The sequence below is a fragment of the Hemiscyllium ocellatum genome, chromosome 8 (assembly GCF_020745735.1).
Source record: "Hemiscyllium ocellatum isolate sHemOce1 chromosome 8, sHemOce1.pat.X.cur, whole genome shotgun sequence".
NCBI lineage: Eukaryota > Metazoa > Chordata > Chondrichthyes > Orectolobiformes > Hemiscylliidae > Hemiscyllium > Hemiscyllium ocellatum.
This window is the reverse complement of record NC_083408.1, coordinates 104,123,236-104,184,188: the sequence shown is the minus strand read 5'-3', so window position 1 is coordinate 104,184,188 and position 60,953 is coordinate 104,123,236. Positions and strand designations below refer to the sequence as shown.

Sequence of the window (60,953 nt, the reverse complement as noted above, 5' to 3'; positions counted from 1 at the left end):
TGGAAGAACACAGCAGTTCAGGCAGCATCCAAAGTGCAGCGAAATCGACGTTTCGGGCAAAAGCCCTTCATCAGGCTTTTGCCTGAAACGTTGATTTCGCTGTACTTTGGATGCTGCTTGAACTGCTGTGCTCTTCCAGCACCACTAATCCAGAATCTGGTTCCCAGCATCTGCAGTCATTGTTTTTACCTCGAGGGAATTCCACAGATTCACAATCCTCTGGGTGAGGAAGTTCCTTCTCAATTCAGTCCTAACTGTGTTCCCCTTATTTTGAGGCAATGTTTTCTTTTCCAACTGCCAGTGGAAACATCCTCTCTATGTCTATCATCAATTTCCTTCATAGTTTTATGTAGAGCCATAGAGATGTACAACATGGAAACAGACTCTTTGGTCAAACCTGTTCATGCCTACCAGATATCCCAACCCAATCTAGTCCCACCTGACAGCACCCAGCCCATATACCTCCAAACGCTTCCTAGTAATATACCCACCCCAAGTGCCTTTTAAATGTTGCAAATGAAACGCCTCCACCACTTCCTCTCGCAGCTCATTCCATACAATTATCACCCTCAGTGTGAAAAGGTTGCCCCTTAGGTCTGTTTTATATCTTTCCCCTCTCACCCTAAACCTATGCTCTCTAGTTCTGGACACTCTGACCCCAGGGAAAAAACTTTGTCTATTTATCCTGTCCATGCCCCTCATAATTTTGTAAACCTCTATGAGGTCACCCCTCAGCCTCTGACACTCCGGGAAAACAGCCACAGATGTTCAGCCTCTCCCAAAAGCTCAAATCCTCCAATCCTGGCAACATCCTTGTCAATCTTTTCTGAACCCTTTCAAGTTTCACAACATCTTTCTGATAGGAAGGAGACTAGAATTGCACGCAATATTCCAATAGTGGCCTAACCAATGTCCTGTACAGTCACGTCATGACCTCCCAACTCCTGTACTGAATACTCTGACCAATAAAGGAAAGCATACCAAATGCCTTCTTCACTATCCTGCGACTCCACTTCTAAGGAGCTATGAACCTGCACTCCAAGGTCTCTGTTCAGCAAGACTCCCTAGGACCTTACCATTAGGTGTATAAGTCCTGCTAAGATTTGCTTTCCCAAAATGCAGCACCTTGCATTTATCTGAATTAAACTCCATCTGCCACTTCTCAGCCCATTGGCCCATCGAGTCAAGATCCTGTTGTAATCTGAGGTAACCCTCTTCGCATGTAAAATTTGCGCCCACACCTCCACACTCACTTCCCTCCAAGGCCCCAAGGGACCCTTCCATATCCGCCACAAGTTCACCTGTACCTCCACACACATCATCTATTGCATCCGCTGCACCCGATGTGGCCTCCTCTATATTGGTGAGACAGGCCGCTTACTTGCGGAACGCTTCAGAGAACACCTCCGGGCCGCCCGAACCAACCAACCCAATCACCCCGTGGCTCAACACTTTAACTCTCCCTCCCACTCCACCGAGGACATGCAGGTCCTTGGACTCCTCCACCGGCAGAACACAACTACACGACGGCTGGAGGAGGAGCGCCTCATCTTCCGCCTGGGAACCCTCCAACCACAAGGTATGAATTCAGATTTCTCCAGTTTCCTCATTTCCCCTCCCCCCACCTTGTCTCAGTCGGTTCCCTCAACTCAGCACCGCCCTCCTAACCTGCAATCCTCTTCCTGACCTCTCCGCCCCCACCCCACTCCGGCCTATCACCCTCACCTTGACCTCCTTCCACCTATCCCACCTCCATCGCCCCTCCCCCTAGTCCCTCCTCCCTACCTTTTATCTTAGCCTGCTTGGCTCTCTCTCTCTTGTTCCTGATGAAGGGCTTATGCTCGAAACGTCGAATTCTCTATTCCTGAGATGCTGCCTGGCCTGCTGTGCTTTGACCAGCAACACATTTGCAGCTAACCCTCTTCGCTGCCCACTACACCTCCAATTTTGGTGTCATCTGCAAACTTACTAACTGTACCTCTTACGCTCGCAACCGTATCATTTAGGTAAATGACAAAAAGTAGAGCACCCAGCACCAATCCTTGTGGCACTCCACTGGTCACAGGCCTCCAGTCTGAAAAACAACCCTCCACCACCATCCTCTGTCTTCTGTCTTTGAGCCAGTTCTGTATTCAAATGGCTAGTTCTCCCTGTATTCTGTGAGATCTAACCTTGCTAATCAGTCTCCCATGGGGAACCTTGTCGAACGCCTTACTGAAGTCCATATAGATCACATCTACCGATCTGCCCTCATCAATCCTCTTTGTTACATCCTCCAAAAACTCAACAAGTTTGTGAGACATGATTTCCTATGGTCAAAGCCATGTTGACTATCCCTAATCAGTCCTTACCTTTCTAAATATATGTACGTTCTGTCCCTCAGGATTGCCTCCAACAACTTGCCCACCACCGATGTCAGGCTCACTGGTCTATATTTCCCGACTTGTCCTTACCACCCTTCTTAAACAGTGACACCATGTTAGCAAACTTCCAGTCTTCTGGCACTTCACCTGTTACTATAGATGATACAAATATCTCAGCAAGAGGCCCAGCAATCACTTCTCTAGCTTCCCACAGAGTTCTAGGGTACACCTGTTCAGGTCCTGGGGATTTATCTACCTTTATGCTTTTCAAGACATCCGGTACTTCCTCCTCTGTAATATGAACATCTCTTTCCCTACAGTCTATATCTTCCATATCCTTTTCCGCAGTAAATACTGATACAAAACACTCACTTAGTATCTGCCCCATTTTCTGCAGCTCCACGCAAAAGATCTTTGTGGGGCCCTATTCTCTCCCTAGTTACCCTTTTGTCCTTAATGTATTTGTAAAACTCTTTGGATTCTCCTTAATGCTATTTGCCAAAGCTATCTCATGTTCCCTTTTTGCCCTCCTGATTTCCCTCTTAAGTATACTCCTACTTCCTTTATACTCTAATGATTCACTCAATCTATCCTGTCTATACCTTACATATGCTTCCTTCTTTTTCTTAACCAAACCCTCAATTTCTTTTGTCATCCAGCATTCCCTGTACTTATAGCCTTTCCTTTCACCCTGACAGGAATATACTTTCTCTGGATTCTTGTTATCTCATTTTTGAAGGCTTCCCATTTTTCAGCCGTCCCTTTACCTGTGAACATCTGCCCCCAAACAGCTTTCGAAAGTTCTTGCCTAATACCGTCAAAATTGGCCTTTCTCCAATTTAGAACTTCAACTTTTATATCTGGTCTATCCTTTTCCATTATTATTTTACAATTAATAGAATTATGGTCGCTGGCCCCAAAGTGCTCCCCCCACTGATGCCTCAGTCACTTGCCCTGCCTTATTTCCCAAGAGTAGATCACTTTTGCACCTTCTCTAGTAGGTACATTCTCATTCTGAATCAGAAAATTGTCTTGTACACACTTAAGAAATTCCTCTCCATCTAAACCTTTAACAATATGGCAGTCCCAGTCAATGTTTGGAAAGCGAAAATCCCCTACCATAACTTCCGTATTATTCTTACAGATAGCTGAGATCTCCTTACAAGTTTGTTTCTCAATTTCCCTCTGACTAATAGGGGTCTATAATATAATCCCGATAAGGTTATCATCCCTTTCTTATTTCTCTGTTCTACCTAAATAATTTCCCTGGATGTATTTCCATGAATATCCTCTCTCAGCACAGCTGTAATGCTATCCCTTATCAAAAAGGCCACACCCCCTCCTCTCTTGCCTCCCTTTCTATCCTTCTTGTAGCATTAGTGGCCTACCCAACGGCCTGTACAGCCGCAACATAACCTCCCAACTCCTGTACTCAATACTCTGACTGATAAAAGAAAGCAAACCAAATGCCTTCTTCACTATCCTGGATTAGTGGTGCTGGAAGATCACAGCAGAATCTGGTTTCCAGCATTTGCAGTCATTGTTTTTACCTTCCTCACTATCCTATCTACCTGTGACTCCACTTTCAAGGAACTATGAACCTGCACTCCAAGGTCTCTTTGTTCAGCAACACTCCCAAGGACCTTACCATTAAGTGTATAAGTCCTGCTAAGATTTGCTTTCCCAAAATGTTTGTATCAAAGTCTCCCCTATTCTATATTCCAATGAATCTAATCCCAGTCTACTGTCTCTCATTCGCCAAACCCATCAACACCAGAGTTAACTGAGTGAACCTCTTCTACACCGTCTAGTGCCAGTACATCCTTTCTCAAGCAGACCGAAACTGGATGCAGTCCTCCCAAAAAAAAGAAATAGGTGGTGCGCCCTGGCGACGTATTTTTTCCGCCAGGTGCGTAACCTCAACTACGACACGCAGCTCCTGTTCATCGACTGTGACAGTTTGGAGGTCTCCCTCAAGGTGCTGCCTGTCTTTTACCAGGACCTGATCACTGTCTGGAACATGGTTGAATCGCGCCGGGCCTACCCTCCGGTAGGAGTAGCGGCTGTCGTCAGGGAGCCGTTGCTCAGGAATCCGCACCTCCGTGCTCGCGGGTTCGAGTGGCTGTCGGAGGGGAGGGCCGTGGCGGTGAGGGTGACCAGGGTCGGGGACGTGCTGGGTGCTGGGGGCCTGGGCTGGACATTGCCGCAAGACATAGCGAGCAGAGCAGCGGTAGACGTCCGGTACGTGGCCACCACCATCCGACGCCTTAAAACGGCAGTGCTCGGACCCGACGTAGTGCACCAGTTGGAGGACGCTCAGGTGTGCGGTGGGATCCCATCCGCGCTCACTTCAGCCCGGACGGAATTTCACATTGGCCCCAAGGTCCCGTACTTCCTGCAGGAGCCTGTGCCCCACCACCTGAGCCGCCTCCGAAATTTTAGTTTTGTCCTCTTCAAGGACGTAAAAAGGCGTGCCCTGTATCGACTGCTGCTGCACACCGTTCACCTCTCCTCCCTCATCCACCGCCCGGACACACCCTGGCATGCCCATTTGCCACCGGGCAGTGGGGATCCCCAGTGGAGGGCCCTCTACGCAGGAGTCCTCCCCCTTTCTCTCGGTGATCTGTGGTGGAGGGTGCTGCATGCAGCAGTCTCCTGCAACCGCAGATTGCGGTGGTTCACAGACTCCCAGCCCAACTGTTTGTTCTGTGGTGCTGTGGCGTCCGTGGACCATGTGTATATTGGGTGTGGGCGTTTGCACTCCCTCTTTGATTTCCTCAAGAACCTCCTCCTCTGCTTTTGGTTGCACTTCAGTCCCACGCTCCTGATCTTTGGGCACCCGGTACGGAGGAGGGAGGGCAGGTCTGAAGACCTCCTCGTGGGTCTGCTCCTGGGCCTGGCCAAACTGGCCATGAACAGGTTCAGGCAGTGGGCCATGGAGGGGGTCGTGAGGGCCGACTGCCTGCCCCTCTTCCGCGGTTACGTTAGAGCCTGGGTGTCCTTGGAGAAGGAGCACGCAGTGTCCACCAACACCCTGGAGGAGTTCAGGGAGAGGTGGGCGTCGCAGGGAGTGGAGTGCATCAGTTCCCCCTCCAACTCTATTTTGATTTAATCCCTGCCCTCCCCTTAACTGTTTGATCACACAGCATTGCCCTTTTTGATGTGAAGGGCACTGCTTGTCACTGGCCACTCGGGTGTTTTCCTATTTTCCTGGTGGTGGAAATTGAATAAAGATTTATGCACTTTGTGTCTCTCACTGCGTCTCACACCTGCACACACACACACCATGGGTGCTGGGGAAAAGATAAGCACTACCACAGTTAGGCGGTAGTGTGGGGGTTAAAAAAAGAAAAAAATATATACCCAGGTCTCTCTAAACAGCGCCATTCAAGTAATAGTCCTTTTTAGTGTTATTCCTACCAAAATGGATGACTTTACATTTATTAACATTGTATTCTATCTGCCAAACCTTTGCTCTCTTTTCAGATAAGATATATTGCACAAAGTGTATTTGAAAAGAAAAGAGGAAATAAAAATTGAATTGTTAAATCTAGAGGATCCAATTTTAAAGGCGATGGAAAGGAATTAGGAGAACTAAGGATATTTATACTGTTAAAGGTGGAGTGGAAAATGTGATTACAAAAGCATACACAAACAGAGGAAGAGAACGCAAAAAAGTTATAATGAGGCATTATAAAACATGGCCGCAACTGTAGTATTGACCCCAATTATTTTGTATTAGGCAGCTGGGAACTGTTAATGAGATTAACTGACATCACAAATTCATTCTCACTTTGAAAAATTTATCCATCTTATGTTCTCTTTTTTTTGTGGCTATGTGTACCCATGTGACTCCAGCTGGAGATTTGAAGCGAACAAAAACAAATTTATGAGTGGACAGCATATGGCTCAGTGGTTAGCACTGTTTCCTCCTAGCACCAGGGAGCCAGGTTTGATTGCAGCCTTGGGTGACTGTATAGAGTTTGCATGGGTTTTGCCAGATGCTCTGGCTTCCTCCCACAGTTCAAAGATGTACAGGTTAGGAAGATTGGCCATGCTAACTTGCCCCATAGAGTCTAGGGATGTGCAGGCTAGGTGGATTAGACATGGTAAATGCAGAACTTATAGGGTGCTCTTTGGATGGCTGTTTGAGTTGAATGGCTTCTTTTAGCACTGTGGGAATTCTATGACTTGCCCAGTGGGTCTGCCAACATCTGTGAAAACAAAGCTAACAGTCCCAGTTATACTTGCCTCTTTGAGGGTATTTAGAAAATTCCTTGTTCCAGTCCTGCTTAGGACCCCTGACCACAATGCCTTCATCCAGTACATTGATGACTGCATTGGGGCTGCGAGTACTTCCATTACTTCTCTCACCTTCACCTGGTCCTGCTCTGATAATTCTGTCCCTTCCTTGATTTGTCTGTTTTCATATTGTGGGATAGGCTTTCCACTAATATGCACAACTATCTCACCAACTCAACAGCTACCTTGATCACGCTTCCTCACACTCGGCTTCCAATCCATTCCCCAAGTTTCTCTAACTCAGTCCAGTGATGTCACCTTCCACAGCCACTCAGGTTGACAGGACCCTTAACTGTTTCCAACCCATTTCCACATTTTCGTCCCTCCCAGAACAGCAAAAGAGCTCCCCTTGTCTTCATTTTCTACTCCACCAGCCTTTGCATAGAAAGTATCATCCTCCACCATTGCTGCCACCTCCATCTGTACAAGAAACTGTGGGCTATTCATACCTCACTCCCAATATCTCTTCACTGGTCCATGGCACCTACTCATGAAATGGCAGAATGTGAAGGCAATGGCAGAACCTAACTCTTTACTTCCACCCTTACATTGTCCAAAGCCGCCTTCCAACTGCAGCAACAATTTTCTTACACTTTATTCAATCTGGTCTATCGTAATTGTTGCTCACCATGCAGTCTCCTCTATTCTGGATTAGTGGTGCTGGAAAAGCACAGCAGATCAGGCAGCATCCGAGGAGCAGCAAAATCGACGAATACAGGCAGAGTGCCTGAAGAGTGGAGAGATAAATGAGAGGAGGGTGGGGGTGTAGAGAAAGTAGCATAGAGTACAATAGGTGAGTGGGGGAGGGGATGAAGGTGATAGGTCAGGGAGGATGGTGGAGTGGGTAGGTGGAAAAGAAGATAGGCAGGTAGGACAGGTCAAGGGGACAGTGCTGAGCTGGAAGTTTGGAACTGAGGTGAGGTGGGGGAAGGGAAAATGAGGAAACTGTTGAAGTCCACTTGATGCCCTGGGGTTGAAGTGTTCCGAGGCGGAAGATGAGGCGTTCTTCCTCCAGGCATCGGGTGGTGAGGGAGCGGCGGTGAAGGAGGCCCAGGACCTCCATGTCCTCGGCAGAGTGGGAGGGGGAGTTGAAATGTTGGGCCACAGGGTGGTGTGGTTGATTGGTGCAGGTGTCCCAGAGATGTTCCCTAAAGCGCTTTGCTAGGAGGTGCCCAGTCTCGCCAATGTAGAGGAGACCGCATCTGGAGCAATGGATACAATAAATGATATTGGTGGATGTGCAGGTAAAACGTTGATGGATGTGGAAGACTCCTTTAAGGCCTTGGATGGAGGTGTGGGAGGAGGTGTAGATGCAAGTTTTGCAATTCCTGCGGTGGCAGGGGAAGGTGCCAGGAAGGGAGGGTGGGTTGAAGGAGGGGCGTGGACCTGACCAGGTAGTCAAGGAGGGAATGGTCTTTGCGGAAGGCAGAAAGGGATGGGGAGGGAAATATATCCCTGGTGGTGGGGCCCGTTTGGAGGTGGCGGAAATGTCGGCGGATGATTTGGTTTATGCGAAGGTTGGTAGGGTGGAAGGTCAGCACCAGGGGCATTGTGTCCTTGTTACGGTTGGAGGCGTGGGGTCTGAGGGCAGAGGTGCAGGATGTGGACAAGATGTGTTGGAGGGCATCTTTAACCACGTAGGAAGGGAAATTGCCGTCTCTAAAGAAGGAGGCCATCTGGTGTGTTCTGTGGTGGAACTGGTCCTCCTGGGAGCAGATACGGCGGAGGCAGAGGAATTGTGAATACGGGATGGCATTTTTGCACGAGTAGGGTGGGAAGAGGTGGAATCCAAGTAGCTGTGGGACTTGGTGGGTTTGTAAAAAAATGGCCTCCTTATTGAGTTCTTGGAGAAGGTGACCAAACAGGTAGATGAGAGTAAACCGGTTGATGTGGCGTATATGGATTTCAGCAAGGCATTCGATAAGGTTCCCCACAGTAGGCTATTGGACAAAATGCGGAGGAATGGGATTGTCGGAGATATAGCAGTTTGGATCAGTAATTGGCTTGCTGAAAGAAGACAGAGGGTGTGGTTGATGGGAAATGTTCATCCTGGAGTCCAGTTACTACTGGTGTACCGCAAGGGTCAGTGTTGGGTCCACTGCTGTTCATTTTTATAAACGACCTGGATGAGGGCGTAGAAGGGTGGGTTCGTAAATTTGCAAATGACACTAGGTCGGTGGAGTTGTGGATAGTGACGAAGGATGTTGTAGGTCACAGAGAGACATAGACAAGCTGCAGAGCTGGGCTGAGAGGTGGCAAATGGAGTTTAATGCGGACAAGTGTGAGGTGATTCACTTTGGTCGGAGTAGCCAGAATGCAAAGTAGTGGGCTAATGGTAAGATTCTTGGTAGTGTAAATGAGCGGAGAGATCTCGGTGTCCAGGTACACAGATCCTTGAAAGTTGCCACCTAGGTTGACAGGGTTGTTAAGTGCACCCGATGTGGCCTCCTCTATATTGGTGAGACAGGCCGCTTACTTGCGGAACGCTTCAGAGAACACCTCTGGGCCGCCCAAACCAACCAACCCAATCACCCCGTGGCTCAACACTTTAACTCCCCCTCCCACTCCACCGAGGACATGCAGGTCCTCGGACTCCTCCACCGGCAGAACACAACTACACGACGGCTGGAGGAGGAGCGCCTCATCTTCCGCCTGGGAACCCTCCAACCACAAGGTATGAATTCAGATTTCTCCAGCTTCCTCATTTCCCCTCCCCCCACCTTGTCTCAGTCGGTTCCCTCAACTCAGCACCGCCCTCCTAACCTGCAATCCTCTTCCTGACCTCTCCGCCCCCACCCCACTCCGGCCTATCACCCTCACCTTGACCTCCTTCCACCTATCCCACCTCCATCGCCCCTCCCCCTAGTCCCTCCTCCCTACCTTTTATCTCAGCCTGCTTGGCTCTCTCTCTCTTATTCCTGATGAAGGGCTTATGCTCGAAACGTTGAATTCTCTATTCCTGAGATGCTGCCTAACCTGCTGTGCTTTGACCAGCAACACATTTGCAGCTGTGATCTCCAGCATCTGCAGACCTCATTTTTTACTCGAGGGTTGTTAAGAAGGCATATATGTTTTAACTTTTATTAATAAAGGGATCGAGTTCCAGAACCATGAGGTTATGGTACAGCTGTACAAAACTCTGGTGCGGCCGCACTTGGAGTATTGTGCACAGTTCTGGTCACCGCATTATAAGGAGGATGTGGAAGCTTTGGAAAGGGTGCAGAGGAGATTTACTAGGATGTTGCCTGGTATGGAGGGGAGGTCTTATGAGGAAAGGCTGAGGGACTTGAGGCTGTTTTCGTTAGAGAGAAGAATGTTGAGAGGTGACTTAATAGAGACATACAAGATAATTAGAGGGTTAGACAGGGTGGACAGGGAGAGCCTTTTTCCAAGTATAGTGACGGTAAGCATGAGGGGGCATAGCTTTAAATTGAGGGGTGATAGATATAGGACAGATGTCAGAGGTAGTTTCTTTACTCAGAGAGTAGTAAGGGTATGGAATGCTTTGCCTGCAACGGAAGTAAATTCACCAACTTTAAGTGCATTTAAGTCGTCATTGGACAAACATATGGATGTACATGGAATAGTGTAGGTTAGATGGGCTTCAGATTGGTATGACTTGTCGGTGCAACATCAAGGGCCGAAGGGCCTGAACTGCGCTGTAATGTTCTATGCTCTAACTATGTACAAGTCCTGCCTCTAACATGTCTTTTACTTTCCCTTCTATAATACGAGTCCGATCAAACTCCCAATTAAGATTTACAAAGCAACACTTCTTATCTCAAAACCAGGCAGCTTTCTTCTTCTTCTTAGAGATTCTGCTTCACAGGTTACTGATCAAAAAAGGTACTCTTAAGACAGCTATATTTTATGCAGTTTTTTTTTACCCGCCAGGGCTTAGCAGTTCTCCTGAATTAACAGACTGCTGATCTGCCGTGCAGTATTGGATGGACAGAAATTTGAAGCAATTGTTTTCACACCCTTGTCCAATCATTGCTCCCTCCTTGCCAGCTCTGTTCCTTTTCCTAGAGACTGAGATTAAGCCAGTCTGTTCACAACCTTTTTGTTACATTTGATTGTTATATGAACCTCCAAATTTTTGTCCATGCTGTTGCTAAAATACTTATTTCCTACTCAGTAGCATCATCTGACTTTGCCATTCTTGTCCAAAAATACATAATACTTAGGAGCAATATTTGCTTTATCTTTTATTCTTTCATGACTTCCCTAGCATTGCCAGCATGTGTTATCTCTCCCTAACTGCCCTTGAACTAAATGACTCTGAAATGGCATAGCAAGCCAGTCACATTGTTGTGGGTCTGATGTAACATATAGGCCAGAACAGGTAAGGATGACTGACTTCCATCCCGAAAAGACGTCAGTGATTCAGATTTTGTTTTACAATTATCACCATTGTTTCATGTCATCATGATGCTAACATTTTAGTAGCCACACACTCAGACAACAAGCAACATGAATTCGACTCGGAAAACACGACTATCATAGGGCAAGCCAGACAGAGAACAGCCAGGGAATTCCTAGAGGCATGGCACTCATCCACAAACTCCATCAACAAACACATCGACCTGGACCCAATATACCAACCACTACAGCGGACAGCTGAAACCGACACCCGGAAGCGGCAAGGACAGACCACTATAAATACCGGAAGAAACATCAAAGAAGCGCTTCGCAGGAGGCTCCAGAGCACTGATGATGTCTCCTAGCCAGGGGACGAAACGTTTGCAACAAAAACTTCCAGCTCGGCGAACAGAACCACAACAACATTTTATAGTTCAGATTTTTTGACTGAACTGAAGTTTTGCCAGGTGCTGTAGTGGGATTTGTACTTATGGCCCCAGAGCATTAGCCTCGTCATCTAGGTTTATAATCTAGTGATATTATCAGATGCCACCTGTTAGGCCATTCAGCCAACTCTGGCATTCAGCTGATTTGCTATGCTTTCAATTCAACATTACCACCTAACTCAATAAAATAATGACTCATCTGTCAGTCAAGAATCTATCTACTTCTGCCTTAAAATTATTCAATGATCAGGGCAAGAGAGGTTCAAAGATTCGCAGCCCTCTAAGTGAAAAATATCCTCCCCAAATCAATTTTAAATTGGAGACCATTGATTTCTAAACTGTGCCCCCCTAGTTCTGGTCTCTGTCACAAGGCAAAACATCATTTCATCATCCATCCCATCAAGGCTCCTTATGGCTCACATCAACTCTAGCCCTCCAGCCTGCCTTGATCCCTTCCAATTTGCCTACCGTTACAACAGGTCATACAGTCATAGAGATGTACAGCACAGAAACAGTCCCGTTGCTCTAACTCGTCCATGCTAATCAGATATCCTAATTTAATCTAGTGTCATTTGCCAGCACTGGGCCCATATCCCTCCAAACCCTTTCTATTCATATACTCATCCAGATGCCTTTTAAATGTTGTAATTGTAATAGCCTCCACTCCTCCCTCTATCACATGCACCATCCTCTGTGAAAAAGTCCCTTTTAAATCTTTTCCCTCTCACCTTAAACCTATGCCCTCTTGTTCTGGACTCTGCCACACCAGGGAAAAGGCCTTGTCTATTTACCCAATCCATGCCCCTCATGATTTTATAAATTTCTATAAGGTCACCCCTCAGCTTTCGATGCTTCAGGGAAAACAACCCCAGCCCATTCAGCCTCTCCCTAATAGCTCAAACCCTTCAACCCTGGTAACATCCTTGTAAATCTTCTGAATCCTTTCAAGTTTCACAACATCTTTCCTAAAGGAGACAGTATTCCAAAAGTGGACTAACCAATGTCCTGTACAGCTGCAACATGATGTCCAAAATCCTATACACAATGTACTGACCAATAAAGGAAACCATACCAAATGCCGCCTTCACTATCCTATTGACCTGCAACTCCACTTCCAAGGAACTTGCACTCCAAGGTATCTCTGTTCAGCAACATTCCCCAGGACCTTACCATTAAGTATATAAATCCTGTCCTGATTTGCCTTTCCAAAATGCACATTTACCTAAATTAAACTCCATCTGCCACTCCTCAGCCCTTTGGCCCATCTAATCAAAATTCCATTGTACTCTGAGGTAACCTTCTTTGCTGCCCATTCCACGTCCAATTTTGGTGTCATCTGCAAAGTTACTAACTGTACCTCCTCTGTTCACATCCAAAATCATTTATATAAATGATGAAAAGTACTGGACCCAGCACCGATCCTTGTGGCACACCACTGGTGACAGGCCTGCAGGCTGAATAGCAACCCTTCACCACCACCTTCTATCTTCTACCTTCAAGCTAGTTCTGTATCCAAATGGCTAGTTCTCCCTGTTTTCCATGTGATCTAACTTTGCTCACCAGTTTACCATGGAGAACCTTGTCAAACGCTTACTGAATTCCATGCAGATCACGTCCACTGCTCTGCTCTCATCAATCCTCTTCATTACTTCTTCAAAAAACTCAAATCAAGTTAGTGAGACATGATTTCCCATGTACAAAACCATGTTAACTATCCCTATTCAGTCCTTGCCTTTCTAAGTATATGTACATCCTGTCCCTCAGGATTCCCTCCAACAACTTGCCCACCACCTATGTCAGGTTCACTGGTCTGTGGGTCCCTGGCTTGTCATTACCTCCTTTTTTAAATAGTGGCACCATGTTCTATGGCAGACACCATCTCCCTGGCCCCACACTCATTCATGGAATGTCTGGGTAACAATGATGCCTTGGTCAGGATCCTATTAATTGACTAAAGCTCCACGTTCAACACTATAATTCCAACCAAACGAATCTCCAAACTCTGAGACCTAGGTCTCTGCTCCACCCTCTAACTGGATCCTCGATGTCCTGGCCCACAGACCGCAGTAAGTGAGCATAAGCAACAATATCTCTTCCATGATAATCCTCAACACTGATGCTTCAGAAGGCTGTGTACTCAGCCCTTTGCTATACTTTCTATATACTCATTGACAACAGCATCATTTTAGGCTTGATCTCAAACACTGACAAGATAGAATACAGGATACAAATAGAGTACTTAGTGGCATGGTGTAAAGATAACAATCTCTCCCTCAAACAAAAGAGCTGGTCATTGACTTCAGGAAGCGAGGTGGAGGGCACGTCCCTGTCCCTGAGATTGAGATGGTCGAGAGTGTCAGGTTCCTAGAAATAATGATAACCAACAATCTGTCCTGGTCCACCCACATTGCTGCTACGGTCAAGAAATCACAACAACACCTCTACTTCCTCAGATGGCTAAGGAAATACGTCATTTCCGCAAAGACTCTTACCAATTTTTATAGGTGAACCATAGAAAGCATTCTATTCAGATACATCATGGCTTGGTACAGCAACTGCTCTGTCCAGGACTGAAAGAAACTATAGAGAGTTCATCACAGTCTAGTTCAACACAAAAGCCAAACTTCCATTCATTGACTCCATCTATACTTCTTGATGTCTCAGGAAGGCATCCAACATAGTCAAAGAACCCTTACACCCAAGTTATTATCTCTTCCCACCTCTTCTTTCAGGCAGAATATACAAAAGCTTAAACACACATACCAACAAATTCAAGAACAGCTTCTTCCCCACAGTTATTAGACTTATGAAAGGATATCTCAAATTTTAAATTTAATGTTGATCTCGCTCTTAAGCATCTTTTCTGTATCATAGAATCCCTACAGTGTGGAAAGTCCACACCAACCCTCTAATAGTAACCCACCCAGACCCCATTCTCTTATCCTTATCACTTTACATTTACCCTGACTAATGCACTGAACCTACACATTTCTGAACACAATGGGCAACTTAGCTTGGCCAGTTTGCCTAACCTGCACATCTTTGGACTGTGGTAGGAAACTGGAGCACCTGGAGGAAACCCACGCAAACGTGGCAAGAATGTGCAAACTCCACACAGACAGTTGCCCAAGGCTAGAATCAAACCTAGGTCCCTGCCGTGTGAAGCAGCAGTGCTAACCACTGGGCCACCATGCCTCTGTAGCAATAATATTATACTCTTCGTTCTATCACCTTAATGCACTTTGTGAGGTATGATCTGCCGGGACTGCAGGCAAAGCAAAACTTTTCACTGTAACCAAGTACATGTGACAATAAATGATCAAATCAAATCCTCAGGATCATATGTTTCAAAAAGATCGCCTGTCACTCTTCTAAACTCCAAAGAAAAGATGCCCAGCTTATATCAACTGATCAGATGCTGAAACCTCAAATCACGCCTCTGTTATCTCTAAACATGACAATTCCAATCCTCTCCTGGCTGGTCTCCCACGTTTTAACTGCTAGAAACTTGAATTTGTCCAAAGCTCCACTGCCTGTGGCTTCACTCACACCATGTTGTATTCCCCATTACCTCTATGCTACGCTGACTCCAAATCAAGGAGCATCCTAATTTTGAAGTTCTCAATTTCATTTTCAAATCCCTTTATGGCTCACCCTTCTCTATCTCTGTAATCCCTACCAGCTACATCTAATGTCCTCCAATTCTGATCTCTTGAGCCTTCCTAATGTTAATTACAGTACTATTATCGATTGTGCCTGCAGTTGCCAAGGCCCTAAGCTTTGAAATTTCCTCCCTTTCCATCTTTCCACCTGACATTCTTCCTTTAACATGCTCCTTAACGCCTATCGCTTTGACCATGCTTTTGGTCATCTGACCTAATTATTCCTTAAGTGGCTCAGTGTCATATTTGATTTTATAATGCTACTGTGAATCTCCATATTTGGGACATTCCATTAAAGTTGTTATGTAAATATAAGCTCTTGTTGTTGACATAAGAAAAAACCTTTTGCATGGCAGACTGTTTGGCTCTGGAATGCTAGATAATGTGTTGAGGCAGATTTGTCTGTGACTTTCAAAAAACAATTGATAAGCATCTGAAGAGAAAGTACTTGATGGATATGGGGAAATGGTAATGGGACTTGCAGAGAGTTGGGTGAACTTGACCAAATAGTTGTCTTCCGTGCTGTAAACAATCTATAGCACAATTTTAAATGGGGTTTAGGAACAATGTGCACTATAGATGAAAAACCTTGAAGGAAGCAGGACAACTTTGCTAAAAATGAGTAGAAGTCCCTGCTTTTTGAAATCAAAGCACATAGTACAAAAATAAGAAAGTTATGCTAACACTTTACAATGTACAAATGCAAGAATAAGAATTCAAGAAATAGTTGTTGGTACTAAAAACTACTCCATTATCCAATATGGTCATGCTGATATTTTGCTGCAACTCCATTTTTCTTAATTAAATGACACAAAAAAGATATATTTTTCAGCATTGAACATAAAAGAGCAGTTTAGACTTCAGCAAAGAGGACAAGGGGATTGATTAAGAGAATACGAGTATGAGAGTAAGCTTGAAGTGAACAAACAAACTGAATGTAAAAGCTTCCAGCGATATGTGAAATGGAAAAGATTAGTGAAGACAAAAGTATATCCCTTACAATCAGAAACAGAGAAAATTATAATAGGGAACAAAGTGATGGCATACCAATCAGATACATAATTTGGTTCCGTCCTCACAAAGGATCACACAAATAATGTTATAAAAATGTTGGGGACACATAATTTAGTGAGGGAGATGAACTGAAGAAAACCAGTATTAGTTCGGGAAATGGTGCTGAGGAATTTTTTAGGAATAAAGGCAACAAATCCCCAGAGCCCAACAATTTACATCACAGAGTACTTCAGGAAATGGCTCTAGAAATAGTAGTCATCTGTAGTCTCTCTAGACTCTGGAACACTTCATTTGGTTTGGAGGGCATCCAATGTAACCTCACTGTTTAAAAAGGAGGTAGAAGGGGAACAGGGAATTAAAGACTGGTTACCTGACATCAGTAACAAGGAAAATGCTCAAAGTTCATTATAAAAGATTTAATGGCAAAGCACTTGAAAAACAGTCCATGGATTTATGAAAAGGAAATCATGATTGACAGTTGACTATCGGATGGATGTGATTGACTTGGACTTTCAGAAGGCATCTGATAAGGCCCAATTTAAGAAATAGCATGTAAACTTAAAGCTCATGGGATTGGATTAGTGTACTGACATGGATAGAGAGCTATCTGGCAAATAGGAAACAAAAGGTAAGAATAAAGGAGTCATTTTCTGAGTGGCAGCCAGTGATCAATGATATGCTGCAGGGATCCAGGCCAACTATTCACAACATGTATTAATGATTTAGATGAGAAAACTAAATGTATTATCTCCAAATTTGTAACTGCAGAAAGTTTAGTCGGAGTGTGAGCTGTGGGAAGATGCAAAGATGCTTCAGTGTGATTTGTATAGGTTGATTGAGTGGGCAAATGCAGATGACATATAATGTGGATAAATGTAAGGTTATCCACTTTGGCAGCAAAAAAGGTGAATTATTATCTGAATAGTGATAGATTGGGAAGAAGATGTGCAACAAGACCTCTGTGTCCTTCAATACTAGTCACTGAAAGTAAACATGCAAGTGCAGAAGGCAGTGAAGAAGGCACTTGTCTGTTGGCCTTTAAAATATTTGAGTATAGAAGCAGTGATGTCTTGCTGCAATTGCATAGGACCTTGGTGAGACCACACTTCAGAGTGCAGCTTTGGTCTCCTGAGCTCAAGAGGCCTGTGATATATATAATGAGTGCAATAAATGATTCCTGGGATTGATAGACTGACTTATTGTTGTCATGTGTACTGAGGAACAGTGAAAAATGTTGTTTTGTATGCTGTACAGGCAGATCGTACCAAAGTGCAGCAGGATAGGAAACAGAATGCAGAATAGTATTACAGCCGCAGAGGCAGGAATCAGAATTTACATTTGAGGGTCATTCAAAAGTCTGATAATAGCAGGGAAGCTGTTCTTGAATCACTTTGTACGTGTATTGGAACTTATATATCTTCTGCCCGATGGAAGGGTCTTTTATTACATTAATTACTTTCCCGAGGCAGTAGGAAGTATAGATGGAGTCAATGGATGGAAGGCTGGTTTGTGCGATGGACTGGTCTATGTTTGCAACTCTGTTTCTCTCCACACCTGCCAAGTATCTCCAGCAATTTCGGTTTTGGTTTGTTTCAGAACTCTAGCATTGATTGTACTTTGTTTTATTTTAGTGAAAGTATAACATGTTTTTAACGAACAAGCTTCAAATGACACAACTAAATGATAAGGTTCCCAACACTATATATCGAATATGGAATTCGTTAGACAACTAAATTATTTCTCAATACCAAAGCAATGTAGAAATGCAGACTATTCCCCCCCAAAAAAGCCTGTCTATTCTCATCCAAATGGGATTACAATCCATAGATGTTTGATGTAGTGACGTTCATGACGGGCCTAGCTCCATGCTGTAAAGACTCTTCGAAAAACGGAATACTATGGATTTTCTAAACCACAGCGAATGCCCAATACAGCCACCGGAAAAAAATTCACAAGGAGCTTTTTTCCGGAAACTAACTATCCAGAAAGTTCCACATGATGACGTTCGCTTTTCTAGCATTTTCTAAAACTGGCGACGGCCCACGATCAAAAACAAACACAGCCAGAGATTTTGATCACAGATCAGACAATTTCAAACAAACAAAAGTAAATTTTATATATTATTTCACCTAGCCGATCAAAAGGGCAAATAAAACTCCTCAGTGAGCATTCAATAGAACGACGAAGGTCGAGGGGTACCGGAACGTAGGGCATCTGGGAAGCAGCGGGGCGGAAGTGCTTTAGCGTCGAGCCAATTAAGAGGGGCGGATGGGCAGTGAGTGCGTCAGCGTCATGACGATAGGGGTTGGACAAGCGTGGGAATGCTCATTACCATGTACGTCAGCATAATACAACAGCAGGAGTGTGGTGAAGCGCACTGCGGGGCGGAAGTGATGTCAGGATCATGGGCGAGCAGCGTTACAGTGCGGGTGCAGGGGTGAGTGAGACCCCGCCTACCTAACCGGCGCCGTCGACGTCACGGCTTTCTAGCATGTTCTGACGGCAACCGGATAAAGACTCGAGGAGAGCGGCTCGCGGGACGCTGTGGGAAGAGGAGTCTCCGCGGGCAGGGTTTGTAACCTGTGGCCTTGCTTATTATAATCCCATTTTTAACGAGCTCCCTCCTTTCCCCCCCCCCAAAAAAAAACACACCAGACGTTCATTCTTATTTCCCCCAGAATCTGGCTGAAATACCATCCGCCGGTCTTCTCCCAGCCGCTGTGTTCCGAGTCCTTGCCGCCGCTGGCGGGTTAATTCATTTGTCTCGTTTGCCACCTTTTCCCCAGCCGCTCCGACTTGTCACTATGGCCAAGTGGGGACAGGGCGACCCGCGTTGGATCGTGGAGGAGCGGGCCGATGCTACTAATGTCAATAACTGGCATTGGTAAGGATGCTGCTAACCCCTGTTCTGTCTGTGTATCTCGCTCTATCTTTGTTCCTCCTTCGCTCCATATCTGTCTCTTGTTCTGCTATTTTTAGTCTTTTCTCCCCCCCCCCACCCTATTTATCCCCCTTTTCTCTCCCTTGCTCCATATTCCTCCCCTGTTCCCTATTCTTCGCCTTTTTCTTTTCCTTGCTCCCTATTCTTTGCTTTTTTTTTCTCCCCTCTTCCCCTGCTCCCTATTCTTTGCGTGTGTATGCATAAAATGTATATATTGGTTTAATTCCTTCAGGTTTCATGTTTTCTCCTTACCAGTAGTAAAACTGTTAGATAAAAAAAGTTTGTCGCAAAATGTTTATTTTGTTTGATTTAACAGTTCTGGTAGTCTGTAGAGGATTGTTTTGGTAACTCATGTTTTCTATATATAAAACCTACTGAGCTCTGTGCTGTGGTTTTGCTTAAATATAACACGAGTGAGGTTGGGATCTAAATTTCTCTCTTCCCGATCCCTTGATTCCACACTCCTCTCCTTCCCCCGCCCCCACCATCTCGTCTGCAAACTTCATCCACAACCCGAGTAAGGGGTTTGTTTTTGCATGGGGTTGTCAAAACTTCAACAAACTTGAGCTTAATATTGGAAAAATGTTTGAATCAAATTAAGGAAGTAATAGTATAACACTTGGGAAATCCTAATGAAGCACAGTCAGTATAACTCCATGAAAGGGAAATTATGTCTGACTAATAGAATTTTTCAAGGAAGACTCAAAGTGGATAGAGGGGAACCAGGAGATGTTATTGGATTTGGAGAAGGTTGACAAGATACTTCACAAAAGGTGAGGTTGTAAAATAATAGCTCAGTGTTGGAAGTAAAATATTGGCATGGATAAAAAAATGTCTAACGTGCAGGAAATAGTGAATGGGCTAAGTGATTTTTATTTGGTTTGGAGATCCGTGATCAGTGGAGTTCTGTAGGGATCAGTGCTGGGATCACATTGTTTGCAATATGAATTGTTACTTAATGGAAAGAAGCAAATGTATTGCAGCCAGGTTTGCTGGTGAGACCAAAAGTAGGTGGAAAGTCAGATTTTGGGCAGACAACAAGAAGTTTAGGAAACCATCCATTAAGTCAGGGGATAAAACATTGACAAATAGAATATAATGTGGGAAATGTGAGTTTTTTCACTTTGAATGGGAGAGCAAGAGAACAGAATATTATTTAAAATGAAGAGAAACTACATAAAACTGCAACATAAAGGGAAGTTGATTTGCAGACATTTCATCCCCCTGTCTAGGTGACATCTTCCAAGCTTTGGAGATTCCTGTGAAACGCTGCTGTACTGATCTTCTGGAATTTATTTGATTCCATTTTTGCTGGTTCTAATCGTTCATCGTAGTGGCCAGTATATTGGATCGAGGTCAATGTGCTTGTAGATAGTCTGTGGGATGGGCGCCATACTTCTTGGAATTCTCTGGCTATCCTCTGTTTAGCTTGTCCTGTGGTCGTTGTGTTGTCCCAGTCGAATTTGTGGTCCCTGTCATCTGTGTGTGGCTACTAGGGACAGCTGGTTGTAGCATTTAGTGACTGTTGGTGTTTGTGGATGCAGATTGTTAGTTGTCTGTCTGTTTGCCCTATACAGTATAACGTTTCATGCAGTCTTTGCATAGAATCTTGTAAATTACATGATCAGTTTTGGGTCTTTTGTCCTCCTAAGTTGTCTGAGCATGGCGATCTATTTACGGGCTGTCATGAACCCCAGTGATTGGAGAATCTTCGCAGGAATTCCGAGGCAACATCAAGAACGTAAACGTAGACAAGGACGAAGCAATGGTTTCATTTGACGTAACAACACTGGTGGTCACTTAATTGACAAAACTCTAGCCAACCTCCTGGACAGGCAGAATAGACAACACGAGGAAATCTATCAACAAGGACTGCATACTGAAACTACTAGACCTGCGCTTGATGACACTTCACATTCAACAAATAAATGTATGAACACACCTACGGGCTCAACCATATCTGGGCTCCGAGCAGAAGCAGTGATGTAAAGATTGGAACAAACAGCCCTACCACCAATCCAAATCAAACTCTGGATCAGATACGTAGATGACACTTTTGTTAACATTAAGAGAATAGAAATCAAGAACACACTGGATCATCAATATCATATTCACAGGGATCATAATTACAGGGGAGGAGGAAAGCAACAATCAACTCCCATTCCTGGATGTGATGGTATGAAGAACACAGAACTGTGGATGTACCACAAAAGTCCAAGAAAGTCCCACACACCAACCAGGTCCTGAATTACAACAGCAACCACCCAAACACGCAAGAAGCTGCAATAGGACTCTGTTTGAAAGGGCTACAACACACTGCAGCACTCCAACTTATGAAGGGAAGAAGAACACCTTCAGAGTATTTGCCAACAATGGCTATCCCTGCAATTTTGTCTGCAGGTGCCGAACAGATAAACAACGTGACAAGGATGTGCTGCAACCTAACTCTCTCTCCATGCTATCTTCTATTAAAAAGCATCTGAGTTGATGGCCAGACTTCTCTGAACACTAGTATTCATGACTGCCCTTAAACTGACAGCCATGCTCAGACAAAACTTACCTGCCAAGTGCAAGACTAAAGTAATTGTCAAGATTCTATTCAAAGACTGCAGAAATCACACAATAGGGCAAACAAGCAGATAACTATCAATCTGCATCCACTAACACCAACGAGCCACTAAATACCATGACCAGCTATCCCTAGTAGCTGTACACAGATGACAAGGACCACAAATTTGACTGGAACAACACAACAGTCATAGGACAGGCTAAGCAGAGGATAGCCAGAGAATTCCTAGAAACATGGCACTCATCCCATGGACTCTAAATCAACAAGTGCAATGACCTGGACCCAATATACTGGCCACCACAATGAGCAACTGGCAGCAGCAGAAACAGAACCAAATAAATTCTAGCAGAGACAGTACAGCAGTGCTTCACAGGAGGCTCCAAAGCACTGGTGATGTCACCTAGAGAAGGATGAAACATCTGTTGATCAGCTTCCCATTCAGCAAACATATCCGCAACCATGATAACAGGCACCCAAACTGCAAATCTTTACACAAACTTTGAACACAAAGGGACTTTAGGATACTTGTACATGAAACAGAAAGGTAGCATAGAAGTGAAGCAGATAATCAGGAAGGCTAAAGAAATAATGGCCTTTTATTTTAAGAGCATGATTGTGAAAGGTTACTGAAAGTGTGCCCATGTTGGTGAAATTGCATGTGGAATACTGTCAGATGTTTTGTCCCTTTTTTTTGTTTAATTAAAGATCATTTTTATTGGAGTTAAGAGAAGGTTGAGTAAGATGATCCCAATGTGAAGGGATTGTCTTTGATCAAAGACTAAACAGGTTGGTACTCTACTCACTGGTGTTTAGAAGAATGAGAGGTGATCTTACTGAAGCATTTTAAGATTCTAAAGGGGTTTGGTAAATAACTGCTGAGTGGATGTTTCCCTGACAGAAAAATCTATGATTACCGTGCATAATCTCAGGGTAAACAGATGCCAATTTCAGACTGAGATAATGAGAAATTTCATAAAGCATGAGTCCTTCTGTAGAGCTATGGAGGCAGAGTCCTTATGTATTTTTCAGGCTGAACTATTAGATTTTGATCAATAGGGGAATTGACAGAAGGAAAGTCAAAAAAAAAAGGCCTGAGGAATTTGATATAAATCAGAATCCTACTGGCCTAGACCTATTTTTCTTTGACTTGTAGATGTCAATGTGACTGGCTGGCCATCATTTATTACCCTTGAAACACTAATGGACTACAGTTCAAGGAGGTGCTCATGTGCTGTAGGTTAGGTATAAACGATGACTCTAGAATGCTGGAAACCAGAGTCTAGATTAGTGGTGCTGAAAAAGCACAGCAGTTCAGGCAGCATCCGAGGAGCAGTAAAATCGATGTTTTGGCCAAAAGCTCTTCATCAGAAGTAGAGGCAGAGAACCTGAAGGGTAGAGAGATAAGTGAAAAGAGGGTGGGGTAGGGAGAAAGTAGCATAGAGTGCACTAGGTGAGTGAGGGAGGGGATGAAGGTGATAGATCGGGGAGGGTGGAGTGGATAAGTGGAAAAGATGATAGGCAGGTAGGACAAGTCATGGACAGTGCTGAGCTGGAAGTTTGGAATTGGGGTGAGGTGGGGGAAGGGGAAATGAGGAAACTGTTGAAGTCCACATTGATGCCCTGGGGTTGAAGTGTTCTGAGGCGGAAGATGAGGCGTTCTTCATCTGGTGGTGAGGGAGCAGCGGTGAAGGAGGCCCAGGACCTCCATGTCCTCGGCAGAGTGGGAGGGGGAGTCGAAATGTTGGGTCACAGGGTGGTGTGGTTGGTTGGTGTGGGTATCCTAGAGATGTTCCCTAAAGCGCTTTGTAGAGGAGACTGCATCCGGAGCAGTGGATACAATAAATGATATTGGTGGATGTGCAGGTAAAACGTTGATGGATGTGGAAGGCTCCTTTTAGGGCCTTGGATGGAGGTGCGGGTGGAGGTGTGGGCACAGGTTTCACAATTCCTGCGGTGGCAGTGGAAGATGCCAGGACGGGAGGGTGGGTTGAAGGGGGGGCGTGGACCTGACCAGGTAGTCAAGGAGGGTATGGTCTCCACGGAAGGCGGAAAGGGATGGGGAGGGAAATATATCCCTGGTGGTGGGGTCTATTTGGAGGTGGCGGAAATGTTCTGTCCTTGTTATGGTTGGAGGGTTGGGGTCTGAGGGTGGAGGTGCAGGATATGGGCGAGATGTGTTGGAGGGCATCTTTAACCACGTGGGAAGGAAAATTGCAGTCTCTAAAGAAGGAGGCCAGCTGGTGTGTTCTGTGGTGGAACTGGTCCTCCTGGGAGCAGATGCGGCGGAGGAATTGGGAATGTGGGATGGCATTTTGCAGGAGGTAGGGCGGGAAGAGGTGTAATCCAGGTAGCTGTGGAAGCCGGGTTTGTGAAAAAAATGTCGGTGTCAAGTTGGTTGTCATTTGAAGAGGTCTAGGAAGGGGAGGGAGGTGTCAGAGATGGTCCAGGTAAATTTTAAGGTCAGGGTGGAATGTGTTGGTGAAGTTGATGATTTTGCTCAACCTCCTTGCGGGAGCGTGAGGTGGTGCCAATGCAGTCATCAATGTAGCGGAGGAAGAGGTGGGGAGTGGTGCCAGTGTAATTATGGAAGATTGACTGTTCTACGTAGCCAACAAAGAGACAGGCATAGCTGGGGCCCATACCGGTGCCCGTGGCTACCCCTTTGGTCTGGAGGAAGTGGGAGGATTCGAAGGAGGAATTGTTAAGGGTGAGGACCAGTTTGGCCAAATGAATGTGTCTGTGGAAGGGTGCTGTTGGGGACGTCGGGAGAGGAAGAAATGGAGGGCTTGGTGGCCCTGGTCATTGGCGGATGGAGGTGTAGAGGGATTGGATATCCATGGTGAAGATGAACCGTTGGGGGCAAAGGAAACGGAAGTCTTGGAGGAGGTGGAGGGCATGGGTGGTGTCTCGAACGTATGTGGGGAATTCCTGGACTGCGGGGAATAGGACAGTGTCAAGGTAGGTAGAAATGAGTTCAGTGGGGCAGGAGCGTGCTGAGACAATGGGTTGGCCAGGGTGGTTAGGCTTGTGGATCTTGGAAGGAGGTAAAACCGAGCAGTGCAGGATGGTGCTGTAGGTTGACCCACTATTCCATTACGGAGGGAATTATCCAATTTTGAGCCTGTGACACTAAAGGACTGCCATTTTGTTCCTTGGAGGGAATTTGCAGATGGTGATGGTGTATCTGCAGTACCAGTCCTTCTGGATGAAAGTGGTTGTGGGCTTGGAAAGTTCTGTCTAAGGCATTTTGGGGAATTTCTGCAATGCAACTTGGAGATGGTGCACACTGCTGCGACTGAATGTCGGTGTAGGGGAATGGATGTTTGTGGATATGGTGCCGATGAGGCAGGCCGCTTTGTCCTGGATGGTATCAGACTATACCCATCCAACCAAGTGGGGCATATGCCATCGCAATACTGATTTGAGCCTTCTAGATATTTGACAGGATGTGGGGAGTCAGGAGGTGAGATACTCCCTGCAGTATTATTAGATTCTGACCTGTTCTTTTATGTTTGTTTATATAACAGCCCCAGCCAATTCAACCTCTCCCAATAGCTCAAATCCTCCAACCCTGACATCCTTTTTGTAAATATTTTCCGAACCCTTTCAAGTTTCACAACATCCTTTCAATAGGAAAGAGACCAGATCTACACTTGTTGCATTATGAATGTGGGCTGCTCTAGTATCTGAGGAATCACAAGTGTTTCTGAACATTTTGCACTTGACGATCATCCCCACTTCTGACCTAATAATAGAGGTAAGGTCATTGTTGAAGCAGCATAAGATGGTTGGGCCTCGGAAACTAGGTATGACTATAGTCAGCCCAAACAGTTTGCCCCCAATATCCATTGATTCCAGTTTTGCTCTGCCACTGTGCCATCATCTCTGCTGGTGGAGCAGGGCATATCTGGTGATCATGGTGTTTGGGTCTGTGTCTGTCTGTGTCTGTCTGTGTCTGTCTGTGTCTGTCTGTGTCTGTCTGTGTCTGTCTGTGTCTGTCTGTGTCTGTCTGTGTCTGTCTGTGTCTGTCTGTCTGTGTCTGTCTGTGTCTGTCTGTGTCTGTCTGTCTGTGTCTGTCTGTCTGTGTCTGTCTGTGTCTGTCTGTGTCTGTCTGTGTCTGTCTGTGTCTGTGTCTGTCTGTCTGTGTCTGTCTGTGTCTGTCTGTCTGATTTTGGCACTATTCCCCTAGATGTTAGGAAGGAGTCCTTTGCAAGGCCAACAGGGCTGCTTCTGTCCTTGTCTTTTTTCAGGTGCCTAAGTTGATGCCAGGTGGTTTATCCAGTTTTATGTCTTTATAGACTCTATAGCAATTGAGTGGCTTGCTCGTCTATATGAAGGCAGAGGAGATCCAACACGTTGCTGTGATTGAGCATGGTGACTTTTTCTAACAAGTGATAATGATTCATGGTCATTGATAGATTCTTAATTGTAGGTATTTTTATTGAATTCAAATTCCGCCATGGTGGGATTCACACCTGGGTCTCCAGAATATAAACTGAGTTTCTAGATTAATAATTTTTATTGTTTTAAATACACAAGAATGTATGCAGAAGAACCAAGTTTGCTATTGTCTCAACCAGTTACTTGTAGGTAGGACAGAGTTGAATGCAGAAATGATAAACTTGGCTGATTCTGAATATACTGGATTTACCTTCACAATAACCTGGAGCTGCTTTCCCAATAGATAGAAATGTTGGAATTGTTTAACAGTTAGTTGACAGTGATGAGATGGTTGTACAATAAAAATAGCATACAGTCCTCTTTTAGATAGAATCAAGGTAGATGCTGAATACTTTCCTCAAGTTTGTTTGTATTGTTCATTTCCTCCTTTTCTGCCCTTTTCTGTGTCACCATTAAATGCGTAGTTTTTGAAATGAACCAGAAATGATGTGAATGAAAATGTATATTGAGCTGATAAACTATGTATATACTCTAGAATACTGTAGTTGTTGGAAATTCACAGCATGGATGGTCACTCTTGATTCAAGATTGAGCAAAACAGATTTTTAAATTAGTGTGAAAATCAAGGATTATGGACAAAGAAGTGGAATTGAGAATTGGCAAATCCGTGAATGATGGTGCAGGCTTAATTGATTGGCCTCTGTATCCCTCCATGCTATTACAGTCTCAAGGTGGCATTGGTGAGGAATGAAAGAAGGTAATGGTTAAGGTCTTTGGTCAGATGTTCCCATGTTGGAGTGTTTCTGGCACCTTTTGATTCTAAACTGCATATTCCTAATAATCCCCTTATGAACTTGGTTTTGTGTATTTTTTGATGGGCACTTATTTGGTTTGGTTAGTGACAGTTCTGAAATTGGATGTGTTTTCTGTCCTTAATGTCTTAAACGGTATTAATTGATAAGGATGCCATTGCCTCACTTCATGATATGAAGAAATTTAGGGGCCCTTAAGTTTGGGAGCAGGGATGTTGGCAGTAAATTACATGGATTAAAGAATCACTGGGAATCTAGTGATTTGAGTGAATCTGTTGGCTTGCTTCTATCAAGTGTGCTTTGACATGCTTGTGTCAGCTTCTTGTGATGAATGGATAAAGCATTAGAACTCATCTCTGAAAAAGACAATGGGAACATTTGAGATGGAGCTAAGCTTACGATGGGAAAGATACATGTTACTGTACCTTTTTTAAAACCGTATATGTCATCTTGTGAGTAAAGGGGACACTTTTTTTTTCTCTAATGAGGGAAAACTAAAGGTGATTGCAGCTTTAGCTCTAAGAAGACCACAAAATTAAACTCTGCTCTTTCTTAGACTTTTCTTGAGCTCAATATAATGCCTTGCCCTCTACTCAGCCTTCATCAGTTTGTTAAACATAACTGTTATAAAAAAGATATAATTATAGCATACTAACTATGTACAGTTTGTGTTGATAAGTGTGGTGCTGGAAAAGCACAAGTCAGGCAGCATCCGAGGAGCAGGTGAATCTGTTTCGGACATAAGCCCTGGAGCATGAATTTACAGTTTTGCTTGAGTACAGAACATGAATATTGCTGGTGAGGTACATAACGATTTCATCTAGCATTTGTCAAGATAAATTTACCAAGTTTCAAATGATCATAAAGTTTGTACGTTGATGCTGGTTTGCCAATGTATTGCCATAACAGGGTGAAGATTAGGCGTCTCGGTTCCGTAATCGCTCAATAAACACTCGTGATCGATCTGGTCCTTTAACACTCTTATGACCAGGCACAGATCGTACAGAAATAGAGGTTATTCGCTTCCGTGTTCCTCAGAGGAGCTGCACACTTGGCTTAAAATAAAGACCTTTTTATACTTAAAGGTACAGACGATGATCGCATAGTACATTCAATTACCAGTCAGTACACAATATTGCTTTATTTGGCAGGTAATTGGTCCAGTGGTATTTCCTGGAAACCAACTTTGTTTTCCAATACTTAGGCCACTCTTATCTCACTAACTGAGCCATTGTACCTACATTTGAAGGTCAGTTAGGATGGCCAGTAATGTCTTGTCTAGTTATTTCTATGCTGTAAAGGGAGCATTGTCTGCTAATCTCTATTGAAGCAGACTGTGGTTAGTCAGTTATGCAGCCATATCAAAATTAAAAGCCATTTTATGCAGCTTTTTTCTTTTTTATTCAAATTTTCACGACCAGGAAGAAAGGAAACACCCGAGTGGCCAGTGACAAGTAGTGCCCTTCACATCAAAGGGCAGTGCTGTGTGATCAGTGAAGTTAAGAAAAGTATAAAAATGTCTTTATTTTAAGCTATGTGTGCAGCTCCTCTGAGGAACAGAGAAGCGAATAACCTCTATTTCTGGACCTGGTCATAAGTGTTAAAGGACCAGACCGATCAGAGTGTTTATTGAGCGATTAAATCAAAATAGAATTGGACAGGGAAATAATGCACTCCACTTCCTGCGGCGCCCACCTCTCCCTGAACAGCTTCAGGGTGTTGGTGGAGACCGCATACTCCTTCTCCAAGGACACCCGGGCTCTAATGTAACCGCAGAAGAGGGGCAGGCAGTCGGCCCTGACGACCCCCTCTGCAGCCAGCTGCCTGTACCTGTTTTTGGCCAGGTCCAGGAGCAGACCCATGAGGAGTCTTCAGACCTGTCCTCCTCAGTACCGGGTGCCCGAAGATCAAGAGTGTGGGACTATCACTATCTGCAATCAAAAGCAGAGGAGGAGGTTTTTGGGAAAATCAAAAAGAGAGTGCAAATGCCTACGCCCAATATACAAGTGGTCTACGGACTCCACGGCGCCACAGAACAAGCAGTTGGGCTGGGAGTCCGTGAACCACCACAACCTGCGGTCGCAGGGGACCGCTGCGTGCAGCACCCTCCACCCCAGATCCCCAAGAGAAAGGGGGGAGGACTCTTGTGTAGAGAGCCCTCCACTGGGGATCCTTACCTCCTGGTGGCAAATGGGCACACCAAGGTGTGTCCGGACGGTGGATGAGGGAGAAGAGGTGGACAGTGTGCAGCAGCAGTCGATACAGGGCCCACCTTTTTACGTTCTTGAAAGGGACAAAGTTAAAATTCCGGAGGCGGCTCAGGTTGTGAGACACAGTCTCCCGCGGGAAGTACGGGACCTTGGGGCCAATGTGAAATTCCGTCTGGGCTGGGGTGAGCGCGGGCAGGATCCCACCGCCTACCGAGCATCCTCCAACTGGTGCACTGTGTCCATTCTGAGCACTGCAGTTTTAAGGCGTCAGATGGGGGTGGCCACGTACCGGACATCTTCTGCTGCCGTGCTCGCTATGTCCTGCGGCAGTGTTCAGCCAAGGCCCCCGGCACCCAGCATGTCCCTGACCATGGTCACCCTCGCCGCCACGGCCCTCTTATGCAGCTTTAAGCAGAATTGTCCATTTGCAGCCTAGAAGCCATTTTGCCGTTCAAAGTTTGTGAGAAGATTTGTAGCTCGGGTGCTCGTTGTGGTTCTGTTCGCCGAGCTGGGAATTTGTGTTGCAGACGTTTCGTCCCCTGTCTAGGTGACATCCTCAGTGCTTGGGAGCCTCCTGTGAAGCGTTTCTGTGATCTTTCCTCCAGCATTTGTAGTGGTTTGAATTTGCTGCTTTCGGTTGTCAGTTTCAGCTGTCTGCTGCAGTGGCCGGTATATTGGGTCCAGGTCGATGTGCCAGGTCGAAAAGACCTTTGCTATTCACCTTAACTATGGCCCTCATGATTTTATAAACCCAAAAGATCACCCCTCAATCTCCTACCCTCTGGGGGAAATGTCCCAGCTCCTTCTTGTAACTCAAACTCACCTAGTCCCAGTAACATCTTTATTAAATTGGAAAAGGTACAGAAATTATTTAATGTCCTTCCTATAGAAGGGGGAATAGAATTATATGCTGTAGGCCAAAAGTGGCCTCTCCAATGTCCTGTACAGCCACATCATGTGTCTCAACTCCCATACTCAATGGTCTGAACAATGAAGGCAAGTGTGCCAAACACCACCTCCGCTCTGTCTACATTGTGACGCCACTTCCAAGGAGCTAAGTGCCTGAACCCCTCGGTGTTGCTGCTTGATAGCACTCATCAGTGCCCTGCCTTAACTGTGTAGGTCCTGCCCTTTATTTATCTAAATTAACTCCATCTACCATTCCTCCACAAGCTGGCCAAGATCGCATTGTACCCTTAATAACCTTGTTCGCTGTCCACTACGCTGCCACCATTTTTGGTGTCATCTGCAAACTTACTAACCATGCTTCCTATATTCTAATCCAAACCATTTATGTAAATGGCATAACAGTGGAACCAGCATCAATCCCTGCGGAACAATACTGGTCACACTCTTCTAGTCCGAAAAGCAACACTCTACCACGACCCTCTGTCTCATACCATCAAGCCAATTTTGTATCCAGGTGGCTAGCTTTCCCTGGATCCATGTCACCTAACTTAGCTAAACAGTCTACCATGATGTTTGCTAGCATAAACTGGTTGAGTATAATCTGAAGGAATGTGCTGTTTGATCTGATTAATGTCAAGTGTACCTGGCATCACATCAGTATATGCACACCATTGCTCAGCTGTGTGCGCTAAGCGGAACATCCTTTGTGATCTGGCAGTAATGAGTTTTTTTTTGTTTCAATTTGAGTTCCTGCCTTTCTAGGGTAATTTTGAGGTGGACCAGGTAGCTTTCAGATCCAAAAGTAGCAGCCTTTTGACCTGTAGATTGATTTGATTTATTGTTGTCACATGTACTAAGAAAAATATTGTTTTGTGCTATCCAGTCAAATCAAACCTTTAAGTACATCAGGGTCATAAAGTGCAGAATATTGTGTTGAAGATTCAGAAAAGTTTAACTCTAATATGAGGCGTTCATTCATAACTCTTAACAGTGGGGAAGAAGCCGTTCTTAAATCTGTGGGTATGTGTTTTAAAACTTTTTTGTATCTTCAGTCTGATGGAACAGGGGTGGGAGGGGTCTCTGATTATGTTAGCTGCCTTCCTGAGGCAGAAGGAAGTGTAGCTGGAGTCAATGGAAGGAAGGCTGGTTTTTTGTGATGGACAGTTTATTCACTCTGCATTGTGCAAAGCCAACAACCTGATCAGGATAGATATTGTCTTTGTGGATAGTTTTATGCTCTATTTCAGTTCAAGCTTGCACGTCATTATCAGCAACCTTTCTTCCTACAGTATGAATTGTTTTCATTAGAAATTTTGCATTCTTACATTAGGCCTGATGAGTGTACTTGACCTGAAGAGCTTTAGTTCTTGTGGCAAGTATGATTCTGATTGAAGTAAGTTGATGCACTGCATGTGAGGATTTTAAGGTCAAGCCAGTTAATCTAGCCTACATTGAAGAAGCAGAAGGAAAAGTTTAAAGAAGGAAGTGGAATCTCCCGTCCTGAATGGATGAAGGTTTACTGAAGTACTAAAAAAAGTTGAGTTAAACAATGCTCTGCTTGTAGCACCACAGAAGTTGCATTTAATTTATAAACATGCTTCCATTTAACTTTTTAAAAAAAAATCATTCATGGCATTTATGTGTCTGGGTATTCATCATTAATTGCACTTAGTACTTAGAGGTTAGTAGTGAACTGTAGCTCTTTGGATGCCGGTACATACACCCACAATGCTTTTAGGTGGGGAGTTCTTCCAGCGACAGCCAAGGAAAGGCAAAACACTGCCAAGTCAGAATTAATACACTTTGGAGTTTTGAATTCGTAGTTAATGGTGTTCCCATGCATCTACTACCTTTTTTGTCTTTCTAGTGGTATAGGTCCTGTGTTTAGAAGGTAAATGTCAAGGGAGCCTTATGGCTGAAGTGCATCTTGGAGAAGGTACACGCTGCTACTGTCAAGAGTTTGGGGTACACCCAATGTAATTGTACATTGAATTGAGAAGTTTCAAGACCTGAAATAGATCTTCTAAATGTTTTCACAAATTTCTTAATCTAAGCTTGCGATAAGTGCAAGTATGTGATACTTCCATAAAATCTGTTCTTTAGTTGATCCGCCTCTGGATACCAGCTTGTAACACTGGTTGCCTGAGTCTGTCTTTTACCTCCTCAGTTGACTGAAGTTCTCCTTTTGAACTATGTTCCTTTCTTGTGCACCAAGCTTCTAAGATTCTCTGCTCGTGAACCTTTGCTTGACATTAATCACTGTGCATGATCAGAAAGATCCTGAACTCTAATTGGCTTAGTAGTGCATGCACTGGATATGAACAGTCTCCGATTAGCTGAATGTTGTATGCCAAATTTATGCTATGTTTCTTTAGAAGTAATGGTCATCTTAAATGACATTACTTCTACACTCTTGTGATTCATTCTGTGATCTGCTAGTCATTTTTTAAATCACCACTTCTGCCATATCAACCTGTTATATTTTGTTGTATCAACTTGTCAATGTTGCTGTTCACTGGCAATTGTGTGGCACCAATGAAGTCATTTATGTTTGGTTAGTATGAAATGTGAACTCCCAGTGTTACTTAATGGTAAGGTCCGAGGGAATGTTGCTGAACAAAGACCTTGGAATGTAGGTTCATAACTCCTTGAAAGTGGAGTCACAGGTAGATAGGATAATGAAAGAGGTGTTTGGTATGCTTTCCTTTATTGGTCAGAGTATTGAGTACAAGAGTTGGGAGGTCATGTTGCGACTGTACAGGATATTGGTTAGGCCACTGTTGGAATATTGCGTCAGTTCTGGTCTCCTTCCTATCGGAAAGATGTTGTGAAACTTGAAAAGGTTCAGAAAAGATTTACAAGGATGTTGCCAGGGTTGGAGGATCTGAGCTATAGGGAAATTCTGAACAGGCTGGGGCTGTTTTCCCTGGAGGCTTTTTATAGAGGTTTACAAAATTGAGGGGCATGGATAGGGTAAATAAACAAAGTGTTTCCCTAAGGTCGGGAAGTCCAGAACTAGAGGTCATAGGTTTAGGGTGAGGGGAAGGATATATAAAAGAGACCTATGGGCAACTTTTTCAGAGGGTGATATGTGTATGGAATGAGCTGCCAGAGGAACTGATGGAGGTGGGTTCAATTGCAACATTTAAGAGGCATTTGGATGGGTATATGAAAAGGAATGGTTTGGAGGGATATGGGCCAGGTACTGGCAGGTGGGACTAGATGGGTTGGGATATCTGGACGGGTTGGACTGAAGGGTCTGTTTCCATGCTGTACATCTCTATTGTTGATGCTATAACGCATTAACTGAAGTTACTTCCCTGAGATCATAGTTTTTTTGGTTTTTCCAGAATTACCTTTTATTATTGGATTGAATGTTAAAACTGATTGCAAAGTACTGATGCAAGATACTGCTAAATGCATAAGTTACAAAATATGTGAAACTCAAAAAAAACACACACAACTAATATACATTGCTTGTTGGAGTCAATTAGTTTGTAATTTAGAGTAATGTCAACTGTGTGGGTTCAAGTCCAGTACCAGCTGAGGTTATCATGACCAGCTTTTCTACTCAACCTCTCCCTCACCTGAGGCATATGACCCTTAACCTCTTTAACGAGAGAGCAACTGTATGGTCTGGTAAGACCACAGTGACTTTTTTAAGTTAATGAAACTAAACCAACTTAAAACACAGCTATATCTTTGACCTAAAGTATTGTGCCACTTTCACATCTGTAAAACTTTCACTGGCTTGAGCTATAGCGCCTATAAAATCATAAACACATGACAGCCCCAAACAAACAATTTGTATAATCTGATAGATTAAGGTTTTCCAGGATGTCAAATGTCCACTTTCTGTACTTGAATTTATGTAGATTAATGTATTGCATTTATTTAGAAAACATTGCACTTGGTTAAAATTGATAGCTTCAAAGCTAGCATGTACTGTTAAAGCTTGTGATCTATTTGAGTCATTCACTTGTTCATAATAAAATTGACATTCAAATTCATCAACAGGACAGAAAGAGATGCCTCGAATTGGTCCATAGATAAGCTTAAGTCACTGTTGCTGGCAGTCAGTGTAGAAAATGATGAGGGAGTATGCAAAGTGACAGAGGTGACCAAGACGGATGGTGAAGCTTCAATTAATAACAGAAAAGGAAAACTGATTTTCTTCTTTGAGTGGAACATCCACATGTCATGGATAGGTGAGTAAAACAAACTTTTTTTACCAAAGCAATTGACCCCATTTATAAAGAGTAATGTGGTAATACAGTTCGGAAAAGTTTTGAGTCTTGCCTGTTAACTAATGTTGTTTGTGGCAATGATGAGAATATTGCATTACCCTTGAAAGGATAGAAAACAGCCAGCATCCATTTCTTATTCACCCATAACTTGATATTCACACCCATTTCTGTTAAATGAAGACACAACTTTATCTATTATGTGATATTATCCATGCCTTAATGTCATTAGATGACCAGAATCTATGGAACAGTATCTTGGCAAAAAGCCTTGTGTAGAGGGATAAATGAATGAATGTTGCAGGCCTATTTCTTCTAGTAAAAACACACGTTATAAGGGACAATTTTAAGCTTGATACTGCCCCTACATGTCCAAAACAGAATTGTTTCCTAGTGCTGGTGCAATGTTTCTTTGATTTTAGTTACTAAATTGTCGTAACAAAAATAGTTGCTGTCTTCTAATAGCTAAAATTGTATCAGAGTTTAAATTATTTTAAAGCTGTATATAAACATTGCCACCGAACATGGTATTGCCTACATTGGGGATGGTCCTACATGTGCTAACGTTTGTAAGCTGACCATTTGACAGCAAAGGCTGTGATTTCAGTGCAGTCTGCCTGTGCAAAAGTACTAATGATGTCTGTTGGATAGCATTCAGTAATAAATGACACTGTTGCTGACAGTTGAGAAAATGAAGAGGGAGTATGCAAAGTGACAGGTGACCAAGACTGATGGTGAAGTTTCAATTAACAACAGATTGCCCTTCAGAAACAAGTCCATGAATAGGAAAAGGTGGCCAGTTCAGTTATACAAAATTTCACTAAAGCAAGATGCATGATGTAAGAGGATGACAAAATGGGTGGCTGGAGAAAATGAATGAGTCAATCTTTGAATTTGAATATTGAGTCAAAATCACCAAAGTACAATGGATTTTAAAATTTCTCTTGAAGATGAGGCTTTCCAGTATAGTTGTTTTATTCAAAAAGTTCAAAAGTATAGTCTTTTTGTGGCCTGTACAGCTATTTCTATACCAGGTTTGCAAGTTACACTTCCAGTTTCTCACTGCACTGAAAGTGGCTTCTGATGTCCATGTTTCTTGTGAGTGTAAACAAGATATTTAGCTAATTACCTTCATTATATTGGAGTTTTTGTTTCAAGAAGTATGAAGCTTATACAGTACGATACTTTGAGGAGAAATAGAAATAATTTCAAATTGGCAAAATGGGAAGGGGGGTGGGGGGTGGTGGTGGTGGTGGTGGTGGTGGTGTTTCACCTTGATACATTTATTGGTATCAAATAATTTAAAACCTGGTTAAGTTTCCTTCACTTTATTTCCCCTCCCCTCACCTGCTGGACTTGATAGTGATACAGGTGGAAATAACATAAACTAAATTTTTTTTATTATAGGAACTTCAAAAACTGGAATTAAGTATAAAGGAACTGTGGAGATACCAAACCTCTCAGATGAAAATGATATTGATGATGTAGATGTAAGTTTTTATATAATTGTTGTTTGTATGCTAGACTAAATTGAACTGTTCTTCAGAGGAAGCATGACTCACAGTCAAATAAGCCATTTTTGTTTTTAGTTTGCTTTGCTTAAATGAGAATTGTTCCAGGCTTCTTCCAGTGCTGCTTTTTTTTTAAAAAAAGTGACTGTCTCCTTTGTACTATTTATTCTTCATCATCTAAACAGGCTGGGACAGTCAAAATTGGAACCCAAGTTGCAAGTTGAACCTGTGTTGTTCAGTGAAGCAAACTGTTACTCATCAAACTAGAGTGAGAAACTCTTAATTGTTTATTTTATTAATAGGTATCTTCTGGGTGCAACCAGTTTTGTCATTGTGTAGTTTACATTTAAAATGACCTACAAATAACATTCAAGATGTACACCAAAAAAATTGAGACTTGAAATATTAATTAATATCTTGAAAAGGATTTATTTCTGCCCTGCAAGTGTACCGCCAAGCTTGTAGAGGCAGATTTGTTGCTTTAATCTTATTTTTCATATTTTGTTTTCAATATCCATCTGTGTTAAGTCAATTAATATGTTGATCTGGATAATGTATTTATAGCTTGCATGACCAAAAGACATTGGAGCAGAAATTAGGCCATTCAGCCCGAGTCTGCTCCGCCATCCAATCGTGGTCGATAGGTTTTTCAACTCCATTTTCCTGCTTTCTCACATAACCCATGATTCCCTTGATACTCAAACTGTCTATCTCCCGTCTTTAAATATTCAGCTGCCTGTGGCACTGAATTCCACAAATTCACCACCTTGGCTAAAAGAAGTTCTCCTTGGACTTTAGTAAGGCTGGTGATAAGTCTGTTATGACAGACTGCTTAAAGTAAGGAAGAGTCACTGGTGTCCAAAGCAAGTGGCACATTTGAAATCAAAATTGGCTGAGGTAGGAAGTGGAGGATGATGGTAAAGGGATGTTTCCGGAATTGGAAATCTGTTTCCAATGGCTATGGCTCAGTGCTGGTGTCCTTGTTTATAGTGTATGTTATTGGTTTGGACTTGACTGTTGGGATTATGGTCAAGAAGTTCGCAACAGACATTAAAATTTGGCAGTGAGTAAAATGAGGATAGCCATAAACTGCAGGAGGATATCATGGGCTAGTCACTTGGGCAGGGCAATGACAAATGGAATTCCCCCCAAAGATGAGGTAATATACTTGCAGAGCTGACAGGGTATGCTACTGCGCTACAAATGGTAGGACCTTGGAAAGTATTAAAGATCAAAGGGACTTTGATATGCCAAGCCACAGAAGCCTGAAGGTAGCAGGGCAATTGATATGGTAGTAAAGTATATGGGATATATGCCTTTAGTTGAGCTGTAGAATTCTATAGCAGGGAGGTTATGCTGAGAATATGTTTAAAACACTGGTTAGGTGACAGGTGGGTCATGTGTGTAGTTCTGGTCACAATAAAAATGTTTGCACTAAAAGGGATGCAAAGGGGACCTGTCAGGATGCTGCAAGGACTGGAGGGAGGGAAGGTGGAGAGATTGGGATTGTTTTATTTGAGAGGAACAAATCACGGTATATAAGATTAAGAAGCGCAGATAGGAAGACACTTGCTCCATTAGTAGAAGGGTCAATAATCAAGTGCATAGATTACTCGAAGCAATGGAAGGCTAAGAGGATGGTTGAGAATGTTTAATCCATTGAGGATGGTGGGGTCTGGAAAATCTTTCCACTTCAATAGTATTTAGTAATTAGCATTGCCATAGCTTCCAACACTGCGTCAATGGCATTAGTACAGTTAGACTTATTAACTGGCTCAGTTGGGTCCAATGATTGCATCTCTGTATATGCGTGAGTCTAGAATTAAAGTTCAAAGATAGACGTTGGCTTCTTTGCTTTGGTCAAATATCTGTTGATTTTAAGATATATCTTTTTCATTTGAATGTCTATATCTGCAGTGTCTTTTCTTTATGTTGCCTGATAGTTATTGGTATCTAGTTTTGTGGAAGAGTAAAATTTGGCCTTTTTTTTGCTCACCTAAAAATAATTTCATGGTGCATTCTTTAATGTTCTCAACTGCATTTCATCAACAGTATATTTATACTGTGACAGATTGAAATTCGTGGTAATAATGCAGGAAAAGGTACTTGCAAGGAGTTGTCACACAATGTGATTCTAAAAGATTTGTCTTTCAATGCTTTTGGACTCCTAGATTAGACTTAGTGTGGAAACAGGCCCTTCGGCCCAACAAGTCCACACCGACCCGCCGAAGCACAACCCAACCATACCCCTGCATATTACCCCTTACCTAACACTACGGGCAATTTAGCTTGGCCAATTCACCTGACCCGCACATCTTTGGACTGTGGGAGGAAACCGGAGCACCCGGAGGAAACCCACGCAGACACGGGGAGAACGTGCAAACTCCACACAGTCAGTCGCCTGAGTCGGGACTTGAACCCGGGTCTACAGGCGCTGTGAGGCAGCAGTGCTAACCACTGTGCCACCGTGCCGTCCTGTTGTTGATCGGAAGACTGAGTGAACATATGTTTGAATTTTGTTTTCCAGGTTACTGTTGGGCTTGCAAAAGATGAGCCTGACACAATACTCTTGGCCTTAATGAAAAATGAAGGCGTGAAGAAGATCAGGGAAGCTCTCCTCAATTACATTGATACACTGAAATTAGGTAAGTGTAGAGTAAACATTGAAAACTTTGATTTATGGTTTTCCTGGTGAGCAATATTCAAATTAACCAAGCCTTGAAGCACACTAAATGTCAACTAAACACTTGCATCCTTAGTTGTCCATTTAAAGCATTTTTGCACGTGAGCTGCTGTCATTGGCTTAATTCTAGAAATTAACTCAAATCTAGGTCTGAGGTGACTTTTTCTTTGCCTTTTATAATTGCTGAGCCTCTTGATACCAGATTCAGAACACCACTGCAAAATATAATCATACTATTTTTAAAGTTGGGGGTGGGTGGAATTGAGGTTGGAAATCGCCACATTCAGCATTATTATAAAGACTTGTATTAATTAACACAGGCAGAAACCTGTAAATCTGTTGTAGAGAAGGGCTGTGGTATTAGGCTTTTAAGTGCAAGGTGATTAGAATAGGTACCTAATCCTTTATTTGAATTCTGAAATTTTCATGTGGAGTGTGGAGCGTCATTTTGGTGTGTGAGCAGGTGACCCAACTGCACACCCACTTGAACCATGTCAGTCAGACTGACTCAGCAGTGTGGCCCAGCACTGACAGGTATCAATTGTGTCTTAGCGGTCTTACTATTCACACATCTGTCTGCTGTTAGGTAATTTTTAAAAATTTCATTGAAAATATTATTTATTCTGAGAAACAACTGACCCTCAGGATTTCGGATGAAGATTGTGTATCTGTAGTGATGAATGCAATGTATAATAAGTCTTCTGTTATGACAGGAGATCCCCAAGAAGACAGTGAAATGCTTTAGTGATGTTGCAGAGACTACACAAACCTCCAAATCACTTACCAAACCTTTCAAGCCCAAGCTACACAACATGTGGAAGAATCTATGCATTTCATTTGGACTTGTTATTCATCTCAATCCATAGAACTGGAGTGAAAAATCTAAGAGGCAGCATAGAGTTAATTTTTGAAAGTACTTCATGGAAGATGGTACCAAATGGTTTAGCAAAAAATTTGAGGACTGAAATAGTAGACGGCTACATAATTGTAGGTCAAGAAGTATAGAATATAAAGATGATTGGAACTGAGTTGTGTGATATGCTTCAGCTCAACAAGTGGTGAGAAGTTAAGCCATTAGTTATTAAAGCTGAGGATTTTTGAGTTACATATTTGGGGGATAGTGTTTCTTTTATTCATTCGTGGGATGTGGGTATCTTTGGCTAGGCCAGCATTTGTTGTTGCATTCCAAATTGCCCTTAGTGATGCCTGAACTCCTGCAGTCCTGTGTCAGTAATTGCAGAATTTTGACCCCACAACTTACGCACAGGAGGTTTCGTGACTTGAAGGGGAACTTGGAGGTGGTGTCCCTGTGCATCTGCTGCCCTTGTTCTTCTATGTGGTAGATGCACATGTTGGAAGGTGCTGTTGAAAGACCTTGAATGGGCTACTAAGGACATTTTGTAGATGGGATATAATGCCACTTTGTCAGTGATTTGTGATAGATGGAGTATCAATTAAGCAGCAGCTTGTCAAGCTGCTTGTTATTGGAGCTCCACTAACCCAAGAATGGTCATGCTAAATTACCCATAGTGTCCATGGATATGTAGGCTTAAGTGGGTTAGTCATGGAAATTGTATGGATGGGGTTGGGAGTGGGAGGTGTGGTCTGGGTGCTATGCTGTTCGGAGAGTTGGTATTAACCTGATGGGCCAAATGGCCTGCTTCCACACTGTAGGAATCTTTGTGCTTCAGGCTCTGGAAAAAATCTCGAGGCTGGCACTAAAGTGCACTACCAAAAATTTACTGTATTGGTGGTTCATCTTTCAGGTGAAATTGAACGAAGGCTCTAAGAGGAGTATCTGTCCTCAGGTGAAAATGTAAAAATCCAATAATGCTTGTTTTGAAGTGTACCAAAGGAATTCTTCTAGTGTTATACCAATGTTTATTTTGTCCTCGACTGTCATCAAATGGATTTTCTGATCATAAAGATCATTGCTTTATGTACGAGTTTGCAAATTAGGCTATCATGTATCCTACTGTCCAATGATTAGGTTTACAATTGAAAGGACTGATGGGCTCTATATAAAAGTCTGTTCTGTTCATACACTAGAATTCACTATTGCTTTTGGATTGTATTTCAGAATTTACTCAGGGAATGATCTTGCCAACGGTTAATGGAGTTCAAAAAGAACCATCAAAATCGAAGCCCAAGGTTGATCTACAGACAAAGGTTAAAAAGTATTTTAAGTGTATTGCTCTTCAAATTGTAGCTCAGTTTTTTTTAGCATTTTTCTGTCTGTCCTAATAGACCATAAAACAGTACAACACAGGAAAAGTGCCTTTGGCCCACTATATCTCTGCCAACCATGATGCCAATCTAAAATAACCCCATCTACCTGCACATGGCCTATATCCCTCTGTTTTCTGCCTGTTTGTCTGTGTAAATGACTATTGAACATTGCAGTCATATCTTGTACCTCCCCTGTCAGTATGTTGCAGGCATACATCACTTCTGTTTTTTGAAGAATAAAGTTTTTCCTTCTCTTAAACTTCCACAAAAATAGAAATTGATGGACCCAAAACATTAACTGATTTCTGTCTGTAGAAGATGCCAAACCTGCTGAATTTTTCCAGTAATTTCTATTTTAATGTTTGATTTTTAAAGAATATTCATGTATGGGGTGAGAGTGGTGTTGGCCAAGTCAACATTTATTGCCCATCCTTAATTGTCCAGAGGGCAGTTAAGGATCAACCACATTGCTGTGGGTCTGGAGTCACATGTAGGGCAGACCAGCTACGGTTAGTAGCTTCCTTCCCTTAAGCACATTAGTGAACCAGTTGTATTTTTCTGACGATCAACAGTAGATTCATGGTCATCATTAGACCCTTAATTTCCGATATTAATTGAATTCAAATTCCACCTTCTGTCATGGCAGGGTTCAAACCTAGGTCCCCAAAACATTATCTGGGTCACTGGATTAACAGTCCAGCAATAATACCACTAAACTCTTGCCTCCCCTGATTTCCAGCATCTGCGATTTATTTTGGTTTTTCCATTTGAACTTTTTCCCTCCCACTTTAAATCTATGCCCCTGATACTCTAGGGGGGGAAATACTGACTTATCCAGCCTATCCGTGCCTTACATAATTTTATGTACTTCTATCGAGTTCCTCTCGCCCTTCAATTCTTCAAGCAAAACCAAACAATTCGGGTTAGGCCAACCTCTCCTTTATAGCTAATACACTGCAACCTAGGTAATATCCTGGTAAATCTCATCTGCACGCTCTCCAAAGCCTCCATGTCCTTCTATAGTGTGGTGACCAGAACTGCCCACTATAGTCCAAATGTTGCCTGATTCAAGTTTTATGCAGCTGCAGCTTGACTTAGCAATTCTTTTTGACTCCATTTTCTGACCAATGAAGGCAAGCATGCCATATATCATTAGCACTTTATCTACTTGTGTTGCCATGTTCGGGGAGCTACTGACTTGTACTCCAAATTCCTTTTGTATATCAGTGCTCCTAAGGGTCCAGCCTATTACTTCATAGTCTTGCATTTGACCTCGAATGCATCATCTCTCGCGTCCAGATTAAACTATCCAAGTGATGTATAGAATGCTTTGGTGTGTTGTTTTTCCAACTAAGTCCCTTATGGTTAATGGATATTTTAGACTTATGGCTTCTGAAACGTTTTCATGTGTTGTGGAATTAAATTCTTGAACATTGTTAAAATAGCATTTAAATCAATTATTCTTCTCCCAACACCCCTATTCCCTTCAAAAAAGGTATGAAACAGCTTAAACTTCTAAATGATACATGAGCACACTTTTAAAATCAAAACTACTTTTCTGATTTGGGTTTGCACTAATCAGTTCTTAGTAAGTTTTCAGCTGTTCACTTGGCAGCAACCTTTTTATTCAGTGCCTACAAACATTAGATGTGCACAATGGAAATCTCCTAAAGGTTGATCTGATGTTGGGTGCTCAAGTATTGAATTTTTGAGTCCGAAGTGTACAGCATGGAAATCTATCCTTTGGTTCAACTCGTCCATGCTGACCAGATATCCTAACCTAACATACTGCCATTTGCCAGCACTCGGTCCATATCCCTCTAAACCCTTACTATTCATTCCACCCATCCTGATGCCTTTTAATGCTGTAATTGTACCAGCCTCCACCACTTCCTCTGACAGTTCATTTGAGACTCGCACCACCCTCTGTGTGGAAAAGGTTGCCTCATAGGTCCCTTTTTGTACCTTTTTCCCTTACACTCTAAACCTATGCCCTCTAGTTCTGGAGCCCCTCCCAGCTCTGACACTCGGTGCTCTGACCAATAAAAGAGAGCACACGAAACACCTTCACTATTCTATCTCCCTCCAACTCCACTTTCAAGGAGCTATGAACCTCCACTCCAAGATCTTTGTTCAGCAGCATTTCCCAGGACCTTTGTAATTGTTGAAGTCCTCCTTTAATTTGCTTTTCCAAAATGCAGCACCTTGCATCTGTCTAAGTTAAACTCCACTTACCATTTAACAGCCCATTGGCCCATCTGATCATGATCCTGTTGTAATCTGAGGTATCCTTCACTGTCCACTACACCTCCAATTTTGGTGTCATCTGCAAACTTACTAACTCTGCCTCTTATGTCAGTGATTTGGATGTGAACGTAAATGATGAAAAGCAGTGGACCCAACAGCGATCCTTGTGGCACGCCACTGATCACAGGCCTGAAGTCTGAAAAGCAATCCTCCACCACCACCACCCTTTGTCTTCTGCCTTTGAGCCAGTTCTGTATCCAAATGGTTAGTTCTCTCTGTATTACATGAGGTCTAACCTTGCTAACCAGCCTCCCATGAGGAACTTGTCGAATGCCTTACTGAAGTCCATGTAGATCACATCTACTGCCCTGCCCTCATCAATCTTCTTTGTTACTTCAGAAAACTCAACCAAGTTCATGAGACATGATTTCCCATGCACAAAGCCATGTTGACTATCCCTAATCAGTCCTTGCCTCTCCAAAAAATATGTACATCCTGTCCCTCAGGATTCCCTCCAACAACTTTCCCACTGCCAGTGTCAGGCTTACTGGTCTGTAGTTTCCTGGCTTTTCCTTAACACCTTTCTTAAATCCCACTACTGATATGGCTTTTGACAAAATCTGTCAATAGCAAATAAGCTGTGGCATTTTAAAGCATGTAGTATGGCTCTAATTCACCTAAAGTAGGCAATCGAGCTTAAAAAGTCAAACACTCATTTCCCTTCTAGAGCTGAAAGGCTACACAATTTTTGTCTCATGTTAAAAACCATAGTCCGAGGTTAATGCAATCTCAGGCTGGGTTTGTTTGATCTTCAGTTTGTTGAAGACTTCAATAATGAATTTAGCTGTTCATGTCGACTTCATAATCCACTGTTTCACCTTGCTCTTGGAAGCTTGTACTACTTCCTCTGTCATTGTGCTCTACTTTACATGAATTACTTTCTTTTCAGGTTGCTGTGGGGCACTTACCCAGTCAGGTTACATCAGTTGGGGTTAAGATTCCAACCTGTAAGTTTAACTTAAAGGACTACTTTATGACATCACCAGAAGAATTATACAGAATCTTCATTACGCAAGAGGCAAGTGTGAAACAGTGTTTGTTGCTGTAGTACACCTTGTAGTGGAGAAGTATGTCAAGATTTAGGAGCTGCTGTCTTGTCTCTTTGGCAGAAGAATCAAAAAACACAATGCAACAAAGAGATCATTGAGTTATCCCCAATTTTTTTTAACTTCGAAAAATCAATCATGTTGATCTTGATGCTCTTTATTTTCTCCTTTCAAATATCTTTTTGGAAGGCTGTTACTGTGTAAAAGTGGATTCTAAATTCTAATGACTCATTGCATGAAGTGCTTTTCTGATGTCAGAACTGATTTTTTTTTTAGTTCTGAGCTCCTTTAAATTTGTTGTGGTTCTGTTCGCCGAGCTGGGAATTTGTGTTGCAGACGTTTCGTCCCCTGTCTAGGTGACATCCTCAGTGCTTGGGAGCCTCCTGTGAAGCGCTTCTGTGATCTTTACTCCGGCATTTATAGTGGTTTGTCTCTGCCGCTATACTCCGACTATAAATGCCGGAGAACAGATCACAGGAGGCTCCCAAGCACTGAGGATGTCACCAAGACGGGACGAAACGTCTGCGGCACAAATTCCCAGCTCGGCAAACAGAACCACAACGAGCACCCAAGCTACCAATCTTCTTTCAAACTCTGAACTCCCTTAAATTTGTTTGCTGGTCGCCAACTCTTAAACTATTGGAAATTGGTTTATCTTTGCTGTAGCTAATCTGCTCTTGATTTTAAACACCTGTCAAGTCTTTCTGGGCTTTCAAGCTACCAAGGAAACCAGCCACTTGCATGTAATTAATTTCTCAATTGGAATCATTCTCTACTTCTTAACCTCACATCTTTTGTATCTTTAACTGGTAGTGGTCAAAATGGATACTAGTGTTTTATGGCTGTTTAGCACAGGTATTTTGCTTTTGCCTCTTGAAATAACTTTAAATTCTGTATATTCTCAATTGTTTTCTTAATCTCTCCTTTCACCTTCAAAGATTTGTGCCAAATGCTCTCTGGTCTCGATTTGTTTTTGTTAAAATGGTACAATATTAAAAGCAGATGTATTGTTGCTGCATCCCCCGTCCCCTTTACTTTTTTTTTGAATTTCATTTGTCAGTGTCATTCATTTCATCAGCCTGTTGGACAACTTTGCAATAGTAAGCCTTTCTTACAGTTTACTATACAACTTCCATGTCCTCTACAAAACTCGCCATTATATCTGACTGTAGTGGTGCTAGTGGTGAACAATGCAGATTTCCAGATATCCCCTACTCCTAGTCAAGAAAGGAGTACAATTTATCATCTTTGCTAATCCTTGGCCAGTGTTATACCCAATAAGTTTGTTTTGCTAAAGTCTTTTGCAAATGTTTTTATCATACTTTAAAAATCATTGTATAGTAATCAACTATACGGCCCTTCGTTACCTCACCAAAAAAGTCCAGTTAATTAAACATAATTTACCCTTCAATCTATACTGGCTCTCCTCTATTTGTGCTTGTCTAACTGGCTGTTCATTTTCTCTCAACAAAGTTTTAAATGTGTTCAAATATTTGGAGTGAGCCTGGAACCTACAGCTTTCCAAAACGCAGGTGAGAGCACCACACCAAGCTTGATTTGATTGTAAAAGCTTGATTAGTTGTAGACTACCAATCACCATCATGGAAATAGTTTTTATGTAATTCACCTGTGGGATGTGGGCATTGCTGGCTGGCCAGCATTTGTTACCTGTCCCTAAGTGCCCATGAGAAACTGGTTGTGTACTGGTGGAGGATGGCTCATAGTTAGCAATGCTGCCTCATAGCACCAGGGTTCATGTCCACCCTTGGGTGACTGGAATTTACATATTTTCCCCATTTCTGCATACGTTTCCTCTGGGTGCTCTTATTTCCTCCCACAGTCCAAAGATGAGCAGCTTAGGTGGAAAAACCATAGGAAATGCAGGGATGGGATACGGTAGGGGATGGGTCAGGGTGGGATGCTGTTCAGAGGGTCAGTGTGGACTTGATGGGCTTGCGTGGTCTGCTTCCACGCTGTAGGGATTATCTGCAGTCCACATGATATAGCTTAATGCAGAATGCCATTTGGGTCTAGCAACAGTGAAGGAAGGGAAAGATATTTTCAAGTCAGGATGGTGAGTGGCTTGGAGGAGAACTTGCAGGTAGTGGTGTTCCCATATATCTGCTACCCTTGCCTCTTAGATGGAAGTGATCATGGGTTTGGAAAGTCCAGTCTAAGGATCTTTGAATATCTGCAGTGCATCTTGTAGATAGCAACAGTGTGTACTGAGGGTTGGGTGGTGGCAGGAGTAGATGCTTGTGGACATGGTGCCAACCAAACAACTGCTTTGCCTTGGATGGTATCAAGCTCCTTGCCTGGATGGGGGCAGCTCAACACTCAAGTGCGGAGTATTCTATTGCAATCTTGACTTGTGCCTTTTAGGTGGTCAACAGGCTTTTAGGAGTTAAATGAGTTACTTGTCACTATTCCTAGTCTTTCACCTGCTCTTGGAGCCATTGCATTTATGTAGTGAGTCCAGTAGTGTTTCTGGTCAGTGGTAACCCCACCCCCGATGTTGTTTTTTGGATAATTCAGTGATGGTAACCCCATTGAATGTCAATAGGTGGTGATTAGATGGTCATTGCCTGGTGTTTGTGTGGCATGAATGGTCCATGCCACTTATCAACATGAACCTGGACATTGTCCAGATTCAAACATGGACTGCTTCAGTATCTGAGGAGTCCCAAATGTTGCTGAACATTGTGCAATTATCAATGAAGATCCCCACTTCAGACTTGATGACTGAGGGAACGTCACTGATGAAACAGCTGAAGATGTTTGTGTCTAGGACAGTACCCTGAGGAACTGCTTCAGTTGTCTGGAGCTGAGGTAACTTACCTCCAACACCCAAAACCCATCTTCCAAAGTGCCACATACTACACCAACCAGTGGAGAATTTGTCCTTGGTATACAATGACTTTTTTTCTGGCTTCTTCAAAACTGGCTTTGATGTTGAGAGCTCACACTGCCACTTCACCTCTACAGTTCACCTCTTCTGATCATTTTTTGAACCAAGGCTGTATTTGGGTCAGGACCTGAGTGGCCCTGGCAGAACCCAAACTGTGTTGCTGAGCAAATGCTGCTTGAAAGCTGCTTGATGACATCAAGCAGGTTGGATTTGTCCTGCTGTTTTGTGAACAGGATGCACCTCAACAACGTTTACAATGTTAGGTAAATGCCATGTTGTGACAGCTGGAACAGCTTGATTAGCGGAGTGGCATGTTCTGGATCATGTCCTCAGTACTATTGCTCGAATGTTGTCAGGGCCTGTAACCTTTGAAATATCCACTGCCTCCCATTTCTTGATACCAAATTAAAATTGATCAAATTGGCTGAAGATTAGTATCTGTGATGCTGGGGACCACTGGAGAAGGCTGAGATGGATGATCCACTTGGTACTTTGGTTGAAAATTGTTGTAAGTGCTGCAGACATATCTTTATGATGTGTTGCACTGTTATTAGGATAAGAATATCTGTGGTGTCGTCTCTAGTGAGTTGTTTAAATGTCTACCACCATTCATGACTTGATGTGCAGGACTACAGGCTTAGATTTGATCTCCTGGCTGTGGGATCACTTACCCTCTGCCTGTTACTTCCTGCTTATGCAGTTTGGCATGCAAGAAGTCTATTAAGTAGCTTCACCAGATTGACCTGAAAAGTTGGTGTCATAGATATGCCTGAAGCTGCTTCTAGCATGCCCTCCTGAACTATTCATTTGAGCCTGGCTTGATGGTTGTAGTTGAGTTGGTATATACAAGGACGTGAAGTTACAGATTGCACTAGAGTACAATTCTGTTGATGGCCAACAGTGTCTCATGAATGCCCAGTCTTGAATTGCTACATTTGTTTGAAGTCTCCTGTTTTTGCCATGGTGATAGTGCCACACCAAACGGGGTGTGTTTTTTAATATAAAGGCGGGACTTCATCTCCACAAGGACTGTACTGTGGTCACTCTTAATGATACAGATGCATCTGCAGCTGGTAGACAGGTAAGGATGAGGTGAAATGTTTTTTTTAATCTTGGTTCTTTCACCACCTGCCACAGAGCCCATCCAGCAGCAATGTCCTTTTGGAGCCATGGTGGATAGTGACTTCTCCTCCTCTTTCTCTCTCCTCCTCCTCCTCTTTGCACTCTTTTCCCTCTCTTCTTTCTCCCCCCTATATATATATATACACACACACACACACACACACACACACACACACACACACACACACACACACACCCACCCCCCTCAGTGCTTCCTTCAAGTGGTGTTTAACACAGAGTACTGATTCTTCCGCTGGAGGAGAAGAGTAATCAGCAGTATGTTTCCTTGCCTGTGTTTAACCTGAAGCCATGAGACTTTGTGGGTTCTAAAGTCAGTGCTGAGGAATCTCCGGGCAAGTCCCTCCTGACTATCCAGCTCTGTGCTGCCACCACTGGGTTGGTTTTAAGGCAAGTATAGTCTTCTCTTTGGGTAAAGAAGACCAAAACTCTGGATATCAAAGGTCTCTAACAATTGTAAAACTTCCTTAATCTTGTACTCAATCACCTTGCATATAATTTGCCTTCCTAATAGCTTGCTTGACCTCTGAAAACCAATCACATAACATCCCAATGTTTTTAGCTATCATAATTTTATTATTTTGTTTCTATGGTGATATGAATTTATTCTTCAAGACGATAAAATATTTCTCCATTTCTACATCTACACTGTCCTGTCCACAAACTCCTCTGTATCCCTGTGCAAATTGTCATCTTCACAGCCTACTTTTAAATCTGGTATTGTTTATCATTTATGGGTGGCACAGTGGTTAGCACTGCTGCCTCACAGCGCCTGAGACCCGGGTTCAATTCCCGACTCAGGCGACACTGTGTGGAGTTTGCACGTTCTCCCCGTGTCTGCGTGGGTTTCCTCGGGGTGCTCCAGTTTCCTCCCACAGTCCAAAGATGTGCGGGTCAGGTGAATTGGCCATGCTAAATTGCCCATAGTGTTAGGTAATGGGGTAAATATAGGGGTATGGGTGGGTTGCGCTTCGGCGGGTCGGTGTGGACTTGTTGGGCCGAAGGGCCTGTTTCCACACTGTAAGTCTAATCTAATCTTGGCAAACTTGGATATGCTGTGGTTGGTGCCTTTTTTATCTCCATAATTAAAGTAGATTTCAGTTGATGCTCATGCTGGTCTTTGCAGCATCCCAGCAGTAACTTTATTTGATATGCTCTAATTTCTTCTGTCAAACCAAGCCTCTACCCCAATCTCATGAGTCTTTATCTTGCACAGCAATCTTTAACTTTATAGAATTCCTCTTAAAAATCCAAATATCGAGCATCCATTGATTTCTCAGTCACATGTGCTGTTATTATACTGGTTAGAGTTATCAAACTAATTTTAATTTTCATCAAACTGTTGACTGCCTATTTAAACTGACTTTCTTGATACTTTGGAAACAATCCATTAAAACATGAACAATGACTCCAGCTAGCTGACCTATAATCAATATTTTTCTAAGCTGTGAAATATGTAGCAACCCATAACACACCATGCAAGGAATAAACAGCTACACATGACCTATATTAAAATGGTTGCATGGCACAAATTTGAAAGTTCATTGTAGTTGTTTGATTTCCCTCCTTCCTTGTTACATTTGACCACTCCAGAATCCTTTTAGGCAGAGTTGAATTGAACTAAAATTAAATTTGAAATGCACAAAATATTTAGTTCAACCTTCTGGTAGGTAATTGTCATATTAAAAGATTTGGTTATCTCACTTCTCTGGTATTGTAATTAATTCTGTTTCAGAACTTGTTTCATTTTAATAAAACAGTTGAGTCGTAGTTTATTAATGGAGTTGAGGGGAGAGAGAGAAACCCTTGTTATATGTTTCATTGTTCTAAAGCTGACGTGATACTGTTCATCTTTTAGCTTATTCAGGCTTTCACACATGCACCAGCAGTTGTTGAGGCTACAAAAGGAGGGAAGTTCCGACTTCTAGATGGGAATGTCAGTGGAGAATTCTTGGAATTGGTGAGTGTGAGAGATTTTAAAATCTTGCATTACAAGTTTGGGACTTTTAAAAATCTTTTTGGGGCCTAGAATTGAAGTAAACTTTCCATGCCTCTTGATGTTTAAATCTAAGGTACATTTATCCATGTGGGAGCATATGGTAGTGATTTGATTTAAAAAAAATAATGCTATCTAATTGTGTTCAGAAATTAATATAAGAACCCATATGGTAGTGTTGAATGGGTATACTTAGAGGCAGTTTAATTTCTGGGATCACACTCCATAAATTGATTGGGGGCGGGGGTAGTGATACGGGAAGAATTGTTAAATCCAAACTTTATTTGATTTGCTTTTCCCCACACTTATCCAAAAAATTTTGGTTCCTGATGTTTACAAGTGAAAAGCCTTCCAAAGCTTGTTACTTCTCCAGTTTTTGGAGAAAACCACATGCGATGTGAATCTGTAGTAAAATTTGCAGTGCTGAAGTCTCTTAACTAAGGCTAATTTTAGTGTAGTGACTTTGTAATTTTTGTTTTTTCTTTGCTCTATGTGAAGGATGTTAGAGTAAGTTCTGACTTAGAGGGGAATGACTGGGGGAGTAGTGCTTGCTGTTAGTGTTTATGTGAAAACATCACCATTATCAACATACTGATGACCTAATTTTATTGACCAGGTTTCCGAGCAACGGATTATCATGAAATGGAGGTACAAGTCATGGCCAACTGGTATGTTTTTGTCCCTGTAGAGTTAATTGTTAAATATAACTGTGCCCTACAGTGCAAGGATTTGACTAAACTTTATATTGGCTAAAGTTCTCAATACATTTAATGAGTAGTGCCGTACAATGTATGCACTTGATTCTAGCCCAGCCAAGTTGTTTCAGTACAGTTACAACATTGACATCTACCTAACTACATAGCAAATTATTCAAGTACGTCTTGTACACAAGCAACAGGACAAATTTAAACCTGGCCAATTACTATCCTCTCAGTCTCCTCTATTGTCAGTGATGGAGGGGAGTCTTTTGATAGTACCACTTGATAACACCTGTAAAAGAATAACCTGATCTCTGACAGTTCAGATTGGAATAAGACAGCCATTCAGCTCCCTCCTCATTTAACTTGATCCAACCACGGACAAAGAGTCGAACTTGGTGGAATGAGGGTAGTTACCATAAAGTAGCATTTGACAGTATGGCATCAAAAGCTTCAAGAAAACTGGAGTCAATGGGAATCATTGGGGGATATGGGATCTCTGCTAGTTGGAGTCCTACCTGACAAAGTAAGTTAGTCATAGAGATGTACAGCACACAAAAAGACCCTTCAGTCTGACTCATCCATGCTGACCAGATATCCTAAATTAATCTAGTCCCATTTCCTCCAACTCTGGCAACATCTTTTGTAAATCTTGTCTGATCCTTTCCCAGTTTCACAACATTTTCCCTGTAGGAGGCAGACCAAAATTGTGTTCACCATTTCAAAAGTAGCCTAACCATTGTCCTGTACAGCTGCAACATGATCTCCTAACTCCTATACTCAATGTTCTGACCAATAAAGGAAAGCACAGTAAACACCATCTTCACTATCCTATGTACCTGAGACTCCACTTCCCAGGACTGTGACCCTGCAGTCCAAGGTCCCTTTGTTCAGCAACACTCCCCAGGATCATACTGTTAAGGGTATAAGTCCTGCTTTGATTTGTCTTTCCAAAATACAGCACCTCACATTTATCTAAATTCAGATCCATCTGCCACTTCTCAGTCCATCTGGTCAAGATCCCGTTGTAAGAGGTAACCTTCACTGTCCACTACACCTCCAACTTTGGTGTCATCTACAAACTTATTATCTGTACCTCCCTTAATCACATTCAAATCCATTATATAATGGCAGAATGTAGTGGACCCAGTACCAATCCTTGTGACACACCACTGGTCACAGGCTTGTAGTCTGAAAAGCAACCCTCCACCACCACCTTCTGTCTTCTACCTTTTGAGCCAGTTCTGTATAGAGATGGTTAGTTCTCCTGTATTCCATGTGATCTAACCTTGCTAGTCAGTCTACCATGAGGAACCTTGTTGAATGCCTTACTGAAGTCCATATAGATCACATTCTCCACTCTGCCCTCATCAACCCACTTCTCTATTTCAAAAAACTCAAATCGAGTCTGTGAGGCATGATTTCCTAAGCACAAAGCCATGTTGACTATTCCTAATCAGTGTTTGCCCATCCAAATACATGTAAATCTTGTCCCTCAGGATTCCTTCCAACAACTTATCCAGCACTGATGTCAGGCTCACCAGTCTATTGTTTCCCAGCTTTTCCTTACTAGCTTTTCTTAAATAGTGGCACTACGTTAGCTGACTTCTGGCATCTTACCTGTTACTGTTGATGCTCCAAATATCCAGCAAGGGGCCCAACAATCATTTCCCTACTTCCCATAGAGTTCTAGATGCACCTGATCAGGTCCTGGGGAGTTATGCACATTCATGCCTTTTAAGACATCCAGCACCATCATCTCTGTAATATGGATATTGTTCAAGAGGTCACCACCTATTTCCTCACATTTGTATCTTCCATGTCCTTCACCACAGTAGACCTAATCAAAATACTAGTTTAGCATCTTCCATCCCCTACGGTTCCACACATGGGCAGCCTTGGTGATCTTTGAGGGGTCCTGTTCTTGCCCTAGTTGCCCTATTGTCCTTAATGTATTTGTAAAAGCCCTTGGATTCTCCTTAATTCTATTTGCCAAAGCTAACTTATGTCCCCTTTTTGCTCTCCTGATTTCCCTATTAAGTACACTTCTACTGCCTTTTATACTGTAAGGATTGACTCGATCTGTGCTGTCTATAGCTGACATATGCTTCCTCCTTTTCTTAACTAAAACGTCAATTTCTGTAGTCATCCAGCATCTCCTAACAGCCATGCCTTTCACCCTAACAGGAACATACTGTTTCTTGACTCTCATTATCTGACTTTTGAAGGCTTCCCATTTTCCAGCTGTCTCCTTACCTGTGAACATTCGCCCCGATCAACTCTTAGAAGTTCTTACCTAATAACGTCAAAATTAGCCTTCCTCCAGTTTAGAACTTCAACTTTTAAATCCAGTCTATCCTTTTCCATCACCTATTTAAAACTAATAGAATTATGGTCACTGGTCCCAAAGTGCTTTCCCACTGACACCTCAGTCACCTGCCCTGCCTTATTTCCCAAGAGTAGATAGTTTTGCACCTTCACTAGTAGATAGATCCACATACTGATTCAGAAGGTTTTCTTGTACTCAGCTAACAAATTCCTCTCCATCTAAATCCTTAGACTGGGCCTGCCAGTGTTTGTTTGGAAAGCTAAAATCCCCTACCTAAACCACCCTATTATTCTTACAGATACTGAGATCTTACAAATTTGTTTCTTAATTTCCTGCTAACTGTTGGGCTGGGGGTCTATAGTATAATCCCACTAAGGTAATCATCCCTTTCTTATTTCTCTGTTCCACCCAAATAACTTCCCTGTAAATATTCCTGGGAATATCCTCCCTAAGTACAGTCATAATGCTATCCCTTATCAAAAATGCCACTCCACCTAGTGTCTTGGGGGGCCCCCTCCCCTATCCTTGCTACAGCATTTGTATCCTGGAATATGAGGCTGCCAATCCTGTCCATCCCTGAACCATGCCTCTAATTGCTCTGACACTTCAGTCCCATGTTCCTAACCATGCCCTGAGTCCATCTGCCTTCCCTGTTAAGCTGCTTGCATTGAAATAAATGCAGTTTAATTTACCTAATTCTTTGTTCCTGCCTGCATTGACATTTGTTTGTTTGACTTGTTCCTGTTTCCACTGAACCATTCTCAGATAATCTTTTTCCTCAGTTTCCCCCCACCTTAATAGTTTAAAACCTCCTGAGCAGCTTTCACAAATGTCACCTTCCAGTTCAAGTGCAATCTAATCTTATACAGGTCACTTTAACCCCAGAAGAGATTCCAATGATCCAAAAAATGTGAACCCTTCTCCCCTGCACCAGCTCCTTAGCCACTCATTCATCTGCTCTATCCTATCCCTGCACTCACTAATAGCACTGGGAGTAATCCAGATATTACTGCCCTTGAGGACCTCCTTTTTAAATTCCTGCCTAACTTTCCTATATTCTCCCTTCAGAATCTCATCCTTTTTTTTGTTCCTGTGTCATTATTTCCAATGTGCACAATGGCTTCCTGCTGTTCCCACTCACCTTTTTTGAGAATATTCTGTACACACACAGATATTCTTGATCTTGGCCCAGGGAAGCAACACACCATTCTGATCTCTGTCAGCCACAGAAACATCTGTCTGTCTGCTTCTGACTAGAGTTCCCTATCACAGTTGATCACTTGGAACCTGACCTATCCCTCCATTACATTAGAGCTGGTCTCGGTATTAGAAACTTGGCTGTTCGTGCTACATTCCCCTGAGTCCATCACCCTGTATGTTTTCCAAAACTGCTTACTTGGGGGAAAAAATGCTGGAGAAACTCAGCAGGACTGGCATTCTGTGGAGGGAAAGCACTTTCGGATTCAGTGACCTTTATTCCCAAAGTATGTGCTGAGGACCATGAGTTAGGCTTGAGTAAAAGAAAAGCTGATGATGGAGGCCATAAATTGGTGGGAAACAATTGCCTGTTCTGAAAGCAGCCTGTATTGTTACAGATGTGGGGTGTGTAAGGGACTAAGAGAAAGTATTGAACATGATGTTGAAGTTCAGTGAGATGCTATTTTGCCAGCTTATACTGACCTTTGTTCCATGGCAAGTGTTTCCATCTCAGGGCTACTGCAGTGCTTGAGCAATGTGTTGAAGTGACAGGTAACTGAAAGCTTGACATGATTTTTGCGTTCGGTTGCCCAATCTTCATTTCGTCTTCTTTTCCTCATCTAGAGGAAACCATTCTGTCAACGGTGAATACAGTGGACTAGATTGAGCGATGCACGTAAATTGCTGTTTAATCTGGAAGATGTATGGAGCCAACACTTCTGCTGTAGCCACAGAAGGTGTAACACCCACTGTTTAATTCCATGCTCCTCACTATTTAAGGCTCCAGACGAATGGTAGAATTAAACAGACGGATGTTACACCTTCTATGACTGCAGCAGAAGTGTTGGGCCCTGGACATCTTTCAGGTTAAGCAGCAATTTACCAGCACTTCACTCAATCTAGTCTGTATTTACTGCTCAGTGTGATCTCTACATTTGGGAGACAAAACACAGATTGGACGACCACTTTGTGGAATACCTACATTCTGTTTGGAAAAATGACCCTAAGCTACCAGTTGCTTCCCTTATTAGCAGTGTTCCATGACCAATGTTTCTATCTTTGGCCTGCTGCAGTGCTTCGGTAAAACTTAGCACAAGCGGGAGGAAACAGCTTCTTGTTTTCCACTTAAACCCTGAAGGCTGCAGGGCCTGTAGAGTTCAATAATTTTAGCACCTGAATGCCATTTTTATTTGTACACTTATCCACCCCCCCACACTCTTGTCCCATTTCAGCACAACCAGCATATTTTCATCTACTTGTGGTCCCTATTTCCAGCTGTACATTCTCCTGTACTACTACCCTCCTTAGCGCATATGCCACTTTTCCCTACTGCTAATAACTCTGAAGAAGGGTCACTTTACCTGAAACATTGTTTATTACTTTGTGCACAGATGCTGCCAGACTTGCTCAGTTTCTCCAGCAATTTGTTTTGCTCTCATTTCCAACATTGTTTTATTTTATTAAAGATGGTTATGGTGGTTTTGATAGTCGATCACTCACTGTAGGAGTTTCTCAGTTATGAATTCATTGAAGTGGACCACTTACAAACATTAAATTATGAATGTCCATCAAAGCTACTACTTGCAAAACTGTGAAACTTGTTTTCATTCCATAATAGGCAATACTGCATCTTTCAAAGGAACTGCAAGGGAGTAAATATTCTAATTTTAGGGTAGTGCCTTTAGTTGCTTCCTTAATGATTTTCATTCCATCACAACGTCAGAGTGTGGATGCACACTGCACTGTATTCAGCATCATTCACAACTCCTCCAATACTGAAGCAATCTGTGTACCTCTGCACCAAGACCTGGCCTGTGTCCACACTTAGTGGCAAGAAACATTACCTTGCGCTGGTGGTGACAGTGACCATCTCTGACAAGAGAGAATTGAACCATTGCCTCCTGACATTGAATTGCATTCCAAGCAACATCCTGGGGATCACCATTTGACTAGAAACTGAATTGGACGAGCATATGAATACTTTGGCTACAAGAACAGATCATATGTTTTGTAATCATGCAGCAGGCAATTCCACACCTAATTCCCTAACCCTATCCATCTGCAGGGCACAAGTCAACAGTGTGATGGAGTACACTCTACTTGCCCGGATAAGTGCAACTTCAAGACTAAAGAAGTTTGCCATCCTTCAGAGTAAAGCAGCCTACTTAATTGGTCCAGCAGCTATTACTGTCAACACTGACTACTTTCACCACCACAATAGAAAGAATGTGTATGATTTGCAGGTTGCACTGCAGTAACACATTTTGAGGTGCCACCAACAGCCTCTAAACACTCATTCTATTACCTCAAGATAAGGGCTGCAGAAACATGGAAGCACCATCTGCAAATTTCCCACCAAGCCATACTAGTCTTTCTTCACTGGGTCAAAATCCTGGAACTTAGTCTTTGTGCACTGTTGCTGTCTCCATATCCTAAGGACTGCAGTGTTTTTTTTTAAAAAGGCAGCTCTCTGCTCCCAACCAGCGCAACTGCTGCCACATCTACTTCAGGCCTTTTTGTTTTGCACCCTAAAACTCTCCACTCTAATTCTAGACCGAGGTCTTCAGGTTATTCCAGGTTAAAATTCCATATTTTTTAATTAGTTTCCTTTCCTAAGGAAGGTCCTCATTTAAATTTGACACTGAGCTTTAGGGCATGTACTTTTGGTCTTAGACACACAGCATGAAAACAGACCCTTCAGTCCAGCTTATCCATGCTGACCACATATCCTAAATTAATTTAGTCCCATTTGCCAGCAACACTTCCTATTGATATGTCCATCCAGATGCTTTTTAAATCTTGTAATTGTACCAGCCTCCTCCACTACCTCTGATAGCTCATACCATACATGCACCACCATCTGCATTAAAAAGTTGCCCCTTGGGTCTCTTTATATTTTTCCCCTCTCACTTTAAACCTATGCCATCTAGTTGTGGACTCACCCAGCCCAGGGAAAAGACCTTGTCCATTTACCCTATCTACGTCCCTCATGACTTTATAAATCTCTAAGGTCCTTCGTCAGCCATTGATCCAGGAAAAACAGCCCCAGCATATTTAACGTCTCCCTACAGCTCCCACTCCAACCCCAGCAATATCCTTAAATCCTTTCTGAACCATTTCCCGTTTCACAACATCCTTCCTATTGGAAGAAAACCAAAATTGCACATGGTTAGGCCACTTGTGGAATACTAATGTCTTGTACAGCCGCAACATGACCTTCCAACTCAGTACTCGATGCACTGACCAATAAAAGAAAGCATACCAAACACTGCTTTCACTATCTTATCTATCTGCCACTCTACTTTCCAGGAACTGTAAACCTGCATTCCAAGGTCTCTTTGTTCAGCAACATTCCCCAGAACCTTATCATTAAGTGTATATGTCCTGCCCTGATTGCCTTTCCAAATTGCAGAACCTAGAATTTAATTTAGATAAATGCAATCTGCCTTTGTCAGGTTTTTGTTTGGTTTGCATTTGCAAAGTGTATTGGGTTTTTTCAATGTAAAGTTGTGTACCACAAGCTAAATTATTGCATGTTTAAAATGCATTATGTAATTATGGTTTACTTCATTCATTTGATTTTGACGTTCAAATCTGAAGTTTAATTTTGCCTGATGTTGAAAAACTTGATAATTGTGATTACCTTTATTTTCAGAACATTATGCAACTATAAAACTAAGTTTCTGCAGCAAGGATGATGGAACAGAGCTTCAAGTGGAGTGCAAAGGTGTCCCAGTGGGGGAGGAGGAGCAGACGAAATCAGGGTGGCAGCGTTACTACTTTGAAGGCATTAAGCAGACTTTTGGATACAATGTACGATTGTTTTGAAGGGATGATCTATCTGAAAACTCCTAGCTAACTTATGAATACCGAAAAGCTTTAGACCTTTGTTCATTTCACTGTTCTGTTCATTCTGTTCAGTTAACCCGCAACTATGACAGTGGATACTTTCAAAAGAATGTCTGTCTTTTTTTATTCCAGCAACCAAAAACCTCCATTCAGTTAAGTACAGCCTTAGAATGGGAAAGAATGAGAGTCAATTGTGTCAATTGTGAAATTGAGATCTGAGAATTTTCCACTATATTGTAGAGATGTGTAAAAGACTAGATCTAATCACCAGTAGTAACTGCAACGTACTTGCAGTTTTCATGTTTGTATGGATTGAGTACATGAAGAGCAAATGAGAGATTAAAGAAGTTTCTTGCCTCCCCTTGTTTACTTCAGCTTTCTGCCCCTCCCGCCCCCCCCTTCTTTGTCTTCCCCCCCCCCCCGTCTTCCCCTGCCCTCTGTCTTCCCCCCCCTCTCTTCCCCCCCCCCCCCCCCACCCATCACCACACTAACTCACCTACAAACCATAAATCTCTTATTCCCTTTTACTCCATGTGCAGTATTTGCCTTCAACTGCAGTATTTGCCTACTCCCAAAATCTGAAAAGGGCACCTTTTACCTTTTTGCAGCTATTCAGGAAAAGCAGATTTCAATCCAACCATCTGTTTGCATCTGATGCTTGTTCACTGATGATAAACTCAGTATAGCAATGTGACAGTGACAGGATCAAATAAAAGCTAGGAGTGGAAGAAAAACTTTACTCATGGTTTGTTTTTGTCAAATGTAATTACTTTAAATGACTGGTGGATTAGGTGCATTTCAAGTATGTTCTAATGTAATTGCTGTCACTAGCAAAAACTTTTCAGGTGGGTTTCAGTTATGAGTTCATTGAAGTGGACCACTTACAAACATTAAATCATATGAAAGTCCATCAAAGCTACTATTTGCAAAACTGTGAAACTTGTTTTGTTTTCATTCCATAACAGGCAATACTGCATCTTTCAAAGGAACTGCAAGGGAGTAAATATTCAGATTTCCTAATTTATCACTTTCCCTCTCAAAAGTCAGCTTGGAATGAGTTTTTTTTAAATGAGCACATTGAATAGGTATCCTTGATACTGGCATTGGAAATTGCTAGAGCAGAGCATTGTGCATGTTTTTTTTTAAATTTACCCTTCAAATTAGAATTTTACACGGTTTGCTGGAAGTATGAGCTAATAATGACAGGCTGAAGAAAGTACAGCATTTGAAAATCTCCGGAGTACTGAGGTTCAAGATTTGAAAAAAACAGAAACCACTGAAAATAAACCTGAGTTAAATAGGAACACAAAGCAAGAGGAATTGAGTTAGAGTGGAGGTGAGTGGAAAGAGAAAACCGAAGTGAAACTCAGGAAAGAATTGCATTTTAAAATCAACTAGAAATGTCCTAGGGAAATTTGATTTCGGTGTTAAATTGTTCCCTCTCTGTACTAGTTAATTTTTGACATTGAAGGAACATAATTTACTGTCAAGTGCTAGCCCACACTTCCTCTGAAAAGTTTATTGGCAATGATTGCACAAGAATTGGATCTGTGAAGGAAGAACGAGGTGCTACAAATATAAGGTACTCAACAATGAAATTCAGAAAATTTGTGAAATCTGTGGCATTTGAAGCAAGTAGCATGAATTCATTTTAAGGAAATCTAGGTAAATATTAGAAAACAAAAATCCGGCAATACACAGCAGGTCTGACAGCATGTGGAGAGGAAACAAAAGTTTAAAATCAACTGGGGGAAGAAAAGTTGGATATATAATAGTTTAATCAAGTAGAGGATGAGTAGCAGGTGAGCTAAGGAACAATTGCCTATGGGTTGTGGTTGGGAGAGATTAAGTGACAGCAGGGGTTATAGTGCAAAGTGATTGTACACTTGACAGTTTTCTGCACTTGGAATTTGAGTTCAGCAATTTCAGATCTACATGTTTTTAGTTCTTGATGGCAGTTAGTAATAATATTCTGTTCCCTCTCTAATCAGATTTTTTACTAGTATGGAGGGTAAAAAGTAACTCCTTTTTATGTCTTGCCAAAATTATTCCTTTTTGTAATTTCATCTTGATTTCCGTAGCAACCTTTTTTTGAAAAAAGGCTGCAGGTGAACAGCCATTTTATTCTAGCTGACAGCAGACTGGGGCAAATTATCAGGAAGTTGATTGCAATTCATAACAAACAAGATATCTCCTGCTCTCCACAAGTTGCTGACTATGTTGTGTGCCTTTCAACTCTTATCAGCGAGAAAGGTTTATTCAGATTGATTGGATCAAACTACAAGATTTAATTCAGGTGACTTGCGCATTGTGCTTTTTGTGGAACTAAAGTTTAAGCCTGATCTCTTGCAGTTGGCAACAGTGGATTGGTAGATATTTGATTAACATGCTGAATTGTCGGAACAGTAGGTGTAGGTTGGTTGTCCATCCCCATGTACATATGACACTGTCACAACTTACTTTATTAAATACAATTTCTACTTAACATTTGTGTGCCTAGATTTCCAGTGTCTTGAATGTGCCAATTAATTGTTTTAAACATATAGTTTTAGTTTTTGGCTACAAATTAGTGTGAAGGGAGAAGGATTCTGATAAAAGATAACATGAGAATAATCAGGAGGCTTGGCTCAAAAGAATGGCATAGATTCAACAACTTGCTGAGAATTTTTTTTCTTACCCTTATTACTTTTGCATATCATTTTACTTCTAAAAGGAAGATGATTTAGATGTCAGAGAACCTTCTCCCTATCAAATTTACCCTCGGGACTGTTCTCCTTGGAGAGAAAGTAGCTAACAACTTCACTGAAATTTTTCATATTTTGGAA

The 60,953-nt window shown here is 42.6% G+C and overlaps 1 protein-coding gene across 1 annotated transcript; it reads left to right on the top strand.

Annotated features, from left to right (window-relative positions):
• The first annotated feature begins 18,607 nt into the window (after positions 1-18,607).
• Positions 18,608-60,613, top strand: LOC132818411 (activator of 90 kDa heat shock protein ATPase homolog 1-like). The gene is made up of 10 exons (XM_060829419.1): positions 18,608-18,720; positions 18,936-19,033; positions 34,009-34,199; positions 35,643-35,725; positions 38,274-38,391; positions 40,510-40,598; positions 43,855-43,983; positions 49,918-50,019; positions 50,672-50,723; positions 57,935-60,613. Exons 2-10 carry the CDS (start codon positions 18,954-18,956, stop codon positions 58,105-58,107), a joined length of 1,017 nt encoding a protein of 338 aa, XP_060685402.1. The 5' UTR covers positions 18,608-18,720; positions 18,936-18,953; the 3' UTR covers positions 58,108-60,613.
• Positions 60,614-60,953: the final 340 nt, after the last annotated feature.

Bases quoted from the DNA above. Each gene is read 5' to 3' on its own strand.
- LOC132818411 (XM_060829419.1), top strand. From the start codon at position 18,954: ATGGCCAAGTGGGGACAGGGCGACCCGCGTTGGATCGTGGAGGAGCGG. The intron at 50,020-50,671 runs GTGAGTGTGAGA...TTTATTGACCAG, and splicing joins GTGGAGAATTCTTGGAATTG to GTTTCCGAGCAACGGATTAT. The intron at 50,724-57,934 runs GTATGTTTTTGT...CTTTATTTTCAG, and splicing joins GTACAAGTCATGGCCAACTG to AACATTATGCAACTATAAAA.